Genomic DNA, 72,089 nt, shown 5'->3' with positions numbered 1-72,089 from the left:
TATGGTCAGTAGCGGAATTTGGTAAGCTAAAGAAGAAATAGGTTCGGCATAACCTCGTTGGAGTAAGAACTTGGAAGGCTTAGATACACTGGGTAGATTAGGCTTGGAAGGTCTTCTGCTTTTCATGTATCTCAACTACATTCTTTAGTGGATTATTTACCGCTTAAAGGGCAGCAGAGAGGTTTCACGCAGAGGGTTTCGGTTTCCTCTTCGATAACACATCACTGTGTTGTCCTTGTGTTTGCATCTCTCTTCCCTTAATCTTTGCCATTTAATTTCTGCTGTGGATGTGATTTTATTTAGTCTAGATTGTTTATCAATTCTGCTATATGCTTATGTTCATATTCCGCACATCAATTGTTTGATAATAAGCTTGAATTGGTAATTTGTTAATTGGGGGTCTAAACGTTTATAGTGTTTTATACGCTATTTGAACATTCAATAACAATCTCTAACTCTCAAGGTTTGTGGCTAGGGTTTTCACTCTTAAGCACTCCTCAACATTTGTGGGTATATATAGTGTGGGTACAGAAAGTGATAGGAAAATCTGGCAAAACAAGATGTTTCGCAAGTTTCTCGCTGGAAGGCCTTACCCGCGAGCTACTCGCGAAACACAACTCTCTCCATCTGTCCTGACTCTTCGCATTCCAATCATGTGCAGGGCACATGCATCATTTCGTGGGATGCTTAGTTGCGAGCTACCCGCGAAAACTCTTCAGTCTTCAATTGCTTGAGTCTTCACACTCTCTCTTTCTCTCTCACAACCTTTACAATTAAATCTCATAATAAATACAGGGTACAAAAGATTGAATAAAATTACAATCAAATTTGGTACATAATTAAAGCCAACAAAACACATAGTTATAAATTACAACTTTACAATTTCCCCCTTTGGCTATTCCGTGACAAAACCCCTAAAACAGACTCTAGACTTAAACAAAAGAAAAGCAAAAGGGTACTTAAAAATAGTGTACTTAAGCAAAAGAAAAGCAATAAAAAAACTATAAACCAAATAGCAGCTACTAGCTTCTCCTCCCCCTATCACTACACTCCCCCTATCAACAACACCATCTTCCCCTTTTTGTCATGGAACAGCTAGTCTTCATGTTCCTCTAGCTTCCTCTGAATTTGGTCCATCTGAGTCTAGAGAGATGTGAACTTGGTGTCGAAGCGAATGTGTTGGGAGTGCATGATGGTAGCTAGTTCGGATATTTTGGTAGTAATCTCTTGGAGAGTAGCCATGATGTTGTCTAGCTGTTCTTCATAAACATGGGAGGTAGAGCTTGAACTTCCCGAAGTAGCATGACTTTCTTGCTTAGTGCTCTTTTTGGTGTGACTCATGCTTGCATGGAGAGTGCAGATGTTAATTGGACTTAGCCTTGGGTATGGGTGCTCATCTTCCAAGGGATACACACCTTTAAGCTTCAAGATCCTTGAGATAAGGCAACAGATAGGAATACAATTCCTTGAAGCAGTCCATTCAACCGTTTTTGCCAAGATGTGGAAAATATGAGAACACACATCAATCTCCTCGTCGGTGATTAGATCATGCAAGAATAATGCTCAACCGAGATTCATGTAACTGGTGCTTGACAAAGGATAGAGGTTGCTAAACATGATCATTGTGAGTAGCCTTAATTCAGGAGATAGAGATGCCGCACTTATTAACTTCCCATTGGATGAGAACTCCAACTTATGTCCTAAAGCTTCCCGAAGGACCTCCTCATCCAGATTCAGTTCATCATATACCAGTGGGTTAGTTAATATTGGCCGGTTGATGTATAGAATTTTGGCCAAGTAGACAGGTGTAACTGAGAACTGCTTTCCTCTAACCCAGCACTTGATCTCCTCTCCTTCAACAATGGCATTCACATAAAACTCTTTCACCAAGTTCTTGTATGCATCCTCAAGATTTGAGAGAAGAAAGTTCCAATCCTTGGTGGCAAACCATACGGGAATATTGGTGTCAAGGAGAGATGGCTGATCAGCGGCCCTTTCAACCAACAACGGAGCATCTCGAAAATAGTTCGCTTAGATCTGAAACATAGCATAAGATTTGAACAAGTCAAGGTCATACACTCCCGTTGAAGAACGAGTCCTCTTTGACCTAGGTGAAGGGTCATCAACATAAATCACCAGCTCTTTCCCTTTGCTGCTGCCTCCTTTCACAGCTGAGCTTTTAAACAGAGACATCTGCACACAAAAATAGAAAACAAAGACAAGAAACAAGTGCACAAACACAAAACAGAACACAAAACTTGATTAGATTCAAGTTAGTTCAAAACATAAGTAAAAAAATACTTAAAAACAAAGCATAACAGTCTTAAAATAGAACAATACACACTTAAAACATCATGCTATAACTATTAAAACATGTAAATAATAGCATAATGCATGAATTAAGTGACTGTGCATGTGTGTGCATGTGTGTGCCTAAGAGGTGCATGGCATGGCATGGCACAAAATGGGAAAGTGTGTAAAACACACACTCATTGATCAAAACATGTTCAATCAAGAGTAAACCCAAGCATTGGCACTTAGTTGAGTCCAATTTAGCACAAAAATGTCACATGGACATTCTGTCAAGCACAAAGCATGCAACAGTGAACAACAACTATGAACAATGCATGAACACATGTGAAAATGCCTCAATACTTGTTTAAATTGCCACATGGGACCAACACAGATACAAACAAACCAAATGGGACTTAGCCCAATCAAAGATTTAAAAAAAAAAATCACAAAATTAAGAATCCCAACCCTTTTTTGAAAAACACCCAAATTTTTAAAACCCTAACTTAATTTCTGCATAATCCTAGACAAACATGAAGAAAATGTTTTAGAAAACATACCTTGAAGTTGAAGATGCAGAAAACAAGCTAGAAAATGTTGGGGTTTGAGTGAAAAATGATTTTGGGTTGAAAGGGGTTCAAGAAAGGCAGTGCGAGGGAAAAACTAAGTGTTTGAAAAATTGTCACATCTGCTATGTAAAATTGAAAACACGCGTTTTTCGCGGGTGGTTAGGAAGTTGCGAGATTAGTCGCAAGAAGGACTGAAGCTATTGCAAGAAGCTTTTAGTCGCGAAACAGTGGCGAGACAGTCGCGATAGCCTCTGTATGAAATTGAAAATTTTCCAGTTTATGCCTAAAAATCATTTCACAAGAAGGGTTTAGTCGCGAAATACTTGCGAGATAGTTGCGAGACTCTCTGTGTGAAATTGAAAAAATTTTATTTCCCTTAAACACTTTTCGCGGGAAGCTCTAAGTCGCAAGCTTCTCGCGAAACAGCATCTGAACCAGTTTTTAAAGAAAAATACAAAAATGCATTTTGAACAAAAACTAAAAGCACGAAAGTATAAAAACACTTTCAAAAACATATAAAGCACTCAAAAATCTTTTTGGGTTTAATCAGCAAGTGCTTGAGCATACATATCACATTTGAACATGTACAATCACACAAATGAGATAAGCATTATTTGAACAAAGTCTTGTGTGTTGTGGGTGAGTACCAAATGTGGAATAGTCCTTAGACTAAAGTGAAGGTTCAATGATCAATTCAATCAAGTCATACACAACTGGTACTAAATCAAGTGGTTTATCTCAATTATAGAAATGAATATATATGACCTCCCACAAGAGAATGATTACAAAATTTAGAAGATTTTCATTTGGTTTCTGCATAAATCATAACATTTGATCCTTTGTGGATAATACATCTCTTTTTGAGATCGGTGCTTGAAATTTTTGATATTTCAACATTGAGAGTTAGCCTTTGGCTTTTTGAGCACCATACATTTCAAAACAAAAGTCGCTTTCCCTTTTTCCTAGTCAAATACTAGTATGTGCGACAGGCTTTTGCAGTTCATAATCTCTTTTTCATTTTGAGATTTACATTTGGTGAGCTCTATTTCAAAAACATAAAAATAAAGGTGGGAAGTATATAGGCACAAGTCTATGCAAGTATCAAGACCATCAAGACTATTGACCAATCATACATGACAAGCTTGAAGATCTATTTACAACAATCACACATAGTTTTCAAGATTTCTCCCACAAAGATATATGTGCATACATAACAAACTAAGCTCATAAATGCACTACGCCATTAGTACGAAGGTACTAGGCCAAACTCACATGTGATATACACAACACAAGTGATCAAACTTTTTGAATATTTTTCAATTTTTATGGTTTTTGAATTTTTGAACACACTTAAAAACAGAACAAGTAAAATAAGATCAACAAAAACAAGTACAAAACAAAAACTTGTAAAAGAAACATGCTATAAACCGGAAGCAATGCATGACACGATGCATGAACCTATGATCCTAAACATTGGAAGTATTAATGCATGGACATAAGAGGTGATCATGCATGAGTACCCTTCTTCACCCACACGTCACGTGGGTTTGGGGTGATATCCCTATAGGATTGGGTACGAGTATTGTGGCTTTCAAACCTTTTGTTGAAGTTTGCCAAACAGGTGGTGAATGCATCAATCATCTTCATTACATCCATCACTTCGGAATCACCATCTCAGCCTCTTGATTGTTCAACAGCCCAATTCCTTTTGTCATCTCTTAGTCCTCTTGACCTTTGATCCCTTGCATTCTTCAATGCTCTAAGCTTATGACAATTTAGTCTAGTGTGTCCTTGAAGTCCACAATGATGGCAAAAATGTTTTGTTCTCGGACCTCTTTGTGATTTTGGAAGTGATTTCCCTTTGGCTTTAGGTTTGACCACCGATTGATTATGAGGTTTTATCAACACCCGTTGGTCAGCCACGTTCTTATTTTTCTCTTCCTTCACTTTCTTAGCAGTAGTGGTAACTACTATTGGTTTCTTGGCTTTCACAAACTTTACTTCCTTGGATATATTGACAGCCGAACTACTCTCTCCAGTATATCCCAATCCGGTTCTGTCAGAGAAAGGTTTTTGATGAGAAAGGAATTCATCAAGCTTCTTGGAAGAGACTCGCTCTACTTTAGCATTTGCTTGAATCACTTCAAGCTCAAGGAATTTGACCTTTGTGTACGCTTCAATTAGCTCACCATTCAGCGCCTCTATTTCAAACTTGGCCTCCTTATATCGCACTAGAAGACTTCTATAGTCCTCTTCTGCCTTCTTCATCTTTTTAATGGCTGCCTTGGCCACTCTTGCATATTCTGCTGATTTCTCAAGAAGGGAATTGTAGTTCTCTTGAAGTCCCACTGTACTTTCATCTTCCTCAACATCGGATTCTTCTACTACTCCCATTGACTCCACTTCACTATGATCCCCAAGCTCTCCCACTAGCAAGCTCAAGTCCTCCGAAGACTCAACGTGAGCAATAGTCATAAAAGCAGAGTAATTCCCTTCTCCATCACAGCTCTCTTCCGAATCTGAATTGGAAGAGTCTGAATCACTAAGAGTTGTGGCATATGCCTTGCCCTTCATTCTCAAATAATTGGGACATTCTTTCTTAACATGTCCATGTCCATTGCACTCGAAGCAAGTGATTCCTTAAGTAGATTGAGACTTCTTCCCATCTTTCCTTTTGAAGTCATTTTTATCCTTTCCAAAACTTGGGAATTTCCCTTTCTCAGTAAATTTTCCATTGTTCTTGAACTTCAAGAATTTTCTGAAATTCTTCGCAAGATATGCAACTTCTTTCTCGACAACATCCTCATCCGATGGGTCGTGAGCTTCTACCCTTTCATTAATCGTCTTAAGAGCAAGGGATTTGTTCTTCCTTTGTGATGGCAACGACAGCTCATAAGTTTGAAGTGAGCCAATCAGTTCTTGAACTTTGATATCATCAAGGTCCTTACTCCCTTCAATTGCTGTAACCTTTGTATGGAAGCACTCCAGCAATGATCGAAGGATTTTCCTCACTATCTTTGAGTCCTTCGTTTTCTCACCCAAGTTGAACTTGCCAATAACCACCTCATTCAGCTTGTTATAGAATGAGTCAAACGACTCATCTTCACTCATTTTTAGCTCTTCAAATCGAGTGGTTAGCATCTGCAACTTAGTGTCCTTCACTTTCTTTGTTCCTTCATATGTGGTCTCCAATATTTGCCACGCCTCCTTGGCAATAATGATGTGTGATATCCTGTGGAACTCATCTGAAGATACACCGTAAAAAATAGCATTTAGTGCTTTGCTATTTGCATTAACCGCCACGAAGGCTGCCTTATCCCATGTGGATTTGGCTGCCTCCGGCCTAGTCCATCCAATATCAACGACATCCCAAACACTTTCATCTATTGAACACAAAAATGCCCTTATCCGAACTTTCCAAAAGGCATAATTGCTACCATCAAAATATGGTGGAGCATTTAAAGATTGAGACCGGTCCATCTCAAAGGATCAAGGATCACACTCAGGTATTAAAACCAAACAAGTGTACCTACTGTGATACCAATTGAATGCTCTAAAATGTGTGAAAACACAAGAGCTATTTAGACCCCCAAATTACAATTACGGCTCGATAGATTTTACTCTAACTTATACTAAGTGCGGAAAAGAGTAAATGCGAGCGGATAAACAAAGAAGCTACTTTAACTAATATTCATAATAACACAATAGTAAAATGAAATGAAAAAGAGTAAGGAAGAAGAATGCAAACACAAGATAACACGCCAATGTGTTATCGAAGTGAAAATTGAAGAATTCGGCGAAAAACCTCTCCACCGCCCTCTAAACGGTAATCAATCCACTAGACAATCAGTTGGGATACATGGGTTAGCAAGAGACCCTCCAAGCCTAATCTACCCGTTGTACCTAAGCCCTTCAAGCTCCTACTCCAACAAGACTTCTTGGAACCGTGTCTTGTCTAGCTCTCTGGATCCCGCAATATGCCCGATTGCATCCGCCAAAGCCTGGCTTCTTCCAATACTCCTAGCAACACCAAATCCTCACTTGACACTCTGAAAGGGTGTGGTAATTGTTTAGGCTATCAACCTCTCAATGGTATGGAAATGGAGAGGTAGGAGTAGAGGAAATCCACAAGAAAATGTGTAGAGATATGTGGGTATAACAATCTCTAACTCTTAAAGTTTGTGGCTAAGGTTTTCTCTCTGAAGCACTCCTCAACATTTGTAGGTAATGTGAGTATATATAGTGTGGGTATAGAAAGTGTGTATTAGATAGGAAAATCTGGCAAAACAGAATGTTTCGCAAGTGTCTCGCAGGAAGGCCTTACCCGCTAGCTACTCATGAAACATAGTTGTCTCCATCTATCCTGACTGTTCACATTCCAATCATGTGCAGGGCACATGCATCATTTTGCGGGATGCTTAGTCGCAAGCTACCTGCGAAAACTCTTCAATCTTCAATTGCTTGAGTCTTCACACTCTCTCTCTCTTTCACACAACCCTTACAATTAAATCCTACAATAAATACAAGGTATAAAAGATTGAATAAAACTACAATCAAATTTGGCACAGAATTAAAACCAACAAAACACATAATTGTAAATTACAACTTTACAGAAACTAAAGGAAGAAGAAGAATAGTTCGCACGGGAAGATCTAAACACGATGAAGGGTTCCAAGGAAGAAGATGAAGATCTGAACACGATGAAGGATTCCACGGAAGAAGACAGGACCAGGTGAACACAGGAAATCGAGTTTTTAAAACTCAATTTCCACGTGGATTTTTTTCCACATCAGCTTACCATCACACACAACTCGAGTTTTAAAAACTCTAATTTCACTTTGAATTCGAGTTTTAGAGTTTTGAGATGCTAGTTTCCTATATTGTTTTACAAACATGACAACTAACTAAAATATTTTTAAAATAATGTTAAATGGAAAAAAAATTCTGATAAATAATCAATAGTCATCTTATGTTTTTTTTTTTTAAAAAAAAAAAAAAAAAAAAAAAAAAGAGGTTTGTTAGACCTAACATGGATTATAAAATGGGACTGAGTTTTTATTTATTCAGTTTTTTTACTATTTTTTTTTTTAAACAAATCCCAAATACACACAAACGGAGCCAACACGTGGAATTTACACACATTTTTTTTTTCAATATTTTGCTAAACAAATAAACCGTACTCTCACATTTTCATGGTAGGTATTTATTACATTATATATATTATGATGAATAATTAATAATAACTTTAAAAGCTTTTTATGGTAATAGTATTTACATAATTAATAACAAGTTAATTAAAATGTTAAGGGTAAATTACATATTTGATCCCTAACCTTTAAGTCATTTTTCAATTTAATCCTTAACCTTTCAAATGTATCAATTTTGTTCTTAATCTTTTGATATTGTGTCAAAATGGTCCCTATAATTAAATAATGAATGAAAAATAATAATATAGCTAATAACTTTATTAAAATATTATTTTTATGCCACATGAACTTTTACATAAGTTGACATGTGACATAAATTTTAAAAAAATCAAAGATAAAATCACTCTAAATCTCTCTCTGCCTCCATGACCGAAGCACACTCTTGAACTCCTTCAATGCCGCTTGCCACCAGCGGTGGTCTCCAAACCCAAAGCTCTCTCTTATTTTCTTTATCGACCTCACTCTCTAAATCTGGTGCCACCATGTGAGCTTTCCCAAATCTGGACGTGTTGGTCTTCCTCTCAAACCTTAAAACATTTTCACTTCCTAGAAAAGAAAATTCTCTAAGAACTGGTTCTTCTACTGATAAAATTAGAAAAAAAAAAAAAAAATACATAGATTAATTCCAGAGAAAATCCCCAATAAGCTCAAAACCCGGTTATTCTACTTAGAGAAAACAAAATAATGCAAACCAAAACAATACCTAGACCTTTAAACCCAAACAAATAATTTTAGATTACACAAAGAACACACTCACATCCATACCCATTTACAAACAAATGAAACATCCAAACCCATAAACCCATTTTGAAATACAATCCAAAATCCAAATCAAGTCATACCCACCTACACGACTTGCACAAATGAACAAAACCCATAAATACAAAGTGCTTCATCCACCCAAAGCTGACCCATTTGAAATCACCAAACCCACCTCCTTTAGCTTCTCTTTAGGCACCAGATCAAAGACGGATAGAAGCTTAGCTGCAATCTTGGTAAATTGATGAGAGGAAGCAAGTTAGAGTGAGAGAGCAGGAGGCTGCGAAAGAGGATCTAGGTTTGGAAACCACCACTGTGATGGAGGTGGCGAGCTGCGGTGAATAGCAGTGGCGGTGACAGGGCATTCAAGCTCGGGCATTGTGGTTCCAACCAGGTTTAGAGAGAGAAAGTAGGCCAAGAAAGAAAATAACAAAGAGCTTTGATTTTTTTAAAACAAAAATTAGTGTCACGTGTCAGCATATGTAGAATTCCACATGGCATAAAAAGTAATATTTTAATAAGACTGTTAACCATGTCAGTATTTTTCATCCATCACATAATGATATTATGGTAGGGACCATTTTAACGCAATAGCAAAAGGTTATGGACCAAATTGACACATTTTAGAGGTTAATGACCAAATTGAAAAATAGCTTAAAAGTTAGGGATCAAATATGTAGTTTACTCAAATGTTAATTTAAAATTTGACTTTGAAGTTTCAACGTTGCTTTCCCATTAATTTGGTAAATAATCAATATTTTGTTGAATGATTAAAGGATAATTTGAATGTAATTTTCAAATTAAAGTAAATAAAATCTCAATTTAATATGAAAAATGTTTTGTAAATGTCTACGCAACACTTCTTTCTTGGTCTCTTACTAAAATAGTTACAACTTACAATATAATTTTTAGTGAAATATATTATTTAAATTTTTTGATAAATAAATAAATGTTATTAATGAAATTATTAGTAGTCTATGAAGATTTTTTATTTAATAGTTGAATATTGGACAAATACAATAAAATTCATAGAAATAATGGTGTGATAAATTGTGATTAGAGTCATTAGACCTACAAACTTTTGAAGGAAAGTCTGTGAGAGTGTCTTTTTCTTTAGCACCCGGGCTCAAGGATCCTGGGCCAAATAGTTGTGGTTTGGTGGACTGGGCTTCGTTCACTGCAGTTAAAAGGGCTGTTTAAGAACCAAGTGGTGCACAGGGCAAGCTTCCTACAATACATATAAACTAGCAAACGAGAATATTTATACTGAATAACAATGAAAACAGCAAAAGGAATACAAAGTAATCAAGAAATACACAAAACAACACAAAACAATTGTTGAGGATCCTCAAATTAACAAGAAATATTTCGTTAGTTTTTCTTAATCATGGTTACAATATGCTCACTAAGACGTGATACTAGGTTCAAATAAGCTCAAAAATTACAGACTTAGATGGCTATCCAAGCCTCTAAGACTTGCAAAGTTTGAATCCTTTTGAATCCGAGTATGTGCTATAGTGGCTGTTTTTGGGATACCGGGAGATATTTCACTACTTTCTGAATGTTTTTACAGAGTTTTTTCAAGGATTCTATTGTGATTTTCTATTTTTTTTCTCACGAAAACTTTCTTGCCCTTTTTCCGCTTGCTTTCCTCCCTTTTTATAGTGTTATTCTAAAGTCCCGGGGAACTATTGATTCTTCTGTTTTGCTCCCTGGGTACCAGAGCCTGTTTTGTGCCCGTCACCCAGAAAATTAAGCCTTTCCCTGTTTTCTCATATTTTCCTTCTTTTGATGTTGTTTCTTTGAAAGCCCATGGCTGACTTTCTGTTTCAGTGCGCGCCCATCCCTCAAAACCTGTTATGATTCAGTTTCTTGGCCGTTCTTCTTTGTCATTTTTCCCAAGTGAGCAGAATTTATCTCTGCTGGTTCGAAGGTTTTTTGCTGCGACTTCCCTTTTTGTATCTTCTCATTTCGGTTCCCCAAGGTACCGTTTACTTGCATCATGAATGGTTACTTTTAAGCTCCTTGCTTTTCTTGCTGCCTCTGGTGCCCGAGAACGACATTTCCCCCCCCCCCTTCGTTTCTTGTGTTTCTTTTGGCGTTTTCCTGTGAGCTGTCTTAATCCTATTTTTTAACTGGGTTATACGTTTCAAGGATCCCAAACCTTTATCAATCCCTGGGGATCCCAAACTCAGTTCCTTACACCGGTCATTCAATTTTGATAGACTGGATTTTTCTTTTTCTTTTCTTCCTTCTTTCCTCATAGGCTTTAAGGCTTGTTTCTTTATGGCTTTCGGGCCTCAACCTTCTTGGGCTTTTTCTCAAGTTCATTTTTATGGCCCCTTTGTAATTTCTTTGGGCCTAGATGTTGTAATTTTTAGACCTCAACATTTAGCCCCCCAAGCTCGTGGGTTGCCTGAAGCCCACGCGTGAGTAATTTAGGGTTTTAGTTTCTGTAGGATTTCCTTCTTCACTATTTTAATTATCTTTGGGTTCCTCTTTTTTCCCTCCTTAGGATGCCGGCTCTTCTATTGTTTTTGAGGTATCCTGGTCTTCTCTGTGTGTCATGCCTCCTCTTTTTGTAATTTCCCCCTTTGCGTGAGACGTGGCAGTTGAGTTTTTTGGAGTTAAAACTTCCTCCACCCACTTTTTACGTTTCCCGTAACTTCCATTAATAACTGCTAATAAATCTCTCCCTTAAAATTAAATTTTTGGCAACTGGCACGTCTTTCCATACGTTGTCTTCTCCAACTACTCTTTATGTCTTTATTGCGGGTTTTTCATATTATCTCTTTGCTTCCCTGAATCTTCCACTCTTTTCTCTCTTTCAATCAGTTTGCCATTCCCTTTTCTTTTTTCATTCTTCCAAATCTCTTTACTTCCCAACATACCCATTGTTTTAATGGCTTCTTTTTTTTCTCGGAAGAGAAGAGAGCGTACTCCCAACCTTTCTGAGGGCGAAGACTCTTCTGGTTCTGCTCAGGGCGAGTCTCATGAGGTCACTGAGCATCCAGCCTTTCCCCTACAGGACCCTAGGTATACCCCTAGTCTATCTTTCCCTCAAGTGTCCCATGGTAAGGCCCCTCCATCCCCTCACGCTTGGGTATTCTCCGGTCAGGCGGGTTTTGCTGGTTCAACTGAAGTTCCAGACCCTAGAGAGATTTTTGATCTTCAGATCAGGCAGGGACTTCGAGAGATGGTTCCTATCTTCTTTGATTTTGTTCATGGGAAAATCCAAGGTTGGCCCATCTGGGTTGATAAGGAACTTTCTTTTGAGGAGTTTGTAAGTCGCTTGGAGCGTGCTAGGATCCTTAAAGTGGTGGCGATTTCCATGAATCTTGAGGGTTTCAGGGATGCTAAGGGTCTCAGGCATCTGGTATGTCGTTGGTGCCCTTTTCTTCACACTTTTTTCTTTTCTGTTGGTGAGTTGACGATCACCCTAGAGGACGTGGTCAACAACTTTCTTCTCTCGGTGTTTGGGGATGAGAATCCTTTTGATATTAGTCTTTCTGAAGAGGATCTCGAGGTAGAAAACAAGTTATTCAGCCATTTCGGTGGGTGCACTGCTTCCCCTGGTGGGAAGCCGGCAAGATGGGGAGATGGGTTATGACCCTTTCGCGTGAGAAAAATAAGGAAGTCAGGCGGGCCGGTTTCCTGGCATTCTGGCTTAGTAAGTTTCTGTTTAGTGAGTTCCCCGAGTACGGGGTCAAGTCTACTTTCTTCCCGTTGGCAATTAAGTTGGCTCAAGGTGCTTAGTATCCTTTAGCCCTCTTGTTCTTGGGCCATGTATATTCCCAACTAGACCAGCTTCACGGAGATAAAGCCGAAAGAGACTCTTGTTATGTAATCACTTCATCTCTTCACTGTGCCATCCTTCAGATATTCATGTGGGATCGTTCCTCAACTACCTTGGCTAAGTGTAGAAATTTGAAGTTTGTGAAAGACAAATTTCAGGGATCCCTTGATATAATTAAATGTCTTTGTGGTAGTTCAACTGATACTTTTCTCATCATCTTCCACTGGATTAGTCTGAAAGGTGGTGGTCTTAATCTAGTTGAGTTGTTTGATCAGGCCGGACATTTACATTGGCGGTCTCCTCAAGATTTCAGTCCTGGTTTTGCTTGCGATTCTGTGTTGTCTTCTTTTCTTACTTCTACAGGAAATACTTTTGATTTGTGCCATGGTGATAAGGGTAGTTTAGCCTACCTAGCTTGTATTAGTCCCTCTTGGCTTCCCATGCCTTCTTCAAGCGGCCCCAAGTACATTTATTACTTGGTACACCGGGTACTCCGGCAATTTGGTTTTGATCGGGATATTCCCCCGGTGTTTAAAGACATAGTACCATCTCTTCCTTCTTTGGATCCTTTTTTGAGACTTCAGGCCTTCTCCTACTGGTCACGGAGGAGCCCTCAGTTTGTAGTGCCCAATTCTTAGAGAGAAGTTTTTGCCTCCAACGGTTATGCTGGCTATTGGAGGAGAGTACAAAAATCTTTTGTTGACTATGTTGGTTCTGGCACGATTAGGGGAACCCCCAATCCTAGCATTTCTTCTACTCCATCATCCAACAAAGGCCTATCCCTACCTACTGCTAGAATTTTATCTACTGCTGTGAGTAGCAAGACAGGGATTGTGGAATGGCATGCTTCTAGGGGAGGCTGGGTGATTTATGCACAAGATTTTCCAGAAACTTGTTCGGGCTGTGACCTTATTATTGGTACTTCTTTCGGGGTACCCATTAAGAGAGGGGCAGTAGAGGCGATAAGTGCTGCCACTCTCATAGGTAAAGGCAAGGAAAAAAGAATTAAGCAGGAAAAGTTGAAAGAAGCTGAAGTTGAAGAAGGTGTAAAGGGCATAGAGGTTGGCCTTGAGGCAAAAAAGAGAAAGACTAGGAAATCCCAGAAGCAAATGGTGACTCCTGAGGAAAAGGAAGTTGGGCAACCTTTGGCTATAAGGACCAGGAAGAAGACTAAGGTAGAGTCTTCTTTTTTCCAGGTTCTTATGACCTCTTCGGTCCATGGTCCTTTGGGATCCTTTGATTTTGTATCTCGGTCCCCGTTAGGGCCCTCTGGGCATACTCGTAGTAAACAAAAGACCAACAAAGAATCTATAGAGAGAGAGAGAAGGGTAAGACCTCTTTCCTTCTTTTCTCTTTTATGTTTGTCATTGTTTTTGCAGCCCCTTCCCCTTTTTAGTTGATGAGTGGTTGTTTTCTTTGCAGTCCAAACACAAATCGGACTCCAAGAAAGGTAGAAGCCAATCGTCTGGTGATGATGTGGTATGGCCTTTCCTTATTCATGCCTCTTTCTGTTTGCTTTTATCTCCTTCTCTGGTACTGTGTGTTTGTGACACTTTGTTGAGGTCTAAAAAGGGTCATAATGAAATAAGCCCAAAACAGAAGAACAAGTCAAGCCCAAAAGGAAAAAATTCAGGCTAAGCCCGAAATAATAGGTACGGATGACCCATAGGGGATAAAAGGAAGGCCCAGAGGATCCTGAAGCCCAGAAAAGGAAGAAGCATCCAAAAAAGAGACCACGGCAAAATTTAAAGAAGCAAGGATCCTCAAATCCCTCCAAGCACAAATAAAAAGGAAGACTGGGACAGATCGATAGAAAGAAGACAGAAGAAGAAAAACAAGAAATAAAAGCAAAAAACGCGAGCGACCTCTCATGGCACAAACAGAAAAGGGGCCTCGGGGAACCAGGACAGGGAAGAAGAATGGTAACAAATGACTTTCAAAAATGGCAGAACAAGATTCCGCCCAAATAGGAAAGAAAGGGAAAAGAGGAAGACGCCAGAAATGGGGATACCGAGAAGGGCATACCTCAGCACGTCCCAAAGAGGATGGCCAACCAGAAGCTTTCGAAGGAATCAGAACCAAGAGAAGGAAAGAATGAGAGAAAATGGAAAAAGGGACTTACCGAGACGATGGGGACAAAACATGCTCTGTTTGCATAAGAACAAAATAGGGGAACCAACGGTTCCCCGGGACGCCCAGAAAACTCCATTATAAAAGGAGGGGATGGGTTGTGAAGAAGGCGGCGAGAAAAAAAAGAAAGAAACACAAGAAAGAAGAAATTCTCTAGGAAGAACCATCAGAAAAATCTATGTAGAAAGAAAAATACTAAGGGAAGAACAAATACTGCTTCCCGATATCCTGTAAAGGTCACTATTGCACATACTCGGATTCAACGAGAATCAAACTTTGCAAGTTTTGAAAGCTGAAATAGCCATTCAAGACTGCAATTTTTGAGCTTGATTGGACCTTGTATCACGTCCTAGTGAGCTTTCTGTAATCAAACAGATAACTTATTAATGAAACACTGCTTCATAATTCCCAGGATCCCCACAGCACTTTTTTTTTTATATCACCTTGCTAATCCTATTTTCTTTCCTTCTGAGCTTACGTCGTTAATTTTTGGCACTCTCCGATGTCCTTGTTTGTCATTTTTCTTTGTATGTTATCAGGGGTATTCTCTGCATTCACTTGATTCTTAAACAGCTCGTTAGCTGCGGTGAATCAAGGCCCGGTCCACCAAATCCTTCCTTTTCATTCAGGCCCGGGATCCTTGGGCTTGAGCATCCCGAAAAAGGCACTCTCACATTTTGGCGACTCCGCTGGGGACTAGGCAAAGAAGAAGGAAGAAGCAACCCTTCACAGAGAATGCCTCCAAGACAAAGAAATAGCAAAGGAACTAATGTGCCACCTACGACCTCTGAGCCCGTAGGAGAAAACGAGGAAGTCTCCAGGTAAGGAGGTGGGATACCCTTGGTAGAACAGGAGGTTGTGTCAGAACAAAGATACGCAAGGTAGGAACTAGACCTAATGGCCAGGATGACAGCAATGTTAAAGGATCTGGAGCAAGAAGTTCGTCTTCTCAAAGAAGGCAGGACACAGGAAATCAGAGACAATATTCCCCCTATTGGCCACCAAGATGGGACACAGCCAAAAGGAGGGTCAGCAGTGGGAGGAAGAGCCAACCCTCAGTACTTGACACTGGCAGACGTCAATGCCCTCCTGGAATAAGAAAGGGAAAAACTCTCAGGGATCCCCAAGCAATTCTCTCGGGATCCCCCGTTCCCTCCAGAACTTCTTGGCAAACCATACCCTAAGGGGTATGAACCCCCAAAGTTCCATCCTTTCGATGGGAGGAATGGAAGTGCCGTGGAACATGTGAGTAGGTTTGTCCACACTATGGGCCCCTATGCAGGAGATAGAGAACTATGTCTAAGGGAATTCGCCAAATCCTTAGTGGATAGGGCATACACTTGGTACACCACGCTGAGACCCGGGTCCATCAAGACGTGGGATGAGATGAAGGAAAAATTCTGCACCAAATATTACCCTGGTGAAGACAAAATCACTTTCCAGAACCTGCAAATGGTGAGGCAGAGACCTGGAGAAGATCCTGTTCAATTCATTAAAAGATTCGAAGATGTGTCCCTAAACGGCTATGGAGACCATGAAGAAAAGGAGCTCGTGGAAACCTGTATAGCCAACATGCTTTTTGATTACAGGCTCAACCTTGAAAATCTATGCATCACACAGTTTGCTGACCTGCTACAGAGAACCAGAAGGACGGCGCAAACCATAAGAACGAAAAGGCTGCCCGCGTCCCAAGCTATGACAGCATCAATAGGAGAGAAGAGAAAGAGACCAGATGGGAAGGTGTTTGAGGAACCACCAGTGATCCTATGTACAGCTGAGGAGCTAAGCCATGTCCTAGACAAATGGATTGGAGATGGGGTTGTTAGGCCATTCACTGTGTCCAGGCCACCAACAGAAGAAGAAAGGAAGAACCCTTTATTTTGCAGAATCCATAATTATGTCAAGCACTCCACCAAGGATTGCTGGACCCTTCGCAGACTCTTTCACAAAAAGTTGAGAGAAGGAACCCTGGAACTCACTCAGAAGGAGCCGGAAGTGCAGAGGAACCCCTTGCCTAACCACAAAGGAAAAGGGGTGGTAGCAGTGGTAATACATGGAAACCCGGCAGAAGCAGGAGAATTTGAAGGATCCTTCCACCCGAGCACAGTCAGGACCCTCCAGAAGAATCCCAAGTTCAGGTCACTATTCAATCAATTAGGATTCGGACTAGAAGCAAGAAGGGTGGTCACAGAGTCTCTCATGAGCATAGCAGCAGATTCAGAGATGGAATGCTTTACAGCTGAGTCACATGCTAGTCGAGTTTTCTTGGAAACAACTAATGCAATAACCTTCACTGATGAAGACATGGAGATCGAGCACCCAGACCACCGTAGACCCCTTTATCTAATGGCCACCATAAACGGGGTTCAAGTCAGAAGAGCACTGGTGGATACGGGGGCATCACTCAACCTCATAGCCTTAAGTACCCTGGAAGCTGTTGGCTTGGTTGACAGAAGGATCCTGGGGGCTCCCATGGAGATAACAGGATTTGGAGGATCGGTAGAGTCAACAGAAGGATACGTGCAGCTAGCCTTAAGGGTGGGGCCAATAGTAGCTCTGACAAGGTTTCATGTGATTAATGCAGAAGTTTCTTATCACGTGTTGCTGGGACGCCTGTGGCTTCATAAACATCGCCTTATTCCATCCACGTTCCATCAATGCATTAAAGGGAGACTGAATGGGAGGCCCATAAGGATCCCTGCCAATCATAATCCTTTCAGCCAGGGAGAAGTGAACTTTGCAGAAACGATGTTTTATGATGAGTTGGAGCCAGATGATGAGAACCCCGCCCCGGGGACCCCGGGGGCACCTATCCTAGAAGAAGAAGAAGGAGGAAGGGGCACCCGTGACCTGAGAAACCTTTTAGAGAGAAAAAGACAAAAGAGGGAGCCCGGCTCTTCAGGATCCCGAGAATGTGTGGTGGTGCGGGAACCTGGGGGAAGGCTAATTTATCGTTTGTGAAGGTGCGCGGGACCCGAATGCATTGTGCAGGAAGGTCCCGGACCACCAAGCTGCATGATGGCCCAAGAAGAAATCCCAGAAGAACCAATTAAGGAGGCCCAGATTCAGCCTGAGGAAGAATTAAAGGAAGTAGACCTGGGAACAGAACCAGGATCCCGAAAACCTGTCTTCATTAGCAGTCAATTGGTGGCTCAAGAAAGAGAACAATTGGTAACCTTGCTTCAAAAATACAGAGATGTGTTTGCATGGACCTATGATGAGATGCCTGGTCTAGACCTAGAGTTGGTAGTCCATTCTCTTAATGTGGACCCAGGGATGAGGCCAGTAGTCCAACCAACTAGGGTCTTCCACACTGAGGTAGAAGCTCAAATAGTCCAAGAGGTCAAGAAATTACTAACAGCTGGTTTTATCAAACCCATCCAACACCCAAAATGGCTTTCCAACATTGTACCTGTGAAGAAGAAAAATGGTCAAATCCGTTGCTGTGTAGACTTTCGCAACTTGAACAAGGGATGTCCTAAAGATGAGTTCCCCTTGCCCAATATCGACCTCCTTGTAGATTCAGCTGCAGGAAATTCAATGTTCTCGTTTATGGATGGGTACAGTGGATACAACCAAATCCGCATGGCAGCCAAAGATGCAGAGAAGACGGCATTCAAAACTCCGATTGGGAATTTTTACTACACTGTAATGCCCTTTGGCCTCAAAAATGCGAGGGCTACGTATCAACGGACCATGACAGCCATTTTCCATGATATGATGCATGAGGAGATGGAAGATTATGTAGACGATATTGTGGTCAAGTCAAAAACCAGAACAGGACATTTCCAAGTACTTGAGCAAGTCTTTGAAAGATGCAGGAAATACAAGTTACGTATGAACCCCATGAAGTGCGCCTTTGGAGTGTCTGCTGGAAAGTTCCTTGGGTTCTTGGTACATCACAAAGGCATAAGCGTGGACCCAGCCAAGGCCACAGCTATTGCCACGATGAGAAGATCAACTACTGTTAGGGAACTCAAAAGCTTCCTGGGAAGGGTCTCCTATATCAGGAGGTTTGTGCCTGGTTTAGCCTCAGCTACAGCAAGCCTATCCAAACTATTGAGAAAAGGAAATGAATTTACCTGGGGAACAGAGCAGCAGGAAGCTTTTCAAAGAATTCAGGGCATTATGAATCATCTGCCCACCCTTCAAGCACCAGTACGTGGACGACCTCTGTTGCTATACTTAGCATCAAACTCTCAGGCAATAGGAGCTTTGCTGGCACAAGAAGATGACCAAGGAAATGAGCAGCCCATATATTATGTAAGCAGAACACTCAAGGATACCGAGACCAGGTACCCCAGAATAGAGAAAGTCTGCCTAGTGATCGTTTATGCATCCCAAAGGTTGAAGAGGTACTTCTCAGCTCACCAAATTCTCTTGGTAACCAAGTCCCACCCCATAAAAGCACTCCTGCACCAGCCCCTTCTCACGGGAATGATAGCACAATGGCTAGTGTTGCTTTCACAATATGATATAGGTATAAGAACTCCCAAGGCTGTCAAGAGCCAGGCCATAGCAGATTTGCTAGCTCAATTCCCAAGAAAGGAAGAAGGCCCGCTGAGCGAAGAAATCCCTGGTGAGGTAGCAGTGATGGAGATCCCAAGGAAGAAATGGACCATGAGATTTGACGGGTCAGCTACAACAACTTCAAATGGGGTAGGAATTGTACTAAGCTGCGAAAATGGGGATATCATGCCCCTGTCCTTCAAGCTCGGTTTCTTATGCTCTAATAATGCAGTTGAATATGAGGCATACTTAACTGGGTTGACTATAGCACTCAGCATAAGAGTGAAACATATGAGAGTGCTGGGAGATTCTAATCTTGTAGTCTCCCAAGTAAAAGGTGACTTTGCATTACGGGAACAAAGCTTAGCAGCCTACAGGACTTGGGCACAAAGGCTGGAGATGGAATTTCAAACCTTCAGCATAGAATACACTCAAAGGAGTGAAAACAGGTTTGCAGATGCTCTCGCCACCCTGGGATCCCAAATACCATTTAATGGGAGGGATACACTAATAAAAATAGGAAGGCAAGAACATTCCATTGTAAGGATCCTCCAAGGGATGTACCCCAAGGAATCCAAACAGTGGGACTGGAGGGACGAAATCAAAGAAAGGATGAAAGAGGCAAGCCCTAGAGGGAACATCAAAGAACTAATGGATTACACTCAGATAGAAGGAGAATTGTACAAAAGACTGCCAGGAGGAATACTGTCCAGATGTATCACCGAGAAGGAAGGAAAGACGAAACTAGAAGAATTACACGCCCAAGCATGTGAAGTTGCAGAAAAAGTCAGCCTATACAAAAGGATGCAACGCATGGGGTATTACTGGCTAGATATGGACAAGGAAGCAGCAATCATACAGGGGAAATGCCCGGAATGTCGTTTGGCAATTGATAAAGAGGAAAGCTACGCGGTATTTATTGCAGAAGATTGGCGGGTTCCTTTCATAAGATACCTGGCTCGGGGGATCTTGCCAACCAACAGGGAACTGGCCCACAAGCTCAAAAAACTAGCGTGCAGGTATTTTTTGCAGAATGACATTTTATTCAAAAAAGGATACCATGGGGATCCCCTCAGGTGCCTGAGACCAAAGAAAGCTAGAGAAGTAGTCAGAGAGGTGCACTCTGGAGATTGTGGAAGTCACCTAGGAAAGAGAAGGCTGTACAAGCAGTTACTGTTGTTAGGATATTACTGGCCAACGATGAAAAGAGACTCTGAGGAGCTGGTCAAAACATGTCATGCTTGCCAAGTCCTAGGAGATGAAATTCACACTCACCCAAATGTCCTACAGGATATGACGACGCCCTGGCCTTTTCATACTTGGGGGCTCGATCTCATAGGGCCCATAAATCCTCCATCCAATGGTTATATATGGATCTTGGCAGCCACGGAGTACTTTACAAAATGGGTAGAGGTCATCCCTTTGAAAAAAGCTACTGAAGCAGCTGTAGCAAATTTCATTCGAAACCACATCATTACAAGGTTCGGGATCCCCAGAAGATTGATCAGCGACAATGGAACCCCATTCATAAACAAAGATATGAAGGGATTAACTGAAGCATACCACATCAAGCATGGAAGATCTACCCCATACTACCCACAAGGAAACGGCCAAGCTGAAGCTACTAATAGGGTAATATTAAAAATCCTTAAGAAAATGAAGTATGAGTATGGAGGAAAATGGAGTGACCATCTGGCAGATGTGCTTTGGGCATGTAGAAGCTCTGTAAAGACAGCCACAGGATTCTCCTCATTCTCCCTGGTTTATGGAACATAAGCCATCAGACCTGTGGAGTTAGTCATTCCTACACCAAGGATAGTTCTGGAGGAAAATCAGGGAGAAAGTGAGGACGCAAGCAATGAAAAGAGGCTAGCAGATCTGGAAGGAGTAGAAGAAGAAAGAGAACTGGCTAAGAAAAGGAGCTAGAGATACCAGCAAAGAATGACCAGAGCATATGCACAAGCAGTACGCCCAAGATTGTTCACTAATTAGTGCTAAGGATGGCGGAGCACGTGAGGAGGAACCTGCCAGGGCCTTCCAAGTTCACCCCAAAATGGGAAGGACCCTACATCATCAATGCAGCTCATGAAAGTGGGTATTATTACCTTGCCAAAGAAGATGGAACAGTCCTGACAGAGCCCATAAACGGGAAATGGCTGAAGCAATATTATGCATAAGGACAAGGGGATCCCGGTACCTCAGGGTCCTTTCACCAGCTTCACTATCTGCTAAGTTCTTTTTATTTTTGTCTTTTTATTTTTCAGCCTTTATCATGAATTCTGGTCTAAGATAATTTTGTTCAGGAACATGTGATAGATTGACACTTTGTGGTCAATACTGCACCAAAAGACTTTTTCTTTGTTCCTTGAAAATGACCATGTTTTAATGAAATTCCTGTTTCTTCAACATTTAAGTTTTTCTTTAAATACTGCAGAAAAAACCAAATTTGGATAAATTTAAGGAAGGATACCTGAGTCAAAAAAAAAAAGGGGAGAGTATGTAATACCCTTTTACATATGGCCCAGGATTCACCTCACAAATAATTTCAGATATCCCACAAACAGTCCCAAGTGCATAGGTCTAGGATCACAGAATAAAAGTAAAATATCTAGGATACCTAGCCTAGCACTTGGCAAAAGGGGAACCTGTCAAAGTTCATGAACTGGGACCGTGTCTCAAAAAGAAAAATATGTACATAGGGAAGGATACCAGTGTACCCAGTTCAGTACTTGCACAATAGATTACCGGGTACCTGGACCAGAATTTACAGTGAAGCCTGTGAAGAGCATGGTCCAGGACTCAGGAAAGAAAAGAGCCATAGGAAAGAAAAGGCAATATACCAAAGAAAAAGGCAGATTCACATACTAAGAAAAAAAAGAAGCAGTTTTGAAACACAAAAGAGAAAGCAAAGAGCAGAACAATGTTCAAAAAGAAAAACTTATACAATCCCAAATTGTTTATGTAAAAAAAAAAAAGCTAAGGAATGAGGCCGGCCAACAGGGAGGCATCCGGAGAAATAACAGGCACAGCCAAAGTAGCAAGGATCCTCTGCCGCTTGACCTTCAAGTCTTGTAAAACCTTGTGAGCACGAGCCAAAGCTTCCTCAGCAGCAGCTATCTCAGTGTCTATACTCTTGAATGATTGCCTCTGAAACAGCATATGAGCCAGCAGACGCAAGTGATCCAGCAGAAAAGACAAATTAAACTTAGCCTCTAGAAGGTCTTGCACCACCCCTCTCCACTCCAGAAGCTTTTCTTCAGACAAGGAATCTACAGAGGAATTCCTTAGGGAAATCAGCACAGCACACAGCAACTCCATTAAAATATTGCCTAGAAAAACGCCTCCCCTGAAGCCGCTGGTAAAATCCCCGTGACTCTTGAGCAGACTCTCTAGCAGCGGCAGGCCTTCCACAGGAACAGAGAAACGCAGGAAGCTGCCATAAGAAGACCCAAAAACATGGAAGTGGCTGGCAGGAAGACTGTTGAATTCCAAGAGATCAAAGCGAGCCAGAAAAGAGGAAAGCCTTGAATCAAGATCTGAGGCAGTCATCTTCGAGGCATCCCCCATCACTGTGTCACCACTTGCAGAGACAGGAGGACTTGCAGCCTTTTGCTCTGGACGAAGGTCAGCAACTTGAACAGGTCTCACAATTCCTTCAGGAATAACAGGCTCAGAACCTGCAAAGCCTGTATCAATATTCAAAAAAAAAAAGAAAAGAAAAGAAAAGGAAGAACAGATTTAGTCTAAAAAAAAAAAAGGAGAAAAAGAAGAACAAACCGGTTCCAGCTTCTTGGGGCAGAGCCTCTTCTTCCTGATCTCCTGACTTCCCCGAAGATTCTGGGAAGGAACATAAGGCAAGTTGAAGAAAAGGTGAAGGACCAATGGCAAAGTGGCTAAAAGAAGGGATAGATGCAGGGGGCTTCGCCATATATAAAAAAAAAAGGGGGGGAAGAAAAGGAAACACGATGGGAGTAGCTTGCACTCACCTTCTGAGCTTTCTGATTCTAAAGAAGAGGCAACACTGGGAGCGGATTTCTCACTGGTTTGACCTAAAAGGAAAAGGAAAAGGAGGAACTCAAGAAAAACTGGAAAAGAAAGTAAAATATAACGCTATTCCAAGGAAACAAGGTTTACCTGTTTGTTTGGATAAAGGAGTGTCTCCCAAAGCACCTTTATCTGACAAGGATTGAGGAAACACAGTCCTGATAGGACTAGGAGTGCGCTCAAGATGGGGACTTTGAGATGACGGGATCCTAGAAGCTTTGGGATCCTGAGAATCCTGGGAACCTTGCATCGGTTGCCCAGTTTCCTCGGCTGGATCATCAGTAGGGGGCTCCTCCCCCATAACAGGAAAAACAACAGAAAGAGCTGTGATAGTTTCCTCCCCCAGAGCCTTATCAGTCATAGGAGGGGATACCTCCACCTAAAGGAAGAAGAAGCGGAGAAGGCAGTGTCAAAAAAAAAAGGGAGAGAAAAACACAACAGCAGGAAATGCAAACAACACAATGTCAGAACAAAAGGGAAAGAACAAAAGAAAAAGGGGAACACATACCACGTCGTCTCCAGAAGATTGGCTCTTACCCTTCTTGTGATCAGACTTGCGCTTGGACTGCAAAGGAAATCACCACTCGTCAGCAAAATAGAAACAAGTGCAACAAGGTGAATAAAAAAAAAAAAAGAGAAGAAGGAAAGAAGTCTTGCCCTTCTCTCTCTCTCTACAGATTCTCTGGAAGTCTTTTGCTTACTACGAGTACGCCCAGAGGGTCCTAAAGGAGGCTGGGATACCAAACCAGAGGATCCTAAAGAACCATGGACTGAAGCAGTCACAGGAACCTGGGGAAAAGAAGACTCTACCTTGGTCTTCTTCCGGGTCCTTGAAACCAAAGGTTCCCTGACATCCTTGCCTTCCTGAGATGCCAAGTGTGCTTGAGATTTCCCCGTTTTCCTTCTTTTCGCCTCAGAGCCTATCTCCACACCCCCTGTACTTTCGCCAACATCAGCAGCTTTCATTTTCTTCGACTTGACATCTTTACCTTTACTCGGAGCAGTGGCAGCACTTATTGTCTCTGTTGCACCCCTTTTGATGGGCACCCCAGAGGAAGCACCAATGATGAGACTATCACCCAGCCAGGTCTCAGGAAAATCCTGTCCATAAGCCACCCAACCTCCCCTGGAGGCATGCCACTCTGCAAACCCAGTCTTGCTGCTTGCAGCAGCAGAAACAATCCCAGCAGTAGGAAGGGATAAACGTCTATTGGATGTCGGAGCAGAAACAATGCTAGGATTCGGGGCATCCCGAACTGTACCAGTGCCAACATAATCAACAAAGGACTTTTGTACTCTTCTCCAATAACTGGTATAGCCACTAGAAGCAAAGACTCCTCTCTGGGAGTTAGGCACTGCAAATTGGGGGCTCCTCCGTGACCAATAAGAAAAGGCCTGCAGCCTCAAGAAAGGATCCAAGGAAGGAAGGGATGGCACCACATCCTTAAAAACTGGAGGAATGTCCTGATCAAAACCAAATTGTCGGAGCACCCGGTGTGCTGAATAATGAGTATATTTTGGGCCACTTGAAGAAGGCACAGGAAGCCAGGAGGGGCTAATGCAGGCAAGATAAGCCAGACTGCCCTCATCACCACGGCGCAAGTCAAAGGTATTACCTGTAGAAGATAAAAAAGAAGACAACACAGAATCACACGCAAAGCCAGGACCAAACTCACGAGGGGAGCTCCCTGCTTGTCAAACAACTCCACAAGATTGAGGCCACCACCTTTCAAGCTAATCCAACGAAAAATAATGGGAAAGGCATCAGTAGAATTGCCACAAAGACCCTTCACTATGTCGGGGGATCCTTGGAACTTGTCCTTCACAAATTTCAAATTCCTGCACTTAGCCAAAGTAGCTGCAGAACGGTCCCACATGAAAATCTGAAGAATAGCACAATGAAGAGATGAAGTGATCACATAACAAGAATCACCCTCAGCCTCATCTCCATGAAGCTGGTCCAATTGAGAATAAACGTGACCCAAAAACAGAGGGGCCAAAGGATACTGGGTACCTCGAGCCAACTTGATTGCCAACGGAAAAAACGAAGACTTAACTCCGTACCCAGGGAACTCACTAAACAAAAACTTACTAAGCCAAAAAGCCAGGAAACCGGCCCACCTCACTTCCTTATCTTTTTCACGAGAGAGGGTCATCACCCATCTCCCCATCCTAGCCGGCTTACCACCAGAAGAGGCGGCGCGACCACCGAAGTGACCAAATAATTTTTCTTCTACCACGAGATCCTCACCAGAAAGGTTAATATCAAAGGGATTCTCTTCACCAAACACTGGGAGGAGGAAGTTATTAACCACATCCTCTAAGGTGATTGTTAATTCACCAGTAGAAAAGAAAAAAGTATGAAGGGAAGGGCACCAACGACGTACCAGATGCCTGAGCCCTTTGGCGTCTCTGAAGCCCTCAAGGTTTCTGGAAATAGCCACTGCCTTTAGGATACCGGCGCGCTCCAAACGACCCACAAATTCAGCATCAGACAGTTCCTTGTCTACCCATATAGGCCAGCCCTGAATCTTTCCTGGAACAAAATCAAAGAAAATAGGAACCACCTCTCGGATTCCTTGTCTGATCTGGAGATCAAAAATCTCTCTAGGGTCAGGAACTTGGGCGGAACCAGCGAAACCCGCTTGACCAGAAAACATCCAAACGTGAGGGGATGGAGGAGCTTCACCATGAGATATATGAGGGAAAAATAAACTAAGAGAATACCAAGGATCCCGTAAAGGGAAGGCCGGACGTTCAGTAACCTCGTGAGAATCACTCGGAGCAGAACCAGAAGAACCTTCACCCTCAGAAGGACTGGGAGTACGCTCTCTCCTCTTTCGAGAAGAAGAAGAAGCCATCGAAACAACACGCACTATGAGAAGAAAAGAGATTGAAAGTGCGAAAGGGAGGAAGACCAGAGTAACAGAGAAGAAGAAAAAAAAAGAAAGAGAAACACAAAGAGTGAAAAACTCAGAGAAGCAAAGTGATAAGATGAAACGGCTACAATAAAGGCGCAAATAGCAGTTGGGGAAAACAGTTTATGGAAAGACGCGCCAGTTGCCAAGAAATTTAATTTGAAGTGATCAGCAGTTATTAATGAGAATAACGGGAAACGAGAAAAGTGGGTAGAGGAGTTTTACCTCAAATACCCAACTACCACGTCCCGTATAAAGAGGAAGCTGCAAAAGGTAATAATTATAAGGGAATGCAACACGCAAAAAGGAGGTGACTAAAAGCAGCAGAAAAGGGCCGGGATCCCAAGTAAAAAGGAAGGGAACCCAGTAGAAGTCGAAAAAAGGGGGATACCACGAAAATCTTAGGAAACCAAAATCACTCACGCGTGGGTTTCAGGCAACCCACGAGCTCGGGGGGCTAAATGTTGAGGTCTAAAAAGGGTCATAATGAAATAAGCCCAAAACAGAAGAACAAGTCAAGCCCAAAAGGAAAAAATTCAAGCTAAGCCCAAAGTAATAGGTACGGATGACCCATGGGGGATAAAAGGAAGGCCCAGAGGATCCTGAAGCCCAGAAAAGGAAGAAGCATCCAAAAAAGAGACCACGGAAAAATATAAAGAAGCAAGGATCCTCAAATCCCTCTAAGCACAAATAAAAAGGAAGACTGGGACAGATCGATAGAAAGAAGACAGAAGAAGAAAAACAAGAAATAAAAGCAAAAAACGCGAGCGACCTCTCATGGCACAGACAGAAAAGGGGCCTCGGGGAACCAGGACAGGGAAGAAGAATGGTAACAAATGACTTTCAAAAATGGCAGAACAGGATTCCGCCCAAATAGGAAAGAAAGGGAAAAGAGGAAGACGCCAGAAATGGGGATGCCGAGAAGGGCATACCTCAGCACGTCCCAAAGAGGATGGCCAACCAGAAGCTTTCGAAGGAATCAGAACCAAGAGAAGGAAAGAATGAGAGAAAATGGAAAAGGGACTTACCGAGACGATGGGGACAAAACATGCTCTGTTTGCATAAGAACAAAACAGGGGAACCAACGGTTCCCCGGGACGCCCAGAAAACTCCATTATAAAAGGAGGGGATGGGTTGTGAAGAAGGCGGCGAGAAAAAAAAGAAAGAAACACAAGAAAGAAGAAATTCTCTAGGAAGAACCATCAGAAAAATCTATGCAGAAAGAAAAATACTAAGGGAAGAACAAATACTGCTTCCCGATATCCTGTAAAGGCCACTATTGCACATACTCGGATTCAACGAGAATCAAACTTTGCAAGTTTTGAAGGCTGAAATAGCCATTCAAGGCTGCAATTTTTGAGCTTGATTGGACCTTGTATCACGTCCTAGTGAGCTTTCTGTAATCAAACAGATAACTTATTAATGAAACACTGCTTCATAATTCCCAGGATCCCTACAGCATTTTTTTTTTATATCACCTTGCTAATCCTATTTTCTTTCCTTCTGAGCTTACATCGTTAATTTTTGGCACTCTCCGATGTCCTTGTTTGTCATTTTTCTTTGTATGTTGTCAGGGGTATTCTCTGCATTCACTTGATTCTTAAACAGCTCGTTAGTTGCGGTGAATCAAGGCCCGGTCCACCAAATCCTTCCTTTTCATTCAGGCCCGGGATCCTTGGGCTTGAGCATCCCGAAAAAGGCACTCTCACACACACTTATTATTGCTTGTTTTTTTTTTTCTTTTCTTTTTTTTTTTTTTTTTTTTTTTTTTTTTTTTTTTTTTTTTTTTTTTTTTTTTTTTTTTTTTGTTTAGGTGGAAGTATCTCCTCCCACGGCTGGTAGGACCCTGGAGGAGAAAACGGTTGTAACCCTTTCTGTTGCGTTTTCAGGTGTGGAAGAAGAGCCCCCTAGTGGTGGCATGGCTGAGGAGGCTAGGTAGCCAATGTTGGGCGTCCAAGCTACCCAGGATCCTGAGGCTTCCCAACTTCCTGCGTCCCAAGGTCCTCAGCTTGAGTAGACTCCCAGTCCCATCAGAACTGTGTTCCCTCAAACAGTGTTAAGTACAGAAATTTTGGGAGGTGTGTCTCCATCCAAACAAACGGGTGAGTCTTATTTTCCCTTAATGTTTAACTCTATTTCTCTTTTGTCCCCTCTCTCTCTCTTCCACCTTTTGAGTTCTTTCTTTCCTTTCTCTTTTTTAAGTCAAGCCAGTGTGAGTTCTGTTCCTAGCGCTGCCTCTTCTTTGGAATCAGAGGATTTTGAAGGTGGGTGAAGATCACTCTTACTGCGTCTCTACCTTCTTTTAGCCGTTTTGCTAAGGCTTCCCCACTTTTTCTTCAACTTGCTCTGTGTCCTTTCTTAGAGTCTTCTAAGAAGCCAGAAGAGCAAGAGGAGGAGGTTCCGCCCAGGAGGCCGATACTGGTTTCCCTTTCCCCTCACTTTTTTTTTTTATTTATTATGTATATTTTTTTTTGGGCTGCCTCTTTTCTTTTGAACTAAGTCTGTTTCCCCCTTTTTCTTTGTGAATGTTGATACAAGTGTTAAGGATTCTGAGTTTGTGGTTCCTGAGGGGGTTGTGGGATTCGTTCAGGTTGCTGATCTTCGAACTACTCAAAAGGCTAAAGGTTCCCCAGCTCCTGCAGGTGGGGATACAACGATGGGAGATGCTCCAAGGATAGCCGCTTCAGACCCTGATTTAAGGCTTTTCGTCTTCCTGGTCCGTTTTGATCTTCTGGAGTTCAACAGCCTCCCTGCTAGTCACTTCCATTCCTTTGGGTCTTCTTATGGCAGCTTCTTGTGTTTATCTGTGCCTGTGGAGGGTCTGCCATTGCTAGAAAGGTTGCTCAAGAGTCATGGAGACTTTACCAGTGGTTTCAGAGGAGGTGTTTTTCTGGGCAACATCTTGATGGAGCTGCTGTGTGCCGTGCTGATTTCCTTGAGGGGTTCTTCTATAGACTCTTTATCTGAAGAGAAGCTTTTGGAGTGGAGGGGAGTGGTACAGGACCTTTTAGAGGCCAGGTTCAACCTGTCCTTCTTGCTGGAGCATTTACGTTTACTGGCCCACATGCTATTCTAGAGGCAACCTCCCAGGAGTATAGATGTTGAGATTGCTACTGCTGAGGAAGCTCTAGCTCATGCTCACAAGGTCTTGCAGGATTTGAAGATTAAGAGGCAAAGGGTTCTTTCTTCTTTAGCTGTCCCTGTTATTTCCCCAGATGGTTCCTTGTTGGCTGGCCTTATTCCCTAGTTTTTCCCCCTTCTTTATTTTTAGCTGGTTCAGATGTGTATAAACAATTTGGGGTTGTATAAGTTTCTATTTTTTCTTCTGCTTGAACACTGCTTCTTTTTTTATTTTTTTTTATTTTGCATAGACTTGTATTTGTGCTTCGAGGCTGCTTCTAAGTGTTTGTGTTTCAAGATTGCTTCTAATTTTCTTAATAACATGCGGATTTGCTTCCCTTTAGGATATTGCTTTTCTTTTCTCTTTTTTTTTTTAATTTTTTTTTTTTACTGAGTCCTGGTCCATGGTTCCCACAAGTTTTTCTGTAGGTTCTGGATCAGGTACCTTGGTGGTTGTTTTGTTGCGCAAGTACTGAACTGGGTACATTGGGCGCCTCTTTTAGTCTGAGTTCATGAACTTGGCAGGTTCCCCTTTTGTCAAGTGTTGGGCTAGGTATCCTGAGCACTTATTTTTGCCCGTGATCCTAGACCATGCATTTGAAACAATTTGTGAGGTAGGTCTTGGGTCATATGTCAAAAGGTATTTTTTTTTTTTTTTTTTTTTTTTTTTTTTTTTGTCTTGGCCTAGATATCCTCCTTCAATTCTGTCCAGACTTGGACTTTGCAATATTTAGAACTTAAAGGCCAAAAAAAAGAGATTTCATTAAAATACGATTACCGTCTAAGGAACATGGCAAAAGTCATCAAAGATAGTAAGGATCACAGAGTGTCCTTCTATCATGGGTTCTTGAACAAAATTACTTAAACAAGAATTTATAACAAAAGCAAAGAAAAGATGAAAAACACTTAGCAAGCTGGAGAGTTGGCAAAGGGATCCCGGCGTACTAAGACCTTTTTTATTTTTTTATTTTTATTTTTATGCATAGTATTGTTTCAGCCACTTCCCATTTATGGGTTCTGTCAGGACTGTCCCATCTTCCTTTGTAAGGTAATAATACCCACTATCATGGGCTTTTCTGATGATGTAGGGCCCTTCCCATTTTGGGGTGAATTTGGAGGGTCCTAGGAGGTTCCTCCTTACGTGTTCTGCCATTCTCAGTACCAGCTGCCCCTCAGTCAAAGTCCTTGGGCGTATTGCTTGTGCATATGCTTTAGTCATTCTTTGCTGGTATCTCTGGCTTCTCCTCTTGGCTAGCTCTCTTTCTTCCTCTACCCCTTCTAGATCTACCAATCTCCTTTCATTGTTTGTGTCCTCGGTGTCCTCCTGACTTTCTTCAAGTACTACTCTTGGTGTAGGAACAACCAATTCCATAGGACTAATAGCTTTTGTTTCATAGACTAAGGAAAACGGCGAGAATCCCGTGGCTGTCTTTATAGAGCTCCTACATGCCCAAAGTACATCTGCCAGGTGGTCACTCCATTTTCCTCCATACTCATGCTTCATCTTTTTAAGGATCTTCAGCATCACCCTATTAGTGGTCTCAGCCTGGCCGTTTCCTTATGGGTATATGGCGTAGACCTTCCATACTTGATGTAATATGCCTCAGTCAACCCCTTCATGTCTTTGTTTATGAACGGGGTCCCGTTGTCACTAATCAATCTCTTGGGGATCCTGAACCTTGTAATGATGTGCTCTCAAATGAAGTTTGCTACGGCTGCTCCAGTGGCCTTTTTCAAGGGGATGGCCTCTACCCATTTTTTAAAGTACTCCATGGCTACTAAGATCCATATTTAACCATTGGATGGGGGATTTATAGGCCCTATGAGATCAAGCCCCAAAGTGTGGAAAGGCCATGGTGTTGTCATATCTTGCAACACATTTGGGTGAGTATGGATTGCATCCCCAAGGACTTGACAGGCGTGACAGGTTTTGACTAGTTCCTTGGAGTCCCTTTTCATTGTTGGCCAGTAGTACCCCAACAGTAGTAACTGTTTATAGAGCCTTCTTCTTCCTGGGTGACTCCCATAATCACCAGAGTGCACCTCCCTGACTACTTCCTTGGCTTCCCTTGGTCCTAGGCATCTCAGGGGATCCCCACTGTATCCCCTTTTGAATAGGATCCCATTCTGCAAGAAGTACCTGTCCGCAAGTTTCTTGAGCTGGTGGACTAATGCCCTATTAATTGGTAGGATCCCTTGAGCCAAGTATTCCATGAAGGGAATTCTCCAATCTTTTGTAACAAATACAATGTAGCTTTCTTCTTTGTCTATCGAGAGCTGACATTCTTGACATTTTTCCTGTATAATTGCCGCCTCTTTGTTCATATTTGGCCAGTAGTATCCCATGCGTTGCATTCTTCTATATAAGCGATCTTTTCTGCGATCCCGCAAGCTTGGGTATGTAACTCTTCCAACCTCTATTTTCCTTCATTCTCATTGATACACCTAGATAGGATCCCTCTAGGCAGCCTCCTGTACAGCTCACCTTCTATTAGAGTGTAATCTCTCAACTCTTTGATACTTCCTTCGGGTCCTACCTTTTTCATTTTTTCTTTGACTTCGCTCCTCCAATCCCACTGCTTGGACTCTCCGGGGTATATCTTTTGAAGGATCCTTATGATAGAATGTTCCTGCTTTCCTATCCTTACCAGCGTGTCCCTTCCTTTGAATGGTACTTGGGATCCCAGGGTGGCGAGCGCATCAACAAACCTGTTCTCACTCCTTTAAGTGTACTCTATGCTAAAGGTCTGGAATTCCTGCTCCAACCTTTGTGCCCAAGTCCTGTAGGCTGCTAAACTTTTTTCTTTTAGCGTAAAGTCACCTTTCACCTGGGAAACTACAAGATTGGAGTCCCCTAATATTCTTATATGCTTTACCCCTAATATTCTTATATGCCTCATATTCAGCTGCATTATTGGAACAGGAGAACCCAAGCTTAAAAGACAAGTGTATGATATCCTCATTCTCATAGCTTAGTATGACTCCAACTCCATTTGAAGTTGTTGTAGCTGACCCATCGAATCTCATTGCCCATTTCTTTCCTGGGATTTCTGCCACTGCCACCTCACCCAGGATCTCTTCACTTAGTGAACTTTCTTCCTTTCCTGGGAACTGAGCTAGTAGATCTACTATGTCTTGGCTTTTGACAGCCTTGGAGGTCCTAAGGCCTATGTCATATTGAGAGAGTAGGACCAGCCATTGTGCTATCCTTCCTGTTAGAAGGGGCTGATGTAGGAGTGCTTTTATGGGGTGAGACTTAGTTACCAAAAGGATCTAGTGAGCTAAGAAATATCTTATCAGCCTCTGGGATGCGTAGATAATCACTAGGCAGGCTTTCTCTATTCAGGGGTACCTGGTCTCGGTGTCCTTGAGCGTCTTGCTTACATAGTAAATAGGTTGCTCATTCTCATCATCATCTTCCTGTGCTAGCAAGGCTCCTATTGCTTGGGAGTTTGATGCTAAGTACAGCAACAGGGGTCGCCCACGTACTGGTGCTTGGAGAGTGGGCAAATGATTCATTATATGCTGAATCCTTTGGAAGGCCTCATGTTGCTCTGTTTCCCAGGTGAATTCAATTCCCTTTTTCAACTGTTTGGACAAACCCGTTGTGATTGAAGCCAATCTTGGCACAAATCTCCTAATATAGGAGACCCTCTCTAGGAAGCTTTTTAGCTCCCTTACCATTGTCGGTCTTTTCATTGTGGCAATGGCTACGACTTTGGCTAGATCTACACTTATGCTTTTGTGATATACCAGAAACCCAAGGAACTTCCCAGCAGACACCCTGAAGGCACATTTCATGGGGTTCATGCGTAGCTTTTACTTCCTGCATCTTTAGAAAACTTGCTCAAGTACTTGAAGGTGTCCTATCCTAGTTTTTGACTTGACCACAATATCATCCACGTAGTCTTCCATCTCCTCATGCATCATATCATGGAAGATAGCTGTCATAGTTCGTTGGTATGTGGCCCTTGCATTTTTTAGGCCAAAGGGCATCACAGTGTAAAAAAAATTCCTGATTGGAGTTCTAAATGTCGTTTTCACTACATCCTTGGCAGCCATGCGAATTTGGTTGTACCCATTTTATCCATCCATAAATGAGAACATAGAGCTTCCTGCAGCTGAGTCTACAAGAAGGTCGATATTGGGCAGAGGAAACTCATCTTTTGGGCATGCCTTGTTCAGATTACGAAAGTCCACATAGCAACGAATTTGACCATTCTTTTTTTTCACAGGTACTATGTTAGAAAGCCACTTGGGGTGCTGGATGGGTTTGATAAAATGAGCTGTCAGCAGCTTCTTAACTTCTTGAATTATCTGAGCTTCTACCTCGGTGTGAAAGACCCTAGTTGGCTGGACTACTGGACTGATTCCTGGGTCCACATTGAGAGAATGAACCACCAATCCTGGGTCTAGGCCAGGCATTTCATTATAGGTCCATGCGAACACGTCCCTGTATTTCTGGAGTAAGGCTACTAATTGCTCCCTTTCTTGTGCCATCAGCTGACTGCTAATAAAAACAAGTTTCTGGGATCCTAGCTTGGCTCCCAGGTTTATTTCCTTTAATTCTTCGTCAGGCTGAATCTGGGCTTCCTTAACTGGTTCCTTCGGGATCTCCTCTTGAGTTATCATGCAATTTGGTGGTCCGGGACCTTTCTGCGTGATGCATTCAGGTCCCGTGCACCTTCACAAGCGATAAATCAACCTTCCCTCGAGTTCTCGCACCACCACGCACTCTCGGGATCCTGAGGAGCTAAGCTTCCTCTTTTGCCTTTTTCTTTCCAGAAGGTTTCTCAGATCATAAGCACCCCCCTCCTTCTTCTTCTTCTTCCAGGATAGGTGTTCCTAGGATCCCCGATGTGGGGTTCTCATCATCTAGCTCTAACTCATCGTAAAACATTACTTCTGCAAAGTTCACTTCCCTTTGGCTGAAAGGGTTACGGTTGGCAGGGATCCTCATGGGCCTCCCATTCAATCTCCCTTTAATACATTGATGGTACATGGATGGAATAAGGCGGTGTTTATGGAGCCACAGGCTTCCCAACAGTACATGGTAGGACACCTCTGCATTAATTACAAGAAACCTTGTCAAAGCCACTATTGGTGCCACTCTTAAGGCCAGCTGTACATACCCTTCAGTTGTTTCTGCCGACCCTCCAAATTCTGTTATTTCCATAGGAGCCCCCAGGATCCTCCTGTCAACCAAGCCTACGGCTTCCAGGGTACTCAAGGCTATGAAGTTGAGTGATGCCCTTGTGTCCACCAATGCTCTTCTGACTTGGACACCATTTATGGTGGCCATTAGATAAAGGGGTCTACGATGGTCTGGATACTTAACCTCCATATCTTCATCAATGAAGGTTATTGCATTAGTTGTCTCCAAGAAAGCTCAACTAGTATGTGATTCTGCTATGAAACACTCTATTCCCGAATCCACTGCTATACTCATGAGAGACTCTATGGCCACTCTTCTTGCTTCTAGTCCGAATCCTAACTGGTTGAATAGTGACCTGAACTTGGGATTCTTCTGGAGGGTCCTGACTGTGCTTGGGTGGAAGGATCCTTCAGATTCTTCTGCTTCTACTGGATTCCCATGGATTACTATAGCTACCACCCATTTCCCTTTGTGGTTGGGCAGGGGGTTCCTTTGCACTTCTGGCTCTTTTTGAGTGAGTTCCAAGGTTCCTTCTCTTAGATTTTTGTGAAAGAGCCTACGGAGGGTCCATCAATCCTTGGTGGAATGCTTGACATAATTATGGATCTTACAAAACAAAGGGTTCTTCCTTTCTTCCTCAGTTGGTGGCCTGGACATAGTGAATGGCCTAACAACTCCATCCCCGATCCATTTGTCTAGGACATGGTTTAATTTCTTTGTGGTACATGGGATTACTGGTGGTTCCTCAAACTCCTTCCCATCAGGCCTCTTCCTTTTTTCTCCCACTGATGTCGTCATGGCTTGGGATATTGGCATCCTTTTTGTCCTCATAGTCTGTGCTGTCCTTCTAGTTCTCTGCAACAGGTCAGCAAGCTGTGCGATGCATAGGTTTTCGAGGTTGAGTCTGTAATAAAAAAGCATGTTAGATATGCAAGTTTCCACGAGTTCTTTTTCTTCGTGGTCCCCATAACAATCTAGGGACACATCTTCAAACTTTTTAATGAATTGGACAGGATCCTCCCCAGGCCTCTGCCTTACCATCTGAAGGCTTTGGAAAGTGATCTTGTCCTCACTGGGGTAATACTTCGAACAGAATCTCTCCATCATTTCATCCCAGGTTTTAATGGACCCAGGTCTCAACGTGGTGTACCAAGTATATGCTCTATCCGCTAAGGATTTAGCAAATTCTCTTAGACACAGTTCTTGGTCTCCTACGTAGGGGCCCATAGTGTGAATGAACCTATTCACATGCTCCACGACACTTCCATTTCTTCCATCGAAAGGATGGAACTTTAGGGGTTCGTATCCTTTAGGGTACAGCTTGCTAAGGAGTTCTGGTGGGAATGAGGGATCTTGAGAGAATTGCTTGGAGATCCCCGAATATTTTTCCCTTTCCTGCTCTAGGAGGACATTGACATCTGCCAGTGTTAGGTATTGGGGGTTGGCTCTCCCTCCCGTCGCTGACCCTCCTTCTGGTTGAGTTCTGTCTTAGTAGCCCACAGGGGGAACATTGTCTCTGATTTCCTGTGTCTTGCCTTCTTTGAGAAGGTGAACTTCCTGCTGCAAGTCCTTTAACATTGCTGTCATTTGATCCATGGGGTCTGGCTCTTGCCTTGCATGCCTTTGTTCTGATACGACCTCCTGCTCTATCAGGGGTACCTTGCACCTTTGTCTGGAAGCTACTTCATTTTCTCCCACGGGCTCAGAGGCCGTGGGTGGCACATTAGTACCTTTGTTGTTCCTTTGACTTGGAGGCATGCTCTGCGAAGGGATTGCTTCTTCCCTCTTCTTTACCCAGTCCCCAGCAAAGTCGCCAAAATGTGAGAGTACCTTTTTCTTTAGTACCCGGGCCCAAGGATCCTAGGCCAAATAGTTGTGGTTTGGTGGACTGGGCTTGGTTCACTGCAGCTAAAGGGGCTATTTAAGAACCAAGTGGTGCACAGGGCAAGCTTCCTACAATACATATAAACTAGCAAACGAGAATATTTGTACTGAATAACAATGAAAACAGCAAAAGGAATACAAAGTAATCAGGAAATACACAATGTTCTAATCCTTGATCTTGATCAGAGAAAGTCCATGATCCTTTAGACATATGACGATACATTCTTCTAAAGTCACCAAAAGGATTTTCCTTGACCTTTACAATGTTTAAGAATTGAAAATCATATCTGAGATATTTGAATCAATACTGGGTAATGACATTTTTTAAGAATTGAAAATCATACTTGTGATATTTTTATGAAATTGTGCCCTTTTGCCAATACAGGTCCAATTTCATTAGTGAGATCACTAGCAAGAAGAGCTTGAATAGTCAAGCTTGCATCCCATAATTGACTACCAAAACTTTGCATATAGATGACATAAATCAAGTTAAAATGTTCAATATAAACTCAAATTTAAGTCTTCATGAAATAGGTAAAATGTTCCACAATTGTTTTACAAAAATATGTACTAACCTGCATCTTGATTCCATCTTCATCAATCCATATGAAATCTTTCATCCTAGCAAGATGTTTCTTGAAATAATCCCCATTTGGATCTTCAACCCAACAAGCAAGCATACATATTGCCTGTTAAGTGCAACTGGCTTTAGTATTGATGTTATAAAGCCTAAATTAGCCATGTTAATCGGTATTCTTGACTATAGAATGTAATTACCTTTTTCACTACTCCGACGGTAATGTATCGACTAATTTCATCTTCATAATGAATATGCTTCATCGTTACCTAAAGAGCCTTCTCTCTAACCAACTTATTTAAGGGCCAACAAGTAAGAAAAGGCTCAGTTAATACGTATAGACTATCCCAAAGCAGATCTTGTAACCACGGATGGGGATAGTAGAGATCCTCCTATAATAATAGTTTTGAAGAACCAATGCATATGAAGAAATTATTAAGAGCCTATATGTGAATGCACACATATCGACCATGAGGAGAAAATTAGGTAAACTCACATTCGCGCATAGATGCCGCACTTTCATCCATTTAACTTCATTGTAAGGCTGAGTATAGAGCTCCTCCCTTAATTGAAGAATTAGAAGTGTAATTGGACCAACAAATCTTTTCCCGTATATGTACGAAAAAGGCATGTACACCAACCGACAATAGATCCACATTCTGGCTACAGTTTAGGCACAAAAGACCCTTGATATAGTTTTAACTAAAATAAAAATATAGAAAGTTCTATTGTCGAAGAAGAGTAAATCCTCAACAGTGGCAGAGGCATCTAATAGAAGGGCAAACCTAATTTCTACATTATCCTAACTGTGTTAAAAAACATTCCACTATGTAATAAGGATCAAAATTACAAAGAATTGTAAAATATGATATATTTAATGAAGCAATAAGTACATATTGTGTGAACCTGGATGAATGGGAAGAAAAGAAGGAAGGAGCCAAAATTCTAGTGGCATTGGATTGCATCCAGTCCATTCAAACACGCGAAGTATCTAAAACATTGCATAATAGAGTTAATTACCAGCAAATAGTCATCATTCTTGGTGAAAGCAATACAATTAGATTTTAATCTACAATACAAATTATTATCAATGTATAACTATAATTTGATATGAAACTTTGCAGAAAAAGACATACGGAAAGCCAATTCTTTCCCCAAGAGGGTATGTGTGTAACACCACCATGATCAAGGTTCCACTTCCGTGCTTTTGCACAAGCATTATCCTGACCACCGTCAGGTCCTTCCCTAAGTATACGCATACAAATGTAGTTGAGAACTGTGCCAAACACGATGCTATGACCTTCTAAGTGTAATCCCCAGCCACCATCTTCATTCTATTTTAATAATGATAAATTAATAACATAGCTTTTTGCCGAATATTTTTTAGCATAGTTGTTATACATGAAGTTTGAACTTTAAAAAAAAAAATAATAATAAAAAGAAGAAGAAATGAAAGACTAAATTAACAAATTCCACAAAAACTCTAATTACTTATTCTATAAAACATCAAAGAATATGTACTTGATGATTGTATACGTAATGAAGGATTTCTTTTCGATATTCAGCAGGGAACACTGTATTAAGATGTCCTGTAATGTAGCAACATATTACCTGCATTTTTTTGGATTTAATAAAGACAATTAGCAGTTAGATGAAGATGAACACCAAAATAATTCAGTGGCAGGCATGTCATTAACTAGTCTATGATGATCACAATTATGAACAATAATGACAACAATATAACTCACAAAGGGTGGAACAAAAAACATCGGGCCAGCATTTTCAGTGGGCCAGTGACCATCACTAGACTGCAAGGCCGCAGAGAAATGGACAGCCCTCCTCAATGCATTTGTGGCCTTTTCATCTGTGATTCCTTCTCCATCCTCTATCTTTTCTGGTGGAATTGTTTGTTTGAAGTTTTTCTCCCTCAAAAACTGCAATAATTTTGTAAATTAAAGAAAGGATGGTGTCAGTGTCAACAATTTCTAAGGCTTTAGAAGTATGAGCAGTAGCAAAACTGACTAATACCATAGAATTTCATTGAGCAATGACACTTTTTAACCAATTCACTTGAACACTAAAAGATACCAAAGTTTGTTAGTTTTTATTCCCTTTTAACGAATCCAATTCACTTTTTCTTAGTGCTTTGATAGGAATTCTTGAGAGATTTCAACTCTAGGGCTAGACTGTCTTTTTTATGTTTCGGCTATAAAATTTTAAGTTTTATGCATAAATAGGGGATTTTTGTGTTCTGGACGTTAAACCATTAAATTGAATGCTTAAGAAGAAAAACTAAGGATCCTAATTAAAATTCATAACTCTTAGGTTAGATTATGTTTGGGTTATGTCGATCTAATGAATTGCATCTTTAGGTATTATATTTATTACATTAAATTAGGGCTTTTCGTTCTTGTAATGTTTAAATACAATTGGATCCATAATATGTAACCAGTACATCTAATTAGGTTTTTCTATTTTGTTTTCTAAAAAAAAAAAGTTTAGTTTTTTTTTTTTTTTTTTTTTTTTTTAACTTTAATTGGGTAAAATTAATATAGATTTGACTCATTTGAGAGTAATTAATCAATGAATTGAAAACATTTTGAATTTATGATTAGGAATTAGAATAATTTGTGGCTTCCAATGATCTAAGTACTTTGATCTCAAATTTAAGGTTCACATATGAAATTAAGGTTTCCAGTTGCAAGTTCAAAGTTTAAATTTCATGATCTGATCAAATGATTACGATCACTTAAGTTTTATATGTAATCAATAGGGGGTTTTCTCTTAAATTGATTTTAATTTTTTTTTAAATTTATTTATTCTTGATTTTTCAAAATGAACAATATCCATATGGAATTAAAGGTCCTAATAGAGTTGACGCTTGTTTAGCTATGGCTAACTAAATTTATGTTAGGATTAATCTATACTACTAACAAGAGGATTCCCTTATTTCGTCTTCAACTTTTGGCGTAGCAAAATATGTTCATACAAATTCTAAAATAACATATTCTTTAGTTTAATTTTATTTCCTACAAAAAAGCAAAAAGGTTAAACAAGTAATTCTATCTCACATACAATTTTTTTTTTTTCAAATATCTGATTCTTATATGTATTTGTTATCTATTTGAATTCAAATACTAGTGGGTTTCAGTTAACTCAACTGGTAAAATCTCTGATAGTTGTATAAGAGATTTGGGGTTCAATCCCTGCCTACACCAAAAATTGATTGGTGTCTTGGTCTGATGATAAAACGCTATCATCAGGAACGGATGCCATAGGTTGAAACTCTTTAAAAAAAAAAAATTTCAAATACTTCTATTATGTTTTATAAAAAAAAATACTTCAAATATGTTTTATAAAAAAAAAAAAAAATCAGTTATGTACGTACACAAGAAAAAAAAAAGTTTTTCTCTCCTACAAAAAGCAAAAAGGTTGAACGAGTAATTCTATCTCACGTACCAAAAAAAATTCAAATATATGATTCTTATCTGTATTTGTTATTTATTTGAATTCAAATACTTCAATAAAAAAAAAAACCTTATTTATCATTTGTATTCAAATGTCATTCATTTATTTTTTATCTATTTGAATTCAAATACTTTAATTATGTCTTATTTCCTATTCAAATGCTATTTTGTTATCTATTTGAATTCAAATACTTTAATTATGTTTATCAAAGAGAAAAAAAAAAACCAAAAAAAAAAAAAAACCTTATTCTCACAATCAATTTGTTTTCAAATGTCTGATTCCTATCTGTATCTGTTATCTATTTGAATTCAAATACTTCGATTATGTTTATCAAAAAGAAAATTACAAATTTACTTCTTCAAAAAAAAGAACCCACTACCACTCACGTACAAAATGAAAAAAAAAAAATTATATATATATATATATATATACTAAAACGTATTTAGCTAAATTTTTTTTTTTGTTTCAATTTTGTTTTATAATAATACTAAAACGTTTTTCAGTTTTATCCCAAAATTTTTATTTTTATTTTTTATTATTTTTATTTTTTTAATTCTTTAAAATATTTCAATTTTTTTTAATCCAAATTATATATAGTTATCACAAATCCTCATCCATTCACACTAAAGTTTATCATCTTTCTTTTGTTTGAAACTTAGTTTTTTTTTTTTGTTTTACTTATCACAATTCTTATCCCAATCGATAAATTCAAATGTTCAATTGGTTTTGAACTTCTTACGGTACAAAATTTCCCTCATTTGAACACATTAAAATTGCATCCATACTAGGGATAGCAATGTAAAATAACTACTACTACTACCCACTACTATCTCAACTCCCTTTAGCCACTATCACGTACAGAAGGAAAAATAAAAAATAAATAAAAATCTTCTATTCTGACCACCCATTTGCATATCACATCTCCCACCTTCCTACTCCACATATTCATTATAATTTAACAAAGCCACCACTTTCATGTCAGAATCAAACGCAGCAACCTTTAAAATTTGCTAAATTTCAATATTTAAAGGTACATTATATCTAATTTCTATGGAGAAGTGAATTTTTATTGAGGTTTGTATTTAAAGGTGTGTTGACTACAGGCCTGGTCTTAATTTCTATTGAGGTATGTATTTGATTCCTTTGTAATGTTGAGATATTTTGAGCTATTTTGATGGTGTAAGGTTGAATTTATTCAACCATCTAATTGGCTTTATTCCGTGCCAAATTTGCTTGTATTTCAGCATTTAGTAACCATGTATTTAGGTGGGTTTGATGTAAGAGTAGTGAGTGAGATAGAGTGAAGTTTGCTCAAGAGTGTGCAAGAAAACAGAGACTCGCGGCTTGGCCTCGCGGGTGACTCACGGCTGCAAGCCACCAAACGCAGCACACGTGCCAAGCATGCCGGAAGGTGAACAGTCATGCTAGCTGAAGCACTACAGGACGAAACAGGACAACTGGCCATACAGTTATCTCGCGACTGGATCTCGCGACTTAGTCAAGCCGCGAGGTCAAGCCGCGAGCCACCCCTGTTTTGTAAAACCTGACATTTCACATTCCTCTCACACTCCAGTATAAATACCCCGTTTACCCACAAATGTAAGAGAGCTTCTAGAGAGAATTTTGAGAGAGAAACCCTAAAGAAAAACAAGATTGATTCACCCACAATCTATACATTAGAGTCTCTTCAAATTCCTCAACTCTCTTCCTCTCCATTATCAAATCCTTGAGAGGCATTTTACCAAACCTTGTTCTCACCATTTTCATTACTGTGAGAGAGCTGTTTGGATTTCTGGGAAGCAGTTAGGAAGGAACCAATCTTCATTGGTTGATGCTATGGTTTAGTAGCGGAATCCGGGAAGCTAGAAAAGAAAAAGGTTCGGCACAACCTCGTTGGAGGAAGAAGCTTGGAGGGTCTATTGTTGTCCATGTATCCCAACTATATTTTCTAGTGGATTGTTTACCACTTGGAGGGCGGCGAAGAGGTTTTACGCCGAGGGCTTCGGTTTCCTCTTCGATAACACATCGCATGCTGTCTTTGTGTTTGCATCTTCCTTCCTCTTTATCTTTGCCTCTTTATTAACTGCTGTGGGTTGTGTTTTTAATTTGGCATAGATAGTTTTTCCAATTCCATATATTAGCTTATGTTAAGTTTCCGCACACTTGTTGTTTGACATAATGCTTAAATTGGTTAAGTTGTAATTTGGGGGTCTAAACGTTCAAGGGTGTTTATACACATATTTGAACTTTCAATTGGTATCAGAGTGGGTACACTGTTATTGGTTCCATTACCATTGTGTGATCCTTGACTCCCTTTTGAGATGGATTGGTCTCAATCCCTAAATGCACCTCCATATTTTGATGGTAGTAATTATGCTTTTTGGAAGGTTTGCATGAGAGCTTTTCTGTGTTCTATTGATGAATCTGTTTGGGATGCGGTTGAGATAGGTTAGACCAGGCCTGAGGAAGCCAAATCCACATGGGATAAGGCAGCACTTGCTGCATCTAATGCTAACAGTAAAGCACTCAATGCTATTTTTTGTGGTGTGCCTCCAGATGAATTTCACAGGATTTCTCACATCATCATTGCCAAAGAAGCATGGGAGATATTAGAAACCACCTATGAAGGCACGAAGAAAGTGAAAGACACCAAGTTGCAAATGCTGACCACTCGGTTTGAGGAGCTCAAAATGAGTGAGGATGAGTCCTTTGACTCTTTCTATGGGAAGCTAAATGAGGTGGTTGTCAGCAAGTTTAATCTGGGAGAGAAAACGGAGGACTCTAAAATTGTAAGGAAGATCCTTCGATCTTTGCAGGAAAGTTTTCGTGCTAAAGTGACAGCGATTGAAGAGAGCAAGGACCTTGATGACATCAAAGTCCAGGAGCTGGTTGGTTCTCTTCAGACTTATGAGATGTCGCTGCCCAATCAACGGAAGAGTAAATCTTTTGCCCTTAAGACCATTAATGAGAAGGTGGAAGATCAAGATTCATCGGGAGAAGATGTGGTTGACAAAGATGTTGCATACCTTATTAAAAATTTCAGGAAGTTCTTGAAATTCAAAAATAATGGCAAATTTGATGATAAAAGAAAATTCCAAAATTCTGGAAGGGAGAAAAGAGAATTCAAAAAGAAAGATGGAAAAGAATCTCAACCTGCACAAGGTGTCACTTGTTTCGAATGTAACGGGCATGGACACTTTAAGAAAGAATGTCCGAATTATTTGAAATCGAAAGGCAAAGTGTATGCCACAACATTGAGTGACTCAGATTCTTCTGACTCAGAATCTGAAGAAAGCTGTGATGGAGAAGGGAACTACTCAGCGTTTATGACTATTGCTCACGTTGAGTCTTCAGACGAGTTGAATCTGTTTGTACGAGACCTTGGAGAACATAGTGATGAAGAATCACTGGGAATTGCTGAAGAATCAGATGCTGAAGAAGATGAAAGCACAACCAATCTTCAAGAGAATTACAACTCACTCCTGGAGAAGTCGGGTGAGTACATAAGGGTGGCCAAGGCTGCTGTGAGAAAAATGAAGAAGGCAGAGGAGGATTACAAAAGTCTCCTAATCCGATATAGGGAGGCCAAATGTGAGATAGAAACACTGAATGGTGAGCTGTCAGAAGTTTATACAAAAGTGAGATTTCTTGAGCAAGAGGTTGTGCAAGCAAATGCTAAAATAGAGAGGGTCACCACCAAGAAGCTAGATGATGTTATTTCATCTCAAAAGAGCTTTTCAGACAAATTCGGGTTGGGATATACCGGAGGAAGTAGTTCATCTGGAACTGTCACTAAAGAAGTGAAGTTTGTAAAGGCTAAAGATCCAGTCGTAATTGACCTTACTACTGAGAAGCTCAAGATGGAGGAGAAGAAGAATGTGGAGAACCAACGGGTGTTGAATCACCGAAATCAGTATGTGGGCAGGTCTGGATCTCGTGCCAAGTCTCATCCACGACCACAAATAGGTCCTAGATCAACCTATGTGTGTCATTATTGTGGACTTCAAGGGCATACTCGACCAAATTGTCAAAAGCTGAGAGCAAAGAATAGTGCAACTCCTCAAAGGTCACGAGGACCTAGAAATGATAGAAGAGATTGGGCAGGTGAACAATCTAGAGATCAAAATGGTGATCCTGGAATGATGAATGTGATGAAGATGATTGGTGCATTCACCAACTGCTTGGAAAGCCTCTCACGAAGGTTTGAAAGCCCTAACTCCCGTACCCAATCCTATAAGGAAATCACCCCAAACGCAAGTGACGTGTGGGTGAAAAAGGGTACTCATGCATAAGCATTACAACATGTCCATGTATTAATACTTCCTATGCTTTGCGACGATGTTTGTTTGTTTGCTTGGTGTTTTTGTTGTTGGTTGGTTTGCTTGTCTACTTGTGCATTCTTTTTATTTATTTCGTTTTTGATCAATTTTTTTCTTTTAGTGTCAAAAATCCAAAAATCACATAAAAATTAGAAAATCAAAAAGTTTGATTGACATTGTTGAGATTTTGTCTCAAAACTTGTTTTGCCTTGTACCTTTGTGCTAATGGTTTTGTGCATTTTCGAGCATTGCTTGTTTCTTTGCACTCATATTACTGTGGGAAAATTCTTGAAATCTATGTGATTGTTGTAAATAGATCTTCAATCTTGTCATGAATGATTAATGAATGGTTATGTTGATCTTGAGACATGCATAGACTTATGTCTATATATCTTCCCATTTTTTTGTTTTTTTTGCTAAAAAGAGCTCACCAAATGTAAATCTCCAAATGAAAAGAGATATTGAGCTGCAAAAGCCTGTCGCACATTCTAATATTCGACTAGGAAAAAGGGTAAGCGACCTTATATTAAAGAGAATGTTTATTCAAAAAGCCAAAGGCTTGTTCATTAAAGTGAAATATCAAATATCACTCTCACAATGAGAGGTGATTGCCTCAAAAGATCAAAATGATCAAATGTTATGTTTGAAAGTGGAGTCAAATGTAAAGCTCCAAGATATGTTATCAAGTTTTGTGAGAGGTCATATATACATATTTCTATAATTGAGATGGATCACTTGATCTAGTGCTAATTGTGTATGCCTTGGTTGAATTGATCATTGAAACTTCTCATTAGACTAAGGACTATCTCACTGTTGATATCCACACACAACACACAAGTTTATGTTCAATAAATGCCATATTCATTTGTGTAATTGTACTTGATGAAATGTGTTTTTCACATGCTCAATTTTTGTTAATTCAAACATAAAAAGATTTTTAAGTGTTTTTAGGTATTTTTGAAAAGTATTTTGTTTAAAAATCTGAAAATTTCAAAAACCCAGTTTTGCCCTATTTTGGCGGCTCAGTCGCGGGTAAGTCAAGTCGCGAGCATCAGTCGCGTCTTCGCGGGTCATTTTTGGTGACTTGTTCGCGAGTGGAAGGTCCAGTCGCGAGGGTTACTCAGAGATTTTCGCGGCTCAACTCGCGACTCTTTCGTGGGTAGACCTTCCAGTTGCGAAAAACACTTAGAAAAATTTTTCAAACTTTTGTCTTTGAGTGTTTTGGTGGCTTAAACTGGCAACTTGTTGGCGACTCTCTTCAGTCGCAAAAAACGCGTGTTTGGCAAAAATAGGGGCAGTATTTAAAGTTGCAAATATCCCCACATGTCTCTTTCCCAAACGCTCTATGTACCCATTTTCAAACCTCATTGGTGCTTCATTTCTTATCCAAATCATCAAGAAAAAGTATGGGTCTTGTTTTCCTCATCTCATTTTCCCTATTTCATGGATGTTTTTATTACCATTTGGATTGATATTGTGTTCGAAACATTCCTCTTTTTGTGTGATTAGTATGGCTTATTATGTTTGTTGTTGTTTTCATCTGTTTTCATGTTGAGTGGTCACAATGTGCTTTTTCATTGTTCTGATATTTGCCTGTTGTTGATTCTGAAAATCTTTTGTTAAATGGGTTTGATATTTATATGACTTGCTCATTTCACTTGTTTGTGTGTTGATGTTGGTTTTTGGCATTGGTTTACTGTGCTTTTATGTTAACATAATGTGTGTTTCACAACCATGTGCTCTAGTTTGGGTGCTCTGTTACTTCATTTTGAAATTTTTTCCCATGCTCATATCTTTTGTGGCATGTTTTATGATATTTGTTCTTAATGTTCGAATGCTGTATTTGTTTGCATATCATGGTCATGGTAAACTATCTCATTGATAGTTCTGTTTGATTTTGTCTCTCTATGCCTTTTTGCGCTATCACCATTTTGCTGCACCTGTCATTTTGTGCACCTTAGTATTGTTGGAAGTTTGGTTGGGTCTGCACTATCTTCAGTTTCTATTTATGTATTGAAATCTCTGTTTTTCACTTCTATTAGCATTGAATCATGTTGATATTTATCTTGTGTGATACTGTTGTTGGTTCTTTGCTGTAGGCCTATTCTCTTGCAGATGTCTCGTCGATCTTCTAGAGGTAAAGACATTGTTGCTGACGATCCAGCAACACCAGTTGCTAAAAGGACTCGACTATCATCACAGGCATCTCAAGACCCCAATAAGGAGAGGTTCAGAACTCCGCTTACCTCACATATCTACTCAAACATCTTTGACAAGTCAACTCCCATAGTGGAATGGGTGGTGGAGTTTAACACCTTAGGGACCACTTTTATTCCTCGAATCTTTGAGAAACGAGATTGGGCAAACTTGTTTGGAAACTTTGATGATCCAAAGGATGAGCTGGTCAAAGAATGCTTCTCCAATGCAACTGATCTTGGAGCTGAACTTATTTTCTAGGTCAGAGGAAAAGAGTTTGGTATTTCCCCAAACTCCATCGCAGATCTTCTCGGCATCACTAGACCTCAAAATGTGGATCTAACTCCATACGATGATCGAACTCCAGAGGTTGAAGAAATTCTACAAATCCTAGGATTTGATCATGAAGTATCCAATACAGGAACATCCATCAGCACCGCAAAGTTTGCACCAGAGCTGACCACATTGAAGTTGATCATGTTCACCAATCTCTACCCACTGTCCAACACTACATTCATCAGTCTTGGGAGAGCTCTATTCCTTTGTGATCTTATTACAGGAGCCCCCATTGATATATGTGCTCACATCTATTACACCTTGAGGAAGACCACGGTTTGAACTGTAGCTCGAGGAATCATTCCATTTTGCAGTCTCATCATGAAGCTCATTCTTCGTGAAGGCATTGTTCCTCCTACAGATGGCAAAATGTTGACCCGTCAGCGTCCTATTTCCATGTATATTCTTCAAGCTAGCAGAAGTCACTCCTCTAAAACACCAAAGAGTGCACACATCTCTCCGGTTACTCCATCTGCCCCTGAGTCAGAGACACCTGCACATACCACATCTACTTCGCATGCTGTTCCTGAAGTTCGACAAGCTAGTACCCCACAAGCACAGACTGCTTCTCATACTGATAGAGTGGGCAGTTTACTTGAGCATATTCAGAAACGCATTGATGAGATTGTGGCACTTCTCTACTCCACAAACAACCATGTCCAAATGCGTCTCGAGACTATGGAGAATCAGCTAGACGCTATTCAACGAAAGTTGGACGACAGTCTTTAGCTATTCGTGCCAAAAAGGGGGAGAGCATTCAGTAAGGGGGGGAAAGTTCAAAGGGAAGTGTGCATAGTGAGAGGGAGAGTACACACATACTTTTGTCATACTTTTGTCATACTTTTGTTTTAAGTCTTATCCTCTAAACTTATAGGTTTATGTTTTTGGACTATTTTAGTGTTTATATGGTTTTGATACACTGTGGTTTTGGTGTATTTTTGTTTCCAACTCATAACTTATACTCTTGGTTTAATCTTTTATATATTTTGTTGATGTTATTCTGATATATTGTGGTTTGTACCCATGTGCTTTTGTAAGCTTTTAGGGTTAATGTTTTATGCATATTTTGTAGGCTTTATGGTATGTACCTTGCTTAATGCAGCCTTTCATGCTATGTTGAAATCAGTACTTCTATCTAAATGTCTTGCATTTTGATTTATGTACTGTCACTCTTGTGCCCTTGTAGGATTGTTCCTAGATGCATATACTTTGTGCATTATGCATTGGTTGAGTGTTGAGCATACAAGTATCTTGCCTTGTGCTTGTTAACTTGTATGTCCTTGTGTTCATTCCAAGTGTGAATGAGCACTGTGATCACTACCTTGTGGTGTTCACTTGGTTGATCAAGCCATGGTTTGTTTCTTAACTCCATCTTTGCTTGATCACATATTGCCTGTTTCATATGCATTTCACGATTTTCTGCTTAACAATGATCATGGTGTATTGTTGTGTTTCAGGAGTTTTATGTTCATATGATTCAAGTGCTTCACAGCTTCTAGAGTTAGGTGTGAGTGAGTTTTGTTCAACTGTTCCCAACTCACATGTTAAGTCTAGAGTCTGTTTTAGGGTTTTGTCACGGAATAGCCAAAGGGGGAGATTGTAAGGTTGAATTTATTCAACCATCTAATTGGCTTTATTCCGTGCCAAATTTGCTTGTATTTCAGCATTTAGTAACCCTGTATTTAGGTGGGTTTGATGTAAGGGTAGTGAGTGAGATAGAGTGAAGTTTGCTTAAGAGTGTGCAAGAAAACATAGACTCGCGGGTGACTCGCGGCTGCAAGCCGCCAAACGCAGCATACGTGCCAAGCATGCCGGAAGGTGAACAGTCATGCTAGATGGAGCACTACAGGACAAAACAGGACAACTGGCCATACGGTTATCTCGCGACTAGATCTCGCGACTTAGTCAAGCCATGAGGTCAAGCCGCGAGCCACCCCTGTTTTATAAAACCTGACGTTTCACATTCCTCTCACACTCCAATATAAATACCCCTTTTACCCACAAATGTAAGAGAGCTTCTAGAGAGAATTTTGAGAGAGAAACCCTAAAGAAAAACAAGATTGATTCACCCACTGGGTAGATTAGGCTTGGAGGACCTATTGCTGTCCATGTATCCCAACTATATTTTCTAGTGGATTGTTTACCACTTGGAGGGCGGCAGAGAGGTTTTACGCTGAGGGCTTCGGTTTCCTCTTCGATAACACATCGTGTGTTGTCTTTGTGTTTGCATCTTCCTTCCTCTTTATCTTTGCCTCTTTATTAACTACTGTGGGTTGTGTTTTTAATTTGGCATAGATAGTTTTTCCAATTCCATATATTAGCTTATGTTAAGTTTCCGCACACTTGTTGTTTGACATAATGCTTGAATTGGTTAAATTGTAATTTGGGGGTCTAAACGTTCAAGGGTGTTTATACACATATTTGAACTTTCAGATGGATTTTTGGTTTTACATTCATCATTCATGGCATTATTACATGCGTAAAGTGGATGTGATGAGTCTAGTTAAATAATATTGGAGTTAGAGATATTTTCGTGTGAAAGTGATAATGTATCTATGATATATATATATATATATATATATATATATTTTACAGAAATCTTTTTAGATGCTATTATGTTTCTTTGGCTTATGTGCTGAGGATCTTGGTGAAAAAACTTTTTTTTTTTTTGTAAAAGTTAATGGATGTTTTTAGTGCATCAATTTAGGAAATATTTTTAAAAACATTTTATAGGGATAGAAAAAAGAAATTAACTATTTTGACGGTTTTTTATATTCCTCATAAAAATTGTGTTAAAAGTTGCCTAAAATTTAAGAATGCCCTAAGAGCACCCATTAATAAGACCCTATTTCTACTTATTATAAATTGTTTACTTGTGTGATTGAATATGTCCATATCCACATATGTGATTGCTTTTTAGTATCCCTCCTGCTTGAATTTAATTGCAGCACATTTTATTAGGAAATTAGACGTGGCAAACGGGCAGTTTAGATTGGGCCAACTAGATTGCAAGTAAAAACGATTCATTTTAAGCGGTTAGGGATAGGTCGGGTTAATCAAATTGTGGGTCGGGTACATTGATATTTTTCACATGAACTTTTTACTTTAAAGAAAAATGATAGGCCACAAACTGAATGATCCCTTGTGATAGAAATTAATTAATTAATTAGCCAAATTATTAATTAATCAATTTATCATGCAAAAGCATGGTAGCACAAACAAATCACCAATAAACTAATTATGCATCGGAAAATAAATAACACGGTGATTTGTTTACGAATGGGGAAAACCTAACGGCAAAAACCCCATCGGGTGATTTTCAGGTCACCACTCCCGAAACTCCACTATTATCACAACAAGCGGTTACAAGTAAAGAAATCCAAGTACCTTACCAACCTACAGTTGAACCCTTACCCCAATACCCAATTGGATTTGTTTTGTAGTGACAGTTCCCCTTTTAGATGCACGACTCCCAGTACGTGACTAACCAATTGCGCGGATCCCAGTATGCGACTTCAATCACCAACTAAGAAGGTTGTTAGTTGCACTTCAGTTCATCCACACGATGAAGATCAAGAAGATGCTTGGTCACAAAACCCTACGGTGCACATACACAGCAACTTCTTCAAGAGAAAGAGATGAACTAGGGCAAGAACTTCGTCTCCGGTCACAATTTGTTTGAACAGAGTTTGCTCAAAGTTTGTGCAACTTGTGAATACTTTGATGGCCCTTAAACTGATCCTTTTATATGTCTAGGGTTAGGAGAAAAGAAAGCCCAAAGTCAAATTCACAGATCCCAAGAAAATCAGATTGGAATTCTGAAAATCTTAAATCTCGATAGATAGCAGGTGTCGAGCAGGTGTCGAGCACATCGAATGTAGAACAGCTTCCTTAAGCTCGATAGATGCAGCTGTCGAGCTTTAATGATTTTGCACTCTGAACTTGTTTTCTTGAACAGACTTGAAGGCTTCAATACTTGATCTTGAAACACGGTTTCTTGAAGTATTTAAACACATCCTAAATCTACCCAAATACAAGTAAAGTGCGTTTTGTCAAAGGATAAGCCAATTACATAAAATCATGACTTATGTTCTTAATACATGAAACACATATGTCTTAACAAAAAATAAATGCATTTTCCATTTGAAAAATAATGCAGCAAATTACTTGATATAAAATGCATTACTTTTAATTCAACACTAATATTAAGAATGAGTTCAGCTAAACAAATTAATACTTATTCAATAATTTTAAAATTATACAAATTCCAACATAACTAACTAAAACAAAATAGCACAAAAGATAATTAAAACAAACACACAAGTTTCATTTCTACACAATATCAACATCCCAAAACATAAAACAAAATTGCAAATGCCTTATTGGATAACTAATTCGATAAAGAATTAAATCATGTAAAAAAAATTTCAATCTTGAAAGCTAATTTTAAATTCTAATATCAATTGTGGTTGGCACTCAATTTCAAATTGAGAATGTACATTAAAATTTGATTGTTTACTTATTAAAACATGGTCTCTTTTATGAAAACCATATCATTGTTAAGCAACACACACTCTAGAAAATAAATAATTTATTTTGAAAAGCCGTTTATTTTGGATTTGAATTGTTAAAAAATAGGACTAAGCATCCATAATTTATGCTAATTTCATTCATATATTTTGGCTTCACTCTTTTTACACTATTGAATGTTTCTCATCTATGTTTATAATTTTAAATATATGTTTTTAACTCTATTATAACCAGATTATCTTGGCATGTATTTGGTTATTTGATATTTAAAATCTTTACACATTACAGAATGCCTCAATTATTCATATTTCGATTTATTTGCATGCAGTTATGTGAAGTTCTCAAAAGTTTCCTTAAAGTCATTATCTAAATGATGTTAAATATATATTTCTGAATGGCATTATCCAAATATGGTAAAAAAATTGATGTAAGTTTTTTTTTTTTTTAATAAAAAAATTAATAATAATAATATCCATTACATATTGCCAATTGAGTTTGTAAAGTTGTGATTTACAAATATGTATTTTCTTGGCTTTTATTCCTTGCCAAATTTGATCGTAATTTTATTCAATCTTTTGTATCCTGTATCTGTTGTGGGAATTTATTGTAAGGGTTGTGTGATAGTGAGAGAGAGTGTGAAGACTCAAGCTATTGAAGCAAGGAAGGTTTTTGCGGGTATCAAGTGACTAAACATCCCGCAAAAAGATGCATGTGCCTGCACATGACTGGAATGCAAAGAGTCTGTACAGATGGAGATAGCTGTGTCTCGCGAGTATCTCGCGGGTAAGGCCTTCCTGCGAGACACCCGCGAGATATTCTGTTCTGCCAGTTTGTACTGCCTGATACACACTTTCTGTGCCCTCATTATATATACCCATATTACCCACAAATGTAACAGAGAGCTTCTGAGAGAAAACCCTAACAAAAACACTTGAGAGTTAGAAATTGTTATACCAACAATTCTCTACACATTTTGTTTGTGGAATTTCCACATCTCCTACCTCTCTATTTCCATACCATTGAGAGGTCAATAGCCCAAACACTTACCACACCTTTTGAGAGTGTCCAGTGAGGTTTTAGTACTATTGGGAAACATTGGAAGAAGCCAAGGATGACAGATGCAACATAGAGCTTATTGCGGGATCTAGAGAGCTAGACAAAACACGGTTCCGAGAAGCTTTGTTGGAGTAGGAGCTTGGAGGGCTTAGGTACAGAGGGTAAATTAGGCTTGGAGGGTCTCTTGCTTACCCATGTATCCCAACTGATTGTCTAGTGGATCGATTATCGCTTGGAGGGCGGCGGAGAGGTTTTTCGCTGAGTTCTTTGGTTTCCTCTTTGATAACACGTCTCGGTGTTATCTGTGTTTGCATCTCTCTTCCCTACTCTTGTTCATTTCATTTTACTACTGTGTTGCTTTAAATATGGATTAGAGTAGCTCTCTTGCATGTTTGCTTGCGTTTACACTATTCTGCACTTAGTATTAAGTTAGTGTAAAAACAACCAAGCCGTAATTTAAATTGGGGGTCTAAATGAGCTCTTGTGTTTTTACACATTTCGAGCTTTCAATTGGTATTAGAGCAGGTACACTCGCTGTGGTTTAAATATTGGAGTGTGATCCTTGACCCTTTGTGATGGACTGATCACAATCTCTTAATGCCCCACCATTCTTTGATGGAGGCAACTATGCTTTTTGGAAGGTCCGAATGAGGGCTTTCTTGTGTGCTATAGATCAGTCCGTGTGGGATTCCGTAGAGAATGGGTATGTTAAACCCACTACTGCCAAGTCCAAATGGGACAAGGCAGCTCTTGCATTAGCTAATGCGAATAGTAAGGCCATTAATGCTATATTCTGTGGTGTGTCCCCTGATGAGTTTCGTAGGATATCGCACGTGGAGACAGCTAAGGAAGCTTGGACGATCCTTGAAACGACCTATAAGGGTACCAAGAAAGTCAAGGATACGAAGCTACAAATGCTTACCACTAGATTTGAAGAACTTAAGATGGGAGATGATGAGGCTTTCGATTCTTTCTATGGAAAGCTCAATGAGATTGTAATTGCCAAACTCAATCTTCGAGAGAAGATTGAAGACTCTAAAGTGGTGAGAAAAATTTTGAGGTCTTTACCGGAGAGTTTCCGAGCAAAATTTACAGTTATAGAAGAGAGTAAAGACTTGGATGAGATCAAAATCCAAGAGCTAATCGGATCTCTTCAAACATATGAGTTAGGACTGCCTTCTCATAAATCGAGCAAATCCCTTGCTCTTAAAACCATCATCGAGAGAATGGACAACCCCTCCGAAGAGGATGATGTGGAGAAGGAAGTAGTTTTCCTTGCAAAGAACTTCTGAAAATTTCTAAAGATGAACAACAGTGGAAAGCCATTCAACAAAGGAAATTTTTCATCTCCCAAGGGTGATAAGAAGGAATTTAGGAAGAAAAATGGAAAGGACTCTCAATCCTCTCAAGGAATCACTTGCTTCGAGTGCAATGGACATGGTCATGTCAAGAGAGAATGTCCTAATTATTTGAGAATGAAGGGCAAGGCATATGCCACAACTCTCAGTGATTCGGAGTCTTCCGTCCCAAATTCAAAGGGCAGCTGCGATGAAGAAGGAAACTACTCAGCATTTATGACTATTGCTCATGTAGAATCTTCAGAGGATTTGAACTTGCCCGTACAAGAACTTGGGGAGCATAGTGATAAGGAATCCATGGGAATTGTAGAAGAATTGGATGCTAAGGTAGATGAAGATATAGTTGGTATTCAAGAAAATTATAACTCTCTCCTTGAGAAGTCGGGAGAATATGCAAAGGTGGCTAAGGCAACTGTGAAAAAGATGAAGAAAGCTGAGGAAGACTATAGAAGTCTCCTAGTGAGATATAAGGAGGCCAAATGCGAGATAGAAACGCTAAATGGTGAACTAACCGAAGCTTACACCAAGGTGAAATTCCTTGAGCTTGAGGTAGTTCAAGCGAATGCCAAGGTAGAGCGAGTCTCCACAAAGAAGCTTGATGATGTCCTTTCATCTCAGAAGACCTTCTCCGACAAAACCGGATTAGGATACACCGAAGGAAGTAGTTCAGCTGTGAACATCTCCAAAGAAGTGAAATTTGTGAAGGCCAAAGAGCCGATTGTAGGTGTCCCAACTGTTGAGAAAGCCAATGTGGAGAAGAAGAAGAATATGGCTGAGCAAAGGGTGTTGAACAAGCCTCGCAACCAATCAACGGTCAGGTCTAAAGCCAAAGGGAGATCACCTCCAAAATCACAAAGAGGTCCGAGAGCAAACCATGTATGCCATTATTGTGGAATACAAGGGCACACCAGACCCAATTGTCATAAGCTGAGAGCATTGAATAATGCTAGGGACCAAAGGACAAGAGGACCAAGAGAGGACATGAGGAATTGGACTGTTGGGCAACCATGAAGTCAAAATGAAGATTCCGGTGTGGTGGATGTAATGAAGATGATTGAGGCATTTACCACATGTTTGGCAAACTTCAACAGTAGGTTTGAAGGTCACAATTCATGTACCCAATCCTATAGGGATATCACCCCAAACGCATATGACGTGTAGGTGAAGAGGGGTATTCATGCATGATTATCACCCATGTCCATGCATCAATACTTCCAATGCTTAGGATCATAGGTTCATGCATCATATCATGCATTGTTTTTTGGTTATAGCATGTCTTCTTTTACAAGTTTTTTTTTTTGTGTTCTTTCAATTCTTGCTCTGTTTTTGAGTGTGTTCAAAATTCAAAAACCCATAAAAATTGAAAAATCTTCAAAAAGTTTGATCGCTTGTCTTTGTGTATATCACATGTGAGTTTGGCCTTGTACCTTCGTCGTACTAATGGCATAGTGCATTTACGAGCTTAGCTTGTTACTATATGCACATCTATCTGTGTGGAAGAAATCTTGAAAACTATGCGTGATTGTTGTAAATAGATCTTCAAGTTTGTCATGAATGATTGGTCAATTGTCTTGATGATCTTGATACTTGCATAGACTTGTGCCTATATCTTTTCCCACGTTATTTTTTATGTTTTTTTTTTTTTTTTTTTTGCAATTGAGCTCTCCAAATGTAAATCTCGAAGTGAAAAAGAGATATTGAGCTGCAAAAGCCTGTCGCACATACTAGTATTTGACTAGGAAAAAGGGAAAACGACTTTTGTATTGAAATGTATGGTGCTCAAAAAGCTAAAGGCTAATCCTCAATGTTGAAATATCAAAAATTTCAAGCACCAACCTCAAAAAGAGATGTATTTATCCAAAAAGGATCAAATGTCATGATTTATGCAGAAGCCAAATGAAAAGCTTCTAAGTTGTGTAATCAATTTGTGGGAGGTCATATATGTTCATTTCTATAATTGAGATTGATCACTTGAATTAGTACTAGTTGTGTATGACATGATTCAATTGATCATTGAAGCTTCACTCTGGTCTAAGGACTATTTCACACTTGATACTCACCCATAACACACAAGACTTTGATTCAATGAATGCTTATCTCATTTGTGTCATTGTGCATGTTCAAATGTGATGTGTATGCTCAAGTACTTGATGAAAAGATTTTTGAGTGTTTTATTTGTTTTTGTAAGTGATTTTATACTTTCATGTTTTTAGTTTTTGTTCAAAATGCATTTTTGTGTTTTTCTTCAAAAACTGGTTCAGAGGTTGTTTCGCAAGAAGCTCGCGACTTAGAGCTTTCCGCGAAATGTGCTTAAGGGAAATCAAAAGTCATGTTTTTCATACAGAAACTCTCGCTACTTCCTCGCGGGTATTTCGCGACTACCCTCTTCTCGCGAAATGGTTTTTAGGCAAAAACTGAATTTTTCTCAAAATCACATAGAAGCTATAGCGACTGTCTCGCGACTTAAAGCTTCTTGCGAAAGGTTTTGAGCTTCAGTGGCCCTTCTCGCGACTGCTTCGCTACTGCCTAACTCGCGAAAAACACGTGTTTACAGTCATTATGTAGCAGATGTGACAGTTTTTCAAACACCTTTCACTTCCCTCGCATAAGCCTCTCGAACCCCTTTCAACCCAAATCACTATTTTACTCAAACCCCATCATTTTCAAGCAAAATCTCTGCAAAACCCTTTCAAGGTATGTGGTTCTAACACCATTTTCATCTTTTATTCTCGGATTATGAGGTATTTGTGCTTAGGGCTTTGAAAATTGGGGATTTTCGAAAATTGGGGATTTTCGAAAATTGGGTTGGGATTCTAATTTTTGTGAAAATTTTTTCAATCTCTTGATTGGGCTTAACCCATTTGGTGTTTGTGCATCTGTGTTGGCCCCTTGTGGCAGTTCTAACATGTATTGAGGCATATTTTCACTATGTTCAGGCATTTTCCATCATTGTTGTGCATTGTTGCATGCTAGGTGCTTGACAGAATGTTCAAGTGACATTCTTTGGTTGTGTTGGAATCAAATGAGTTCCTTTACTTGAGTTTACTTTGATTAACCTTGTTTCACATGTTTTGGATGTGTTTAACTTGCTTTGTGCTACAATTCTATGCATTGCACTCACTAGGCACTCTCTAGGGCCTTTCTAGGCACCCCCCATGCATCTCAAGATGCACACACATGCACAAGCACATGCAGAGCCTATGCACAAACAGATACACTCACTCTATTCATGCATTCTGATTATACTTACATGCTTTAACATTTTTAGCATGTTGGTTATGTTTGTTTGCTCTATTTTGAGTGTGATATGCTCTATTTTGAGATGTCTTCATTTTTGTTTGATCTAACATGAATTTAATCAATTTTTGTTATGTTCTGTGGCTCTTTTCTATGATTGTGTTACTTTACACAGATGGCTCCTACTAAGCATGCAGCCACCAAGAAATCATCCAAACGTGCCCGCACTGATTCCGACAACTTCAGGTCAGCAAAAGTAGATATGAAATACAATGATTGCTACAAGGGCGCAACCATTATCATGGAAAGGGTAGTGCAACTGGAATCACTTGAGGACACTTTCATCCCTGAGGTGTTCAAAGAAAGAACTTGGACCAAATTATTGAACCCGGTTGGGGTTGTCTTCAGAGATCATAAAGGAGTTTTTCTCCAATGCTGTTGTGAACGGAGATCATATAGAGTGTTGGGTGAGACACAAGGAATTTGTGATTACAAGAGACAGCATTCAAGAATATTTGGAGATTCGTCCTCCCTCTCAACCTATCTTAGTCCAATATGAAGACAGATTGGGATCTACTGCGAACATGGTGAAAATTCTTGGTGGAACATCAAAGAAGTCATCCATGAATACAATTCCTTTTTCACCAAAGATGAGGGCTTTGGTATATGTAATGATCCATAACATGTACCTTGTCACCAACCTCACTACATTGTCAGCTGGAAGGACAAAGTTTTTGTACGATCTCTTTACTCATTAAGAGATTGATATATGTGGTCACATCTTTCATCTGTTGAAGAAAAGCATTGAGAAGCAACATTCTAGAACAGTTATGCCTTTTCCATCACTGATTATGGGCTTAATTGCGAAGACAAAGCTCAAATTCCCGAGTGGCCTCACTGTGGTTTCGAGGGAATATCCCATTGGTGCACACACAGTCAGCAGGAGCACAGCCCACATCAAAGGTTCCAAGAGAGGTGTGCATACGATACCACAGGGTCATGTTGCGGACAAGGGTGAAGATACGGAGGAAGAGATTGACAGATTCACTTCTGCCACAGAGCCATCAACTCAGCCATCATCCTCAGCACCAACACTAGGACCAGATAGACTCGACTGTCTTCTTGACAGAGTAAAGCAAATGTACACTATGTTAGATTCCCATATGCGGCACACAGCGGACCAGTTTGCTTATGTCCAGGGTCAAATCACAACTTTATCATCTCAAATCGATGACTTATCTGTTAGCCTTGGTTCAGACTCCGAGTCCGACCAGTTCTAGCCCTTTGGCCATTCCGGTCAAAAAGGGGGAGAAAAAGTTTGAGGGGGAGCTTGCACAGTGTTAGGGGGAGCATAGGTTCAGACTTAGAAACATTGGTTTAGTGGTTATCGGTTTACGTGTGTGTATATTTAGCTTCTTCAACTACTGGTTTATGTTTATGCTTTTACTGCTTTTGTTTAAAACCTCAACACATTTTTTTGGTTAATTTCAGTGTTTATTCAGTATGTTGTGTTTGTGACTTTCTCAATGCTTGTGTAGCATTCTCTGTGTACTTTTAGATATTGCTATAATGTCTTGAGTACTTCACACTTGTGCCCTTAGTAGGATTGTTCCTAGATGCATATACTTCGTGTATGTTGCATTGGTTGTGTGATTGGACATGCAAGTAATCGTAAGTGATTGCTTCGTTGTACATGTCCGGATGAACATTTACTTGTTATATGTTCATTGGAGTCATTCTCTAATGACTGCCCTTGTTTGATTAAGTGTTTGTTTGCATGATATATATTGTTTACATACTTGATCGCACTATGCTTGCTCTTGTTCATACCTTGTGTTCAACTTGTCATAAGTTTAATGAAAGTTTTGTTTGTGTGCAAGTGTTTCAAGTTACAGGTATAAACTGCAAGTGCTTCACAGTTTCTAGATTAGGTGTGAGTGAGTTTTGCCATTGTTCCCAAACTCACGTTTAAGCCTAGAGTCTGTTTTTAGGGGTTTCGTCACAGAATAGCCAAAGGGGGAGATTGTAAAGTTGTGATTTACAAATATGTATTTTGTTGGCTTTTATTCCATGCCAAATTTGATTGTAATTTTATTCAATATTTTGTATCCTGTATCTGTTGTGGGAATTTATTGTAAGGGTTGTGTGATAGTGAGAGAGAGTGTGAAGACTCAAGCTATTGAAGCAAGGAAGGTTTTCGCAGGTATCTCGCGACTAAGCATCCCACGAAAAGATGCATGTGCCCTGCATATGACTGGAATGCAAGGAGTCTGTACAGATGGAGACAGCTGTGTCTCTTGAGTATCTCGCGGGTAAGGCCTTCCCGCGAGACATTCTGTTCTGCCAGTCTGTACTGCCTGATACACACTTTCTGTATCCTCATTATATATACCCATATTAACCACAAATGTAACAGAGAGCTTCTGAGAAAAAACCCTAGCAAAAACACTTGAGAATTAGAAATTGTTATACCAACAATTCTCTACACATTCTGTTTGTGGAATTTCCTCATCTCCTACCTCTCCATTTCCATACCATTGAGAGGTCAATAGCCCAAACACTTACCACACCTTTTGAGAGTGTCCAGTGAGGTTTTGGTGCTGCTGGGAAACATTAGAAGAAGCCAAGGATGACAAATGCAACATGAAGCTTGTTGCGGGATTCGGAGAGCTAGACAAGACATAGTTCCGAGAAGCCTTGTTGGGTAGGAGCGTGGAGGGCTTAGGTACAGAGGGTAGATTAGGCTTGGAGGGTCTCTTGCTTACCTATGTATCTCAACTGATTGTCTAGTGGATTGATTACCGCTTGGAGGGCGGCGGAGAGGTTTTTCGCCGAGTTCTTCGGTTTCCTCTTCGATAACACGTCTCAGTGTTATCTGTGTTTGCATCTCTTTTCCCTAATCTTGTTCATTTCATTTTACTGATATGTTGCTTTAAATATGGATTAGAGTAGCTCTCTTGCATGTTTGCTTGCATTTACACTATTCCACACTTAGTATTAAGTTAGTATAAAAACAACCAAGTCGTAATTTAAATTGGGGGTCTAAACGAGCTCTTGTGTTTTTACACATTTTGAGCTTTCAGAGTTTGACTTGTATACTGTAAAATTCATAACAAAGAATTAAATCAATAATGTCTTAATTTTTTTCTTAAAAAAAAAAAAAAGTTTTAAAAATGGGTCGAGTTCAAGTTGATCTGCGAAAAAAAAAAAAAAAAAAAAAAAAGTCGTGTCGGGTCACTAGTCAACTAGTTTTGCTTTGAGTGAAAATATTTGGATTTGAGTAAGATATTTTCGAATTGGGTCAGCAAATTTTAACCCATTTTGCCATATTTACCTAATGTATTTTATTTTGGAAAATATCTATTACTACAAATTATTTCATAACTTTTTTGCAACAACTACAATGTGGCAGAGTGTGAGTCATGGAAAAAAATGGCGAATTCATGTGTAAGTAATAGACAATCACTTATAGTATGTCACGTTAAAGTTGTGGAATAATTTGTGGTCTTAAAATCACTCTATATTTTGGGGATTGTACTTGAGTGTAAAGTTGTGATTGAAAACAATTTTGTGTTGGCTTTAATTTCGTGCCAAATTTAATTGTAATTTCTTCAATCGTTTTTCCTTGTATGTATGTGGGCTTCAAATTGTAAGGGATGAGTGTGAGATAGTGTGAAGACTCAAACTTCAAAGGATGAACAAGTGGTTTTTGCAAGTGTCTCACGAGAAGCTTACCCGCGAAAGAGCCACGTGTAAAGCACATGATTGGAAGATGAAGAGTCATGCTAGAATAGAGGTTTTCGCAAGTGTCTCGCGGGTAAGGCCAACCCGTGAAGGACTCGTGAAACTTTCTGTTTGCTAAAAAGTGAAGTTTTGCTTTACCAGGTCTTTACCCACACTTTATATATCCTCATTATCCACAAATTGTAAGGAGTGCTTTTTAGAGAGAAAACTCTAGAAAATACACTTGAGAGTTAGAGATTGTCATACACATAATCATCTACACATTTCCTTGTGGTTTTCCTCAACTCCTACATTTCCATCTCTATATCCTTGACCTTGAGAGGTTGCTAGCCCAAACACTTACCACACCCATACTGAGTGTAAAGTGAGATTTTGGTGCTGCTGGGAAGCATTGGAAGGAGCCATTCATTGGCAGATGCAATCGGGCTGAATTGCGGGATCCAAAAAGCTAGAGAAGACAAGGTTCCGAAAAGTCAGTTGGTAGCAGGAGCTTAGAGGGCTTAAGTACATGGGGTAGACTAGGCTTGAAGGGTCTTTTATTATTCATGTACTCCAACTTTATTCTCTAGTGGATCAATTTTGAGTTGGAGGGTCGCAGAGAGGTTTTTTGCCTAGTTCTTCGGTTTCCTCTTTGATAACACGTCTCGGTGTTATCTAGTGTTTACATCTCTCTTCCCTACTCTTAAACTTTCCTTTTATTGTTGATAATAGATGAATATGACTTAGGGTAATGATAACGGTTGTTTGCGCTTCTTTACTCTTGTTCTGCACTCAGTATAAGTTAGAGTAAAAGCTATCTAATCATAATTTTAATTTGGAAGTCTAAACAAGCTCTTGTGTTTTTATACAAATCTAATCTTTCATTGAGTTTAATTCAAAAGCATTAAATTGTTTTGGTGGCTGTGTCATTTAAACTTAAGAACAAAGTTTAGTTACGAAATTGGTTGTAGCCTTAGACTACAACTTTAATATATTTTGGAGGTGAAATTTTGATAAATCTACCATTGGATTACATCTTCTTCTTATATCCTCTATACTTGCAAATTTTTTATAAAATTAAAGATCAATAGCTATATCATTAATAAATTGTTTAAATTGAAAATTTTTGTAATTTAAAATTATGTATAAAATATAAGCTTATAAATCATATAGTAAATAATATCTGATTAACACAAAATTTGATATGTGTATTAAGAGAGTAAATAATTTGTAATTTAGTTATTAGATTTTTAAAATATGTGGTAATGCTTATTTTATTGAGTAAGGTTGTAGTTTTAGGTTACAACCAATTTTGTAACTAAATTTTATCCTAAACTTAATACTTATTTATTCTTTTGGCCTACTTCTCTCATTAATTTTTTTTTTTTTTTTTTTGTGGGTAAAATTTAGTTACAAAATTCGTTGTAGCTTAAGGCTACAACCTTACTCAATATCTTTTAATTGGAGGTGAATTTCGACAAATCCATTGTTGAATTACATTTTCTTCATATATCCTCTATGCTTCTCAAATTTCTAGAAAATTAAAGATCAATAGCAATGTCATCAAGAAATTGTGTAAATTGCAAGTTTTGTAGTTTAAAATTATGCATAAAATATAATCGTATAGATCATATAGTAAATAATATCATATTGGCACAAAATTTGACATGTGTGTTAAGAGTGCAAAAAACATGCAATCCAACGGTTAAATTTTCGAAATATGTAAAAATGTTAACAATATTGAGTAATGTTGTAGCCTTAGGCTATGATCAATTTGTTAACCAAATTTTGTCCATTTTTTTTAATCTACTTAATATAAATGTTTTACTCGTGCGGTTATGTATGACTATATCCACAATCTATTTCTCTCATTAATTTATTTTAAAAGAAATCAAGTTCCACTATGATAGAAAATTGTGTTGCAATGTATTCAAAAACAATTACTGTATTTATTATTTTGTTAATAATTTGTTAATACAAAATGGATATTAGTTTGGATTTTTATGGAAAAAAGTATTTTCAAACTTTGACTCACCTCAATTCAAATTATGGCTTTCCCCCGTTTCATATTAACGAAGGAAAACATGAAAAGAAGAAGAAAGTAGTAGTTATATATCAAGTAAATTAACCTTGATTCAGAAAAACAAAATTTGACTCGTAAATGATCTAGCTTACTTTCAAAAACAAATGGAGGAAGAGAATCTATAACTATAAAGATGCGATTATTACTAATAATAATAATAATAATAATTAATAAGTGAAAATTTCAATACAATGGTTGAACTTCTATATATAGGATGTATAGGATTTGACTATACAAAATACAAAATTAAAAACTCAAAGCTAAAAAAGCAAAAATCACTACTTGGACTGTGGAGAAAACCATATCAGTATAAATTGGAGAGAGGAGAGCTAGGAGGATAGGAGGCTTGAAGGGTACCTGCATTCGCCATATAAGATCACTGCTGGCCCTGACTTGTCGTCTATTCTTGTAGAAATTTTGGCGAGCCTCTTCAACCTCAGCTCGCTCTTCTGGGGTACCAGCTTCAGGGTCAAACACCCATGTTTGTCTTCCAGCAAAGTTATTTGTGCTAAAGAGATAAGGATCATTGCTACCCTCTCCTATCTTCAGCCTCCACCTTCTGTTTTAGCTTCAATAGAACTGCACGGCTGCCAGTGATTATGACCAATCTATGAGCACTCATATTTTTAACATCAAAGTTAGGATTGTACAAAATAATTATAACCCTTCAAAAAGAACTTCTAAATGACCATTTACATTATATACATATGGGGCAACCTCAAGATATTGTGGTCTTGCACTTCTCAAGGCTGTAGCACTCAAGGCAGGTGTTGTGTGTCTGGAACTTCAGACCAATGTGGAATTGGCCTACAAGACAAGACGAACAAAAGTAGACCTGCGTAGTTTTGTGGTCTTCCATTGACATGTTCAAAGCACCCTTTATATAGAAAAACCTATACCCGTTTGTTACTCTCTCTCCCTTGGCTTAAATATTAACATATTAACATTAATTCGTTGCCTATCTCTCTAGATAAGCAATTAAAATTAAAATATTAATTATTTAGTGTGATTTAAACCTCATAACCTATGGTGTCTGTTTCTAATGATATCTTTTTATCATCAAATTAAGACACCAATTAGTTTTTGGTGTAGGAAGAAGTTGACCCTCAGATCTCTTATACGAAGTCAAATGTAACGCAAAATAAAAATGTTCCTTGTAGGATTTTCATAAATAATAAAACTTTACTAAATCTTACTTTTAATTAGCCCTTTTTATTTAATTAATTTTCTCCTTTAAAAAAAATCCCTTATACATAGGGTTTCATTCTTCTCTCTAATGTTCAAAAAATTTTATTTGCATTGTTCACATTTGAAATCATTTTCAAAACGTTATTCTCATCTATCTCCATTAAGAAGATAGATGTTAAGTCAATAAGTCAATTAATATGATAGTTGGTATAATTAAAATGAGATGTATTACATCCATAATATTTGTACAACACTTTCATAATAGTAAGTGTTATTGGTTTTATAAAGTTGTGATTTCTAACTATATTGTGTTGGCTTTAATTCCGTGCCAAATTTGATTGTAATTTCCTCAATCATTTTCCCTGTATGTATGTGGGTTTAATTGTAAGGGATGAGTGTGAGAGGTCGATGAAGAATCAAGTTTCAAAAGTTGAACAAGTGGATTTTGCGACTGGCTCGCGAGAAGCAACCCACAAAAAGGCCACGTGTAGAGCACATGACTGGAAGATGAATAGTCATGCCAGGCTATCATTTTTGCAACTGTCTCGCAGGAAGGGCCAACCCATGAAGGACCCGCGAAAGTTTCTGTTTGGCAAAAGTTGTGTTTTGCTTTACTAAGTTTTTACCCACACTATATGTACCCTCATTACCCACAAAGTGTAAGGAGTGTTTTTTAGAGAGAAAACCCTAGAAAATACACTTGAGAGTTAGAGATTGTTATTCCCACAATCATCTTCACATTTCCTTATGGTTTTCCTCAACTCCTACCTTTCCATTTCTAGATCCTTGAGAGGTTGCTAGCCTAAACACTTACCACACCCATTCTAAATGTAAAGTGAGATTTTGGTGCTGCTGGGAAGCATTGGAAGGAGCCATTCATTGGCGGATGCAATCGAGTTGAATTGTGGGATCCGGAAAGTTAGAGAAGATAAGACTCCAAGAAGTCCGTTGGTAACAGGAGCTTGGAGGGCTTAAGTACATGTGGTGGACTAGGCTTGGAAGGTCTTTTGTTGTTCATGTACTCCAACTTTATTCTCTAGTGGATCGATTTTGACTTAGAGGGTCACAGAGAGGTTTTTCGTCGAGTTCTTCAGTTTCCTCTTTGATAACACGTCTCAGTGTTATCTTGTGTTTGCATCTCTCTTCCCTACTCTTTAAACTTTCATTTTATTGTTGATGATAGACGAATATGGCTTAGGGTAGAGTTATCAGTTCATTGCGCTTATTTACTCTTGTTCCACAGTTAGTCTAAGTTAGAGTAAAAGCAATCTACCCGTAATTTTTATTTGGGGGTCTAAACAAGCTCTTGTGTTTTAGCACAAATCTGAGCTTTCAGGTTCTAACTTGAATTTACAACTTAAATTACTTTTTTGCTCACCTATAATAGCAAATAATAACTTATCATCTATGATTTGTCGTGAAAACGTTGTGATCATTTTTTTTTTCATTTTAATTTTCTCTTATCTTCTTCATCTTGACAGCTGTTGTACCTAGCCTTCTAACCCCCATCAGACCTCCCAAACCACCAATTACATTTACCAAAATCTCAAAACACATTTGTAAAGTTGTAATTTCCAACTAGCCTCTATTGGCTTTAATTCTGTGCCAAATTTGATTGTAATTTCTTCAATCATTTCCCTATATTTATGTGGGTTTATTTGTAAGGGATGAGTGTGAGAGATTGGTGAAGAATCAAGCTTCAAAGATGAATTAGTGCAGTTTGCAACTAGCTTGGAAGAAGCTTGTGAGATGAGTAACCCGTGAAAAGGCCATGTGTGAAGCACATGACTCGAAGCTGAAGAGTCACACACAACTGTGAAGTTCACGAGTGTTTCATGAGAAGGGCCATCTCGCGAGGTACCTGCGAAACATTTTGTTTGGAAAAAAGATAAAGTGCTTTACCAAATTCTTTACCCAGACTATAAATACCCTCATTACCCACGAATTGTAAGGAGTGCTTTTCAGAGAGAAAATCATAGCAAATGCACTTGAGAGTTAGAGACTATTATTCCCACAATCATCTACACATTTCCTCTTGATTTTCCTTTACTCCTACCTTTCCATCTCTACATCCTTGGGAGGTTCTTAGCCTAAACACTTACCACGCCCAATCTGAGTGTTGAGTGAAGTTTTGGTGCTATTAGGAAGCATTGGAAGGAGCAGTTTAGTGGCAGATGCAATTGGCTGAATTGCAAGATTCGGAAAGCTAGTGAAGACAAGACTTCGAGAATTCCGTTGGTAGCAGGAGCTTGGAGGGCTCAAGTACATGGGGTAGACTAAGCTTGGAGGGTCTTTTGTTATTCGTGTACTCCAACTATATTCACTAGTGAATCGATTTCGACTTAGAGGGTTGTGAAGAGGTTTTTCGCCGAGTTTTTTGGTTTCCTTTTCGATAACACATCTTGATGTTATCTTGTGTTTGCATCTCTCTTTCCTACTCTTTAAGCTTTAATTTTATTGTTCATTGTGGTTGGATATGGCTTAGAGTAGTGTTATTGGCATATTGTGCTTATTTACTCTTATTCCGCACTTTTGACAAGTTAGGGTAAAAGCAATCTAGTCGTAATTTTTAATTTGGGGTTTGAACAAGCTCTAGTATTTTCACACTAATTTGAGCTTTCAACATTCTACAAAATTATTAAAAATATGAAAAAAAAAGAAAAAAAGAAAAAGGAAACTAAAAATTAAACACATTCTACACTTTTTTTTTCTTTCTTTTTTCTGCGACTCTTCCATGGCATGTGCAATTTTGGTTAGCTGTGGCTTTGAAGAATAGAGAGATGTACTATCGATTGCCTCAATGGATGTATATTAGTAAGATTTCCCTAATTTAACGCCATTGTGATTTTTGTTTTTTTTTGTTTTTTGTGATGCACACAAGACCAAATTGCTTCAAGTTTTAGGCTCTTAAGAGGGCTAACTCTTTGCGTGATCAAGGAATCTCAAGAAGAATGCCAAAGGGAAACCAAGCCAAAGGAGAAAATGAGGGACAATTCATTGGAGGCGTTGTGGAGATGTTGAAGAGCATTTCATTATGCCTAACTAACTTCACCCTAAGGTTTGAGAGTTATGTCAATCGTACCCCTCCTTCTAAGGACCTCACCCAAAACACTTGTGTGGTGTGGGTGAAGAAGGGTACTCATGAATGATTACTCACTATGTCCATGCATTAATACTTTCAATGTATTAGGGTTATAGTTTCATGCATCATGGCATATGCATTCTTCTAGGGTCATTGCTTTTGCCCTAGCATGTTTCTTTTATGTCTTTGTTTTGTTTACCTTGTTTTTGTTGATATTACTTTATTGTTTTTTTTTTTAAGTGTGTTAAAAATTCAAAAACCCATAAAAAGTAAAAAATCTCAAAAAGTTTGATCACTTGTGTTGTGTATATCATGTGTTGAGTTTGGCCTAATACCTTCGTACTAATGGCGTAGTGCATTTACGAGCTTAGCTTGTTATGTACGCACATTTTTTTTTAAGTGAGCAAAATTTAGAAATCTATGTTTGATTGTTGTAAATATATCTTCAAGCTTGTCATGAATGATTGATCAATAGTCTTGTTTGATCTTGATACATGCGTAGGCACAATCTCTTCACATTTATTTTTATGTCAAAAAGCTCTACAAACGTCAATCTTAAAAAAAAAAAAAAAAAGAGTTGAAAAATCCTTGCTTTGAAAACTAATTTGACTAGAAAAAGGTGGAGCAATTTGTATTCAAAATGTATGATGCCAAAGCCAAAGGCTTATTACTCAAAGAAATATGAAAAATTTCATGGCATCATTGCTAAAAAAAATTGAGTTGTATTGATCAAAAAGTTTGAAAAATGGAAGTCAAATGAAAAGCTTTCAATCAAATGTAAACACTTTGATGGGGAGTCATATATGTTCATTGTTACTAGTGAGATAGGTCACTTGACTTCATGCTAGTTGTGTAAGACTTGATTGAATTGATCATTGAAGCTTTATACTAGACTATGGACTAGTTCATACTTGATTCACACATACAACACACAAGACTAATGTTCAATGAATGCCTATTTCATTTGTGTGATTGTACATGTTCAAATGTGATTTGTGTATTCTCAATTACCTGATGATCAAACCCAAAAAGATTTTTGAGTATTTTATTTGTTTTTGAGAATTTTTTTGTTTAGCACTTGTGTGTTGAAATTTTTTCCAAAAAGCCAAATCTGTTTTGTTGAAAATCTTCTTCAGAGGCATTTTTGCGAGTAAGTTGCAAGTAAGCTATCTCGTAACCTAATCGTGAAAATGAGGAAGCTAATTTTCATTTCTTCCAAAATTTTACACAGAGAGTTTCATGACTCCCTCGTGACTCCTTTGTGAGAAACAGCTTCTTGCGAAACTTGCCCTTTGCATTTGAGGCATTTAGCGAGTAACCTGCGAGTACCTCGCGATTAGCTATCCTATGAAATGAGCAGATTTTCAGTTTTTAAAAGGGCAATCAATGACAGTTTTTTAGAAATTGCTTTTTGCCTCCTCCGTGCCTCTCTCAACCCAAAACACATTTTTCACTCAAATCTTAACCAAAACTTAAAGGATTTCAACTCTAAGACTTATGTACGTTTTTAGACCCCTTAAACACAAGTTGTTTAACCTAATATTAAGCCAAGTTGATTAACAAGTTCATTAATAAGATCTAGGTTAAACACATTCAAATCATATTATGTAAATAGTGCAGAAATATAAAGAACACACGATATGATAACCCAGGAAAACCAAACCAGTAAAAAACCTGGGGAGGATTTAACCTAGCTATCCTCAAGGTAAAATAGATCCATTATGAAAGAATTGAAATTTGTACAATAAGACTTAGACTACTAACATCCTATTGGTACCTCGAGTAGAAAACTTACTACAACGATCACGTGATAGCTTTGAGTCCACGGACTACTTCTTTCTTTGATCCACATCAACCACAAGTTCTCCTACTTGTGTTTTTCTTTAAGCTCTTGAAATAGCAACTGAAGAGATCACCATGTTCTTGACATCAATCTTGATCATGATAACCCTAAGTGTGTATGAAGGTAAACATCTCTAGATTTCATAGAAGATTCACACACACACAGCATATCAACAACCTCTAAAACGTGGCTAGGGTTTTTCCTTTTATACTTGAAGCAAAACATAAAACCCTACACGTCATATGGACTTGGGCTGAGTTGGAAATTCTGTAGAAAAAACAATCTGCATGAGGTTCGATCGATCGAGTCTAATTTTCGATCGATCGAGCCTTGCAAATTTAGTCTAATAAATTCTACAATCACTCAATTCCAACTTTACACATAAACACACTTTGAGCAGCTTAAATCTAGACTCTAAGTTTTGATCAAGTTTGCCAACACAATACACATTGAAGTTCTAATACATTTAGTTCCTAAAGTCTTAGAACCGAACAACTTATCTAAAGTATGTTTTAACATCTTTTACTCTTTGATTCCTTAGATTAAGCCTTAGATTCTTAGATTTCTAGGGTTGGGGTTATTTTGAAAAGGGTTGGAAAATTTTTAATTTTTGTCAGATCTTTTCAAATTGTTTTTTGGGCTATGTCTATTGTAGTTGGTTGTGTTTTTGTTGGCCTCTAGTGGCATTTTAACATGTATTTAGGCAAGTTTTACATATGTTCATGCATTTTTTCAAATATAAGTGTAATGTATGCATTCTAAGTGTTTGATAAAATGCCTATATGGTATTTTTTTTTCATTGTTTTGGACTCCTTTGAGTACAAATTTATGGGAATTACCATGATTATGCATGTTTAAAATGTTTTGATCATTGGTTGTGTGTTTTACACACTTTACCCCATGAGTGCTTGTTCATGCATTGCTCATGCATCTCACATACACACCAAAAGCACACTTGATGTACACACTGTAATACTTGACATGTTTTGCATTCACTCATGTTATTTAAGTCTTTTTAGACCCTTAGCACTTACAACATGTCCTTGTGTCTATGTTTGCTTGTCTATTTCCATTTTAGGACAGTTTTTATTAATTTGTTCTTGTTTATGGACTAACTTGTATCTAATCAAGTTTGTTTTCATGTTTGTGTATGGTTTGTTTGCTTGTGTGGTATTTTGCAATTGTCTTGTCGATCTTCACGTGGTAAGGAACCCTTGATTGATCTCACATCAACTCCGGTATCAAAGAGGACTCGTCAATTTGACAACAAGAGATTTATGACTCTTTTGAACTCTCAATCTTTCAACAACAACTTCAAGAATGCACCTATTGTGGTGGAAAGAATTGTGAGGTTTAACACAGTGGGATCAACCTACATCCCTAAGATCTTTGTGGACAAAGATTGGGCCAGCCTATTTGGTAACTTTGAAGATCCCATTAAAGAGTTAGTCAAAGAATTCTACTCTAATGCATAGTTCACCAAAGCTGAACTGAAGTGTTGGGTTTGAGGAAAGGATTTTGTCATCACTCCGGACTATTTAGCAAAGATCCTTCACATTAATTGTCTGAAAAATGTAGACACTTCTCCATATGATGACAAATTAGCACCCGTTGCTGAGATCCTTGAAATCTTAGGAACGCATCATGAAGTCTCCTCCACGGGCACCTCTATCGGGACTTTGAAATTCGAGCTAGAGATGAAGACTCTCACCTTGATTATGTTCACCAACTTGTACCCTCTATCCAACACAAGTTTCATTAACCTTGGAAGAGAACAATTCCTATGTGATCTAATTAAGGGAGCTTAAATAGACATTTGTGCTCACATTTTTCAGACCATAGGAAAAACAGTGGGGAGATCAACTGCAAGAACATGTCTACCCTTTTGCAACCTTGTTATGAAGATCATGAATCTCAAGGGTATCCATCCTTCGAAAGATGGACGGTTTTGCCACATCAAGGACCGAGTTCCTTGCACTCTCTCCAAATGAGCAAGGGTCACTCATCTACTGAAAAGGCAAAGAAGAGTCCATTTAAGCCTCCAAATAGTGAATCCTCTCATCATGCCTCTCCTACTAGGAAGAGCACAGCTGCTCCTAGTGTCTTCGAAAATCCCGAGACAATTTCACCTTACATTCCCGAGCCTCACCCCTCTAGCACTCAGCCAGGACCGTTTACCTTTCATTTGGATAGGTTGATAACTTTGATTAAAGGGTTACATGATCGCATTTTTGGACTTGCAAATGTCATGTACTCTCACCACAATCATGTTCAGATTTGCCTAACCACCATTGAGACACAGTCGGAAGAGATTTAGCGCAAGCTTAAGGAGAGCCTTTTGCTCTTCGTACCAAAAAGGGGGAGAACACTTACTGTGAATATTATAACTATATCATAGAGTAAGGGGGAGAGAATCACATGGAAAGGAGGTGTGCATATTGAAAGGAGGAGATTAGTGGGCTCAAAAGGAGGACACCTACAGCCACACACTTTTAGATAGTCTAACCATTTTTTTTTAGCTAGTCTAGTTTATGTTTATTTATTGTGCTTTTATTTAAAGCTTTCAGTACTTTAGTTTAAAATGTAGTTTTTCTTTAGTACTTTGTGTATCTTGGTTTTTATAGCCGTTTCTTAATGCTTTTAGTTATCTATTGCTTCTCGCTTTAGTTTCTTTAATACATCATGTGGTTTGTTGGACATGCAATTAATT

At 39.2% G+C, this 72,089-nt stretch overlaps 1 pseudogene; it reads right to left on the bottom strand.

Moving 5' to 3' along the window:
* Positions 1-23,838: 23,838 nt before the first annotated feature.
* Positions 23,839-63,830, bottom strand: LOC115990967 (annotated as a pseudogene).
* Positions 63,831-72,089: the final 8,259 nt, after the last annotated feature.

This window comes from Quercus lobata, chromosome 5 (genome assembly GCF_001633185.2).
Source record: "Quercus lobata isolate SW786 chromosome 5, ValleyOak3.0 Primary Assembly, whole genome shotgun sequence".
Classification (NCBI taxonomy): domain Eukaryota; kingdom Viridiplantae; phylum Streptophyta; class Magnoliopsida; order Fagales; family Fagaceae; genus Quercus; species Quercus lobata.
This window is presented reverse-complemented; position numbering and strand designations above follow the sequence as displayed.